A 59,989-nucleotide genomic window follows, 5' to 3' on the forward strand; every position below is an offset into this window, starting at 1 on the left:
CATTAACCAAAATAGCATGGTACTGGTACAAAAGCAGACACATGGACCAATGGAACACAATAGAGATCCCGGAAATGAATCTGCACACCTACAACCACCCTGTATTTGACAAAAATAAGCAATGGGGAAAGAACTCCCCATTCAATACATGGTGCTGGGATAACCAGCCAACCATATGCAGAAGATTGAAACTTGACCCCTTCCTTATACCACATGCAAAGTCAACTCAAGATGGATTAAAGATTTAAATGTAAAACCCAAAACTGAAAATCCTGGCAATATCATTCTGGACATAGGAAACGGCAAAGATTTCATGATGAAGGTGGCGAAAAGCAGAATTTGACAAATGGGATCTAATTAAACTAAAGAGTGCTTGTAACTCAACAGAGTAAACAGCCTACAGAATAGGAGAAAATATGTGCAAACTCTGCATCTGACAAAGGTCTAATATCCAGCATCTATAAGAAATTTAAACAAATTTACAAGAAAAAACAACCCTATTAAAAAGTAGGCAAAGAACATGAACAGATACTTTTCTTTTCTTTTTTTTCTTTTTCTTTTTTTCCGAAATGGAGTCTTGCTCTGTCCCCCAGGCTGGAGTGCAGTGACATGATCTTGGATCACTGCAACCTCCACCTCCTGGGTTCTAGTGATTCTCCTGACTCAGCCCACCATGTAGCTGGGATGGCAGGTATGCATCACCACATCCAGCTAATTTTTGTATTTTTAGTGGAGACAGGGCTTCTCCATGTTGGCCAGGCTGGTCTTGAACACCTGACCTCAGGTGATCTGCCCACCTCAGCCTCCCAAAGTGCTGAGATTGCAGGCATGAGCCACCACACCCAGCCAAACAGATACTTTCTGAAAGAAGACATACATGTGTCCAACAAGACTATGACAAAACGCTACATATTATTGATCATTAGAGAAATGCAAATGAAAGCCACAATGAGATATGACCTCACACCAGCCAGAATAGCTATTGCTAAAAAGTCAAAAAATAATAGATACTGGTGAGGTTGCAAAAAAAAAAAAAAAAGGAATACTTATAAACTGTTGGTGAAAATATAAATTTGTTCAACTATTGTGGAAAGCAGTGTGGTTATTCCTCAAAGAGCTCAAAACAGAATTAACATTTTACCCAGCAATCTCATTACTGAGTATATACCTAAAGGAATATAAGTTGTTCTACCATAAAAATACATGCATATTTATGTTTACTGTAGCACTATTCACAACAGCAAAGACATAGAATCAACCTAAATGCACATCAGGGGCAGATTGGATAAAACAAATTAGGTACATAAACAACACAGAATACTACGCAGCCACTAAAAAGATGTGAAAGCAAGCTAAGTGTCCACCAACAGATGAATGGATAAAGAAAATCTGATTCACATGCACAATGGCACACTCTTCAGCCATAAAAAAAGAGTAATAGCCTGTCATTTGAAATGACAGGGATGGAACTGATGGTCATTGTGTTAAGTGAAATAAACCAAGCACAGAAAGGCAAAGTTCACATGTTCTTACTTACCTGTGGGAGCTAAAAATGAAAACAATTAAACCTATAGAGATAGAGAACAGAAGGATGGTTACCAGAGGCTGGGAAGAGTAGTAGTGGGTGTGGAGAAGTTGGAGATGGTTAATGGCTATAAAAATTAGAAAGAATGAATAAGATTTAGTATTTGACAGTACAAAGGATAACAACAGTCAATCATAATTTAGTTGTACATTTAAAAATAACAAAATAATAATTGGGTTGTTTGTAACAGAAAGGATAAATACTTGAAGTGATGGATATTCAATTTACCCTGATGTGAATATTATGCCTTGCATGCCTATATAAAAATATCTCACATATTTCATAAATATATACGCTTATTATATACCCATAAAATTAAAAATTAAAAAATTTCTGATCTCCAAGTTACTCCCCAACTAATTGCAATCATACTGATATTCCTATAAATAGCAACTATAAATTCTGGACAAGGTACCAAAATAAACACCCTGAATGCACTGGAGAATTAAAAAAATACAGATTCTGGAGGGAGTCAACACTTAAGGGAAGTGCACTACCCAACACTTGGGAAAAGCCCAACATTAGTTGACACATGGAAGCAGGAAACTGCATTGGGTGAGTTTCTATTTTCACAGCTTCTAGTCTAAGGGCAGAGCACATAGGCTACTCAAAGCCCCAGTAGAGAAGTCACTGTCTTTCTGTCCTAAAAGAACTGAGGACAACCACAGCAGCTGGAAAGTGACGGTAAAATCTCAGAAAGGAGAGTGCAGAGAGGGGAAGCCTTAAATTCTGCAAATAACCTCTGCCCAAATCCCTGTCTGACCCCTGAATCACATATGCAGGAGAAAAGTGCTAAGCAACCTAGTTAAAAATCTGAACTGAGTTTGAGGTGATAAATTCTCAGTTATACTGATTCAATTAGTATACATTGTATATAGGTATCAAAATATTGCATGTACTCCCAAAATATGTATAACTATTATATATTCATTTTTTAAAAGAATACAGAAATATTAGTCAAGTTTAATAAATTGCATCTTGAGCTTGGAAAGAAACAAAAAGAGCCCAAGCTGAGACTTGAGAATTAATCTCAGTTAACTGTCTGCAACAAACAAAAAAACCTCAATGGTCTTCAGAGGGAGATAATAGAAGCCAGTATCTCTACAATATAATATTCACAATGTCTAGGATTCAATCCCAAATTACTTGACAAGCCAAGAATCAGATAAATGTGGTCCCTTCTCAAGAGAAAATACGATCAAAAGCCCAATCCAAGATGACTTATACGTCGTAGACAAGGATTTTAAAACACCTATTGTAACCATGCTCAATGACACAAAGAAAAATATACATTTGTAATAAATAAACAAATAGAAAATCTTAGCAGATAAATAAAAACCATACAAATAAACCATGTGGAATTTCTAAAATTGATTACAATATCTAAAATTAAAAATTAACACCCGATAGATGACAGAGTCGTCAGTGAATTTGAAGCTAGATCAACAGAAATTACCTAATCTGAAGAAAAAAATTAAAATAGAAGAGATCCTCAATATCAAAATGTCTAAGATACTTTTAAAGAGTCCCAGAAGAAGAGAGAAAGAATAGGGCAGAAAAAATATTGCAAAACAGTGGCTGAAATTTTCCCCAATTTGGTGAAAGACATTAATTTGCAGGCACAAGAAATTCAGCAAACCCCAATCAGGATAAAGATGAAGAAAACTATGCCTAGACAAATCATTAGCAAACTGCTGAAAACTAAAACTAAAAAGAAAACCTGATACCTCTCAGAGAAAAATGACAGATTACATACAGAGAAATGACAACTCAAATGACCATGTATTTCTTACCAGATACTATGGAAGCCAAATAACATTTGTAATGTACTGAAAGAAAAATAAACAGTCAACCGGAATTCTACTTCCAGTGAAAGTAGCCTTCAAGAATTAAGGCAAAATAAAAGCATTTTCAGATAAAAGAAATCTAAAAGAATTTATTGCCAGCCAGGTGTGGTGGCTCACGCCTATAATCCCAGCACTTTGGGAGGCTAAGGTGGGCAGATCACCAAGTTTGAGACCAGCCTGGTCAACATCCTGAAACCCTGACTCTACTAAAAATGCAAAAGTTAGCCAGGCCTGGTGGCAGGCACCTGTAATCCCAGCTACTCAGGCGGCTGAGGCAGGAGAATCGCTTGAACCCAGCGGGTGGAGGTTGCAGCGAGCCAAGATTGTGCCATTGCACTCCAGCCTGGGCAACAAGAGTGAAACTCCATCTCACAAAACAAAAAACCAAAATACAAAACAAAACAAAACGAAAACCACCAACACCACCACCAAAAAGAATTCATTGCCAAAAGACCTACACTACAAAATAAAAAGTGCTTTAAGGGAAAGGGAAATTAAAATGTATGGAAAGATCTTCAATAAAAACACTGGACAGTGAAGCTCAAGTGAGCTCCCTGATAGGTGATCATACATCAGTGTACTAGGAAGGTGATGCATCCCCAAGGATAAATTAAAATGGAATTCAAAAAAATATTCAAAGAATCCAAAAGCAGGCAAAAAAGGAAAAACTCAGGAACAGAAAACAAGGGCCATATGGGAAAAGCAACAAAAACATTGCAGACTTAAATTCAACCATATCGATAATCATATTAAATGTTAATGTACTACTAAGCACTCCAATTAAAATATGGAATTGGAATTATCTCCCCCAACTTACTGCTTGTTGGGGAAAAGGAATAGATCATCCATTCCCGTTGCTTCCATACTCACTTGAAATATTTGATATATGTCTATCCAAAAGTAATATGCTGTTCCACTCCCATGTACTCTGCCTTCAGCCTGGAATGTCCTTCCGATCTCACACCACCCTCACCCCCAGCATTTGAGACACACACACACACACACACACACACACACTCATACTCCCTCATGTCTTACCTTTCCATGAAGGTGATGTGAACTGACCACTCCACTTACTCCAATTAAAATAGATCCTATTTATGCATGGGTGAGATTACATCTTGCTATGCGAACTCACTAAGAGCTGGGATTTTATTTTGTTAGTGATTGTAGCCCCTGAGCCAGGTGCATATAGGCTATTTGCTATCAAAAGCATTAATTAGTAATCAAAATTAAGTGGTGAATATGGTAGGCTGTTCCCCACTAATATAATTTATAATAATAAACTTGAATAGGGGAGTAATTCAACCCGGACTACACCCTCTGCTTTATAAAATAATATCCTGCCAACTTGACATGACATTGTATTTTTTTTTCCTGACCAGTACTGACATACTTGCTCAAACAAATCAATATTCTTCCTTTGATTCACTCTTTTTGGGAGGAAATAAGTTCACATGTCAATGTAAAAGCTGACCCTTCCAACCTCTCCGCCAAATGAATTTTTATTTCATGATAACAAGATAATTAAGGAATAATAAACTTTTCTTTAACTTTGTCTTTTTTTTTTTCTTTTTTACATTCCCCTGAACTTATGCACAGAGCCCTCATTACTGAGACAGAAAAACAGTGATGTGCTGCTAAATATTTACCAACCAGCCCTTGGGGATGGGGAGACACTCTGATTTGTAGCATTTTCCCATTTCCATGGTTTAAATACTCTCATTATGGCCAATTTTAAGGTATTGACATGATCTTACAAATGGAATGTTAAGAAGAGATGGACACAGTATCTCGGGACCAGTGTGAACCACTGTGAGAAAGACCACGTGATGTCAAGGACAGGGTAGGAAGAAACACTTAACAAGTTTCCATTTTTAAAAATTAAAACACTAGTTATTCTCTAAAATGAGAATCTGAGTGGCTGTTCATTACCACAACTTAACCATGTAAGTTCACCCCAAATTCTGAGTGACAAGACCCTGAGGTGCTGCAATTTTTCTCTTTCACCCCTCCGCCTCCACCATAAAAAGCAACAACAAAAAAATTGACATAGATGGTCATTTGTCCTGAGTTCCATGAGATTTGCAGCAACCAAGGTGACCACACTATGATCAAGATATTGAAAAATTGGTTGGATGCAGTGGTGCATTTCTGTAATCCCAGGACCTTGGAAGGTCGAGGTGGGAGAATCACTTGAGGCCAGGAGTTCAAGATCAGCCTTGGTAACATAGTGGGATCCCGCTTCCACAAATTTTTTTTTAAGTTAGCTGAGTACGGTAGTGCCTGCCTCTTGTCCGAGTGGAAGCAGGAGGATTGCTTGAACCTGGGAGTTCAAGGTTGCAGTGAGCTGTGATCACCACTGCACTCCAGCCGAGGTGACAGAGAGAGACTTCATCTCTTTACCATATATATATGGTAAATATAGATGACATACCCTTCTCCCAGATTATATATATATCTAATACATATGTTATATAAAATACATATTTTATATATACGTTATATATATAGGGTATATATATATATATACATAAAATCTGGGATATATATATCTCTCTCGCCTTTTCCCATGTTTTTTATATATATTCTTTTATATATAATATATATAATATATAAAAATATATATTTTATATAAGTATATATTACATATTTATATATTATGTATTACATATAGAAATATATGTAATATATAATACACATATTATAAATAAAATACATATATAATATATAAAATATATAACATAATATATATGTAATATATATTTATATATTTATATTATATTATAAATATATATCTATATTATATTTTGACTACTAATTATATATATTTATATTATATAAATATATATTGTATAAATATATTTATATTGTATAAATATATATATATAATTAGTAGTCAAAGAGAGACATTGCTGTATCTCTTTCTTATTTATATAAACATACATATCTATATATATATAATTTGGGAAAACGAGAAGCCTCATAACACTGACCTTTGTAAATGTCAAGGAAGAGTCGGCGTTTGGGTTGTGATTGCTGATTGGATGGAAATGGGTTGGTGGGGGAAGTGGGTGAGGAGATGTTTTAACCAGGAACAAACAAACAAACAAAAACTATGAATGTGTGCAAAGAGACTTCTCACAGAAAGAAAGGAAGAGAACAGTCCTGGTCACTCCCCACACAGACAGAATGCCATGGAGTTGCTGTTTCTTGTCCATGAGTTTCATGACAATCTTCCTTCCCCTTCACATGCCAACTAAGCAACAGCCAGCAGGACATTCCCCGACTGTGCTGCCCAGCCAGGCCTAGAGTCTGCCCCAAACACAATCACAGATATTCCCAGGCTTGAATGCCATCCAGAGACTAGTCATTTGATGCAATTGCATGTGGTCTGACAAACTCCCACCCAAACACGTTGTACTTAGGGAGTCTGAAATCGATATGATCACATCTCCCAGAACTCAGGCCCACTCTGACCACAGGATTCTTCCAAAGACAACACCGACAGAAGTGTGTGCAATTCCACCATATAATTTTTGTCTGGAAAGTGAAATATCTCTGTTGTTACATCAGCTTCCTTAGCGTAGTGATCCCTTAAAAGAAAAAGCCTAAATAAGATCCCTTCTCAAAGCCAACTATTAAAACAATCACTTTTAAATATTCTCTCCTCTCTTCCGTGCTGCACAAGTACAGCTTTCACACAATTTCTCTTCTGCTCCTCAAACAACGCATGGAGGTGTGTATTATTCCTGTGTCTTGGTCCAGCCAGGACTTCCTGCTCCCTTTTCCCCCCATTCCTGCAAAGGTGACGTGGCCAGTCCGGCCAATTCACATCTGAGAGATTGGCTTCCTGTGGCAACCTTCACCCCCCTCCCCTGACCCATAGGCCTGACACAAAAGAGACTGCCGGAAACTCCCAACAACAGCCAAGCGGGTAGCCACAGTGTCCTGGAAAGGAATTCTAAGCCCACAACAGAGCGTTTCTCATTTAGTTTTTTCTTTCTTTTTTTTTTTTTATGGGATTGGGGTTGGGGAGGGGTTGGCAGTCAGCCAAAGACGGGTGGCAGAATGATGAAATCATGCAAGCCCACAGCACCGAATGATGTAGTGGAAATGGGGACAGGCTTTTGTGCTAACCAGAATGTTCCTGCATACAATCTCTGATTAATAATAGTGATGGCCCAGGAACAGCCATGGTAGTCAAAGAGAGACATTGCTTTATCTGTAATATTCTATTTTTTTAAAGCGTGTATATTCATGTATTAGTTATGTAATATAAGTTATCTTGAAAAATGAAAAGAAAATGGCCATTGCTGCCACTTTGAGAGCCCTCAGATTCTGGGGTGTTGTGTTGGGGGGAGGAGATTTCTAACTCCCTGCTTAATTATCTCAAAACACCCCATCCAGCATTTGACTGCCTGCTACTTGCAAAGCCCAGTACTGCACTGCCTAAGCAGCACAAAGCCCATGGGTCCCTCCAGGAAGGCAAGGGGTGTGGATCAGAAAGAGCTGGCTCTCAAGTTGCCTGTGCCTGTGATTGGATGAGGAGGAGTCAAAGAAACAAACAGGCAATTCACCATAACCAGAGACAAAGGAGGTAGGTTCTGTATCAGTGACGGCATAGGGGTCGGTTCTGAAGAACTGCTGGGATTTTGATGAGGAAGGGAAGGGGTGGTGTGGCTGGGACAGTCTGCAGGAGGAAACATCTTGGAAGAAAATTAGATGTAGATGAAAAGCAACCTATGGTCACTTCTGATTCCACCCCCAGGCCCTGTCCACAGGTTCCAGTCCTCTTAGATGTCCAATCTATACACCCATCTCCTGCCACCACCCCCATTCCATCTCAGCAGGAGACAATGTGTGAAAAGAAAGCTCTGTGTTTTTCATTCTTGATATTCACAGACTGCCCAGATACCGACCGGAGTGGGCAGTGAAGGTCAGAAGGATGAAGGAGCTTGCCTAGCCGATGAGGAGGGGAACAAGATAAGACGCAAACCTCTGTCTCTGACTCTTGGTCAAGGTTCCTCACCCCAACTAGCTGTTAAATGAGGTGGATGGGGTCTTGGTTAGGTACAGAGACAACTGAGTCAGATCAACTTGGTATAAATCCCAGCTCTGATGGTGAGCTATTTACCCAGCCTGTCTCTACCTCCATTGTCTTTTCATTTTTCTTTTCTGAGGCAGAGTCTCACTCTGTCACTGCCTCTGTTTTCCATAGCGAAATGGAGTTAATAATCCTTACACGAGAGCTGTTGCACAGATTAAAACAAAGACAACGCCTACGTAATGCTTAGTATGATGCTGAACATAGAAATGCTGAAGCAGTCATTCCCTCTTCCCGCCTGTCACTGCAGTCATTAGTGACACCACACACTGCCTCTCATTTAGTGCCCGAATCTTAGAGCCTGCCTGGAGGCTGGAGCCATGCCGGGACATTTCCCTTAGTCTTGTTAACCTCCTCAGAGAGAGGGCACCCACCTCATCGGCAGACTCCACGGGCATTCTCTGGGTCTGCTTGTCATCGCTCTGGATGTTGTTTGAAGTCTATTAGCACAGCTGTTTCTGGGGTTTGGAAAAACTCTAAGGGCCCTGGGGAGGATACACACCGGAGTGGGTCTCTCGAGGCGGTGGCAGGGGACTGGGGAAGAACGTAAGCCCCTTCTATGTGCTGTTCTCAAATGACTCCAACGTGCAGACAGGCTTGGAAGCTCCCGTCCTCCCACTCTAGCACCAAGAGCCTTGTAAATGGCCTAGCTCCATGCTAAATGCTTCAAGCAATTATTACGCATTCCCCCTTGCCCCCCCCAACAGTGATCCCTTAGGGATTTCTGACATTCTAAGCCTCTGTTTGAAGTTCTTCATGCATGAGTGACAAGCTGCTATGTATGTATTTACCAGCTACTGTAAAGCTGTGTAGACAGTGGGCTTGCTGAAGTTGAAGTACAGATGCATAAAATCATAATCAAAATTCTCCAAGTGCACCCTGATATTAGTCTTCATTGTGTTTATAAACAATAATGGTGAACACTGAAGCGAACTAAAAACTGGCTGGATTTTTTTATAAATAACATCGTGGGAAACAAATATAAATTAAACCCCCTTTTTAAAAAGCCAGCATGAAGCATGTACTATCCACATGTTTCTAATGAGGTTATAATTATTCACACATGTTTTCAATTCTCACTGAGCTGTTAGATACACTGTTCTATTACTTTTAAGTGTCTAATCATACCCTGCTTCTTCCTGTGAAAAAACCATACACAGGCGGACAAACTGGCAAATGCTCTAGATTCACTTGAACATAGAAATGCTGAAGCAGTCATTCCCTCTTCCCGCCTGTCACTGCGGTCATTAGTGACACCACACACTGCCTCTCATTTAGTGCCCGAATCTTAGAGCCTGCCTGGAGGCTAGAGCCATGTGGGGACATTTCCCCTAATCTTGTTAACTTCCTCAGAGAGGCGGCACCCACCCCATCGGCAGACTCCATGGGAATTCTGTGGACCTGGTTGTTGTTTGGAGTCTTTAGCACAGCTGTTTCTGGGGTCTGGAAAAACTAAGGGCGTCAGAGAGGATACACACCAGAGTGGGTCTGAGCTCACACCACCCCGCTTCCCCAGAGCCTCCCTGGACACTGTTTGCAAAGTCCTCCTCCCCGTCTGGAGGTCCGGGAGCCCTTTTGAGCCCTTTTTTGCTTTTAGCAGAAGCAAAGAGCTTGTTCACATCAAGAAGAGTGAGGCTTTGACAGTCCCTCTTGGGGCACATCCCATGTGCCAGGGACATGGACGTGCGACCCCTCTCGTCCTCTGGCCTTTAGGGCTGTGGCCACCACCTTTCCATGCTCCCGAGATGCCACAAGCAAGAGCTGATGGAAATGAAAGGGGTTCTTTTTTTTCTTTTTCTTTTCTTTTTTTTTTTTTCTTAAGATGGAGTTTCACTTCTTTTTGCCCAGGCTGAAGTGCAATGGTGCAATCTCAGCAGCATTCAAGCTCAATACGGCAAGTACCCTCTTTCCCGCAGAGGGAGGACCAGAAGGGAGCAGGCAATGGCGGAGAACGGTGGGAGGTTGATGGTTTGAAAAAGCGATGGAGACCCAGACAGAGCAAAGCCAGCCAGCTACGGTAAGGGAACCAGCTCCTGCCCAGGAGAGGCCTGGCCTCAGGGCTCCCACCCTCAGGGAGGTAGACGAGGCCTGTGATAGGAGCACAGCATGGCCGAGGGAGACAACAGGGGCTGGCCAGGCTGCAGAGGGGCTTCCTGGGAGGGTCCAGCCCCAAGAATCCTGAGCTGAGATGCTGGAGATCTTCTCCCGCCCTGCAGCTGTGGGCTGGGCCACTGAAACACTTTCAGTTTTGTTTCCTTGTCTGCAAGAAACGAAACTCGCCAGAAAGACTGAGCAGAGAGCAGAACATGGCAGAAGCCTTCTTGGTGTGCAGGAACTGGTAAGAAACACCTTCTCCAGGGGCAGCCCCAGGCTGGACGGTGGGAGACGTGGATGAGATAGGGCTGTTGCCAAAGGGAGGAGAAAAATGGTTGCTGCGCTTAGGAGAACAAGCAGCTGGAGACCGTAGAACCCAAGGGTAGGAGGGTTTAAACTGAGTCATCTCTGGGTGAGAGTGAGCAGCATTACCTCCACTTCACTGCACCCTCTTTCCCCCAAATTTTAGGCCTTTGGGGACAATTCTGAAGCCAAATAGCCAGGACAGTTGGTTCCAACTGTGCTACTCATACTTGTGAGATCTTGGGTTCTAATCTGGGGTTCTGATACTATGACCTTCACACCAATCTGTGAAACAAAGGGCCCCACAGGCCAGGTGTGGTGGCTCACGCCTGCAATCCCAGCACTTTGGGAGGCCGAGACAGTCAGATCATGAGGTCAGGAGTTCGAGACCAGCCTGACCAACACGGTGAAACCCCGTCTCTACTAAAAATACAAAAATTAGCCAGGCATGGTGGCACATGCCTATAATTCCAGCTACTCAGGAGGCTGAGGCAGGTGAATTGCTTGAACCTGGGAAGCAGAGGTTACAGTGAGCAGAGATCGCACCACTACACTCCAGCCTGGCAACAAAGTCAGACTCTGTCTCAAAAAAAAAAAAAAAAAAAAGAAAGGGCCCCACAGAGATTCCCCAGGACTATTCTCACCCTCCTTGGAAAGGGAGCTGTGGGCAGGGCAGGGAGGACAGAGCAGGGGGCTGGGACCACACCTCTAACTGCAGGCGGAAACTGCCCCATCAAAAATCCCCATTCTTAAAGTTCCCTACCTGTGACAGGGACCTGAGTGGACCCTCCCCAGAGAGCTTTGCTCCAACCAGACCCTTCAAGTTCTCTGGTTTCTCAGCCAGCCCAGGAGGAGCAGGGGGACAGGGGACCAGGCTGGGAAGAACAGAGGCAGGGAAGCTGGCACTGCCTGTGTGCCCACCGCCTGGGCACAGCAGAAGCAAAGAGCTTGTTTGGATCAAGAAGAGTGAGGCTTTGACAGTCCCTCTCGGGGCACGTCCCACGTGCCAGGGACATGGACCTGAGACTCGTCTCGTCCTCTGGCCTTTAGGGCTGTGGCCACCACCTTTCCATTCTCCCGAGCTGCCACAAGCAAGAGCTGATGGAAATGAAAGGTGTTTTCTTTCTTTCGTTTTCTTTCTTTCCTTCTTTCTTTCTTTTCTTTCTTCCTTTCTTTTTTTTTTTTTTTTTTTTTTTTTTTTTTACTTGAGATGGAGTCTGACTTCTTTTTGCCCAGGCTGGAGTACAATGACACAATCTCAGCTCACTGCAACCTCCACCTCCTGGGTTCAAGTGATTCTCCTGCCTCAGCCTCCCAAGTAGCTGGGATTAAAGGCATTTGCCACTATGCCTGGCTAATTTTGAATTTTTTTGTAGTAGAGCTGAGGTTTCATCATGTTGGCTAGGCTGGTCTCGAACTCCTGACCTCAGGTGATCCACCTGCCTCAGCCTCCCAAAGTGCTGGGATTACAGGCGTGAGCCAGTGGCCGAAAGGGGGCCTTTCTCGGTGAAGAGGACGGTTAGAGAAAAACGCCCTGCCCAGGAGGTGGGAGGCTCAGAACCCTTCCTTCACTTGGACTCCAGGAAGAAACCTCGGAACCTCTGTGGGTTAGCGCAGGTGAACCTGGAGGCAGGAGAGACTTGGGAAGCTCTCGCTTTGGAGATTCTAGCAGTTGGCATGGTCCTGGCAGGAAGCGTGAGCCTTGCAGGACCGCATTCCTAACACTGTGGACCAAACAGGGGCAGCAGAAAACAAGAAAGAAGCTTCAAGAGAATTTGGCACTTCTCAAAGTATTTAAATTGAAATAATTTAATTATTTAAATTATTTACGATGAAATGTCATTTCATTTTAAAAACAGCCTCAGAGAGGTATAACTGACCTGCAATAAACCACACATTCAATAGCAATTGATAAGTTTGGGCCTATGTTATATACATCCGTGAAACACCATCCCCGTAACTGAGATAATGAAGCTCCCCATCACCCCCAAATCTCCGCTGTGCCCCTTTTGTCATTCCTCCCTCCTGCTCCTCCCCAGGCCCCGCCCCAGCAATGTAAGAGCTCTGTGGAACGTCCTCACACTTATTCGACGATGATGTTCCGTTCTAATTTTGACCCAACACAGGGAGTGGGGGCAGGTGGCATCATCATCATCACATGTTCAGTGCTTAAGGCCTCTGGAGATCTGGTCCCCGGTGGGAAATACAGCTCCATGTTTCCTAATAGGAAAATAAGTCTATTTTCCTATCTCCCCTCCTTGACCCTGTAGCAAAAGAAATGTAGCCTCCGCCCGCTTTGCCGTCCACGAGGTGCACTGCCTGCGGTTCCTGGTCCTGTGCCCGGAGCGTGAGGAGCCTGTCCCCAGGGAAAAGATGGAGGAACACTGCAAGGATGAGCACCAGCAGGTGAGCAGGTGGCGGCGAGGATGGAGTCCGGGAGGCGAGGCGAGGATGCCTGAAGGAGAGATGGGGTCCGGGAGTCGGGGCGAGGGTCCAGTCCTCCCTGCGGGAGAGATGGGGTCCGGGAGTCGGGGTGAGGGTCCAGTCCTCCCTGAAGGAGAGATGGGGTCCGGGAGTCGGGGTGAGGGTCCAGTCCTCCCTGCGGGAGAGATGGGGTCCTGGAGTCGGGGTGAGGGTCCAGTCCTCCCTGCGGGAGAGATGGGGTCCTGGAGTCGGGGTGAGGGTCCAGTCCTCCCTGCGGGAGAGATGGGGTCCTGGAGTCGGGGTGAGGTCCAGTCCTCCCTGCGGGAGAGATGGGGTCCGGGAGTCGGGGTGAGGGTCCAGTCCTCCCTGCGGGAGAGATGGGGTCCGGGAGTCGGGGTGAGGGTCCAGTCCTCCCTGCGGGAGAGATGGGGTCCGGGAGTCGGGGTGAGGGTCCAGTCCTCCCTGCGGGAGAGATGGGGTCCGGGAGTCGGGGTGAGGGTCCAGTCCTCCCTGAAGGAGAGATGGGGTCCGGGAGTCGGGGTGAGGGTCCAGTCCTCCCTGCGGGAGAGATGGGGTCCGGGAGTCGGGGTGAGGGTCCAGTCCTCCCTGAAGGAGAGATGGGGTCCGGGAGTCGGGGTGAGGGTCCAGTCCTCCCTGAAGGAGAGATGGGGTCCGGGAGTCGGGGTGAGGTCCAGTCCTCCCTGCGGGAGAGATGGGGTCCGGGAGTCGGGGCGAGGGTCCAGTCCTCCCTGAAGGAGAGATGGGGTCCGGGAGTCGGGGTGAGGTCCAGTCCTCCCTGCGGGAGAGATGGGGTCCGGGAGTCGGGGTGAGGGTCCAGTCCTCCCTGAAGGAGAGATGGGGTCCGGGAGTCGGGGTGAGGGTCCAGTCCTCCCTGCGGGAGAGATGGGGTCCGGGAGTCGGGGTGAGGGTCCAGTCCTCCCTGCGGGAGAGATGGGGTCCGGGAGTCGGGGTGAGGGTCCAGTCCTCCCTGAAGGAGAGATGGGGTCCGGGAGTCGGGGTGAGGGTCCAGTCCTCCCTGAAGGAGAGATGGGGTCCTGGAATTGGGGCAAGGACTGGGGACTTAAGGCAGGAGTCCAGTCCCCCAGGCAGAGACTCACTTGAGGGCCATGGGAAATCGTTTAGCTCCTTCACAGGAAGCCCCATGGGCAGGAAATGTCAATCCTGCCATTTTCTTGCTGATCTGAGCCTACCTCCAATTTTCCCATCTCCAGTCCTTTCCCTACAGGCTTATGGGTCTAGCATAGGTAAGAGGATCTGGTTTCAGGAAAGACTGGCTCTTCTCTTGAGACCCGTAAAGAGGGGCCGTGGACAGGAAGGCCCAGGAAGGCAGTCAGGTCGAGCTTTGTCTCCTGCCTGAAAAAGAGTTCCTGTCTGTTCCTCCTGGGCCCCCGATCTGTCTCTCTGGAGATACTCAAGCTCAGGCATCCATTTCAACTCAGACTGGTCCGACAAACACGTCTTGAACACTGGGCTGGGCGCTAGAGAGAGACTGAGGTAGCCACACTGGATCCCTGCCCTCTAGGAGTTCACAGACTCCAACCTGGGACACTGTGAGCCAAAGTGGATGTGGGACAGGCCCGGGGTGCTAGGTGGAACCCCCATCTGGGGTGTGTGTGTGGTATGTTTAGATTGGGTGTACGATGTGTCAGAAGAGCATCCAGAAGTCCTCGCCGGCGTTTCATGAGGTAAGAGCTCCATGTGATTTCTCCTTGACTGCCAAATAGGCCAACCCAAGAAAAGGAGAGGTAGGGAGAAGGCGAGGCCGATAATAGAGAATTCCACCTGACCACTCACTCTTTACACCCCATCGGGCTTGGAGAGCAGTGGAGAACTAGCCCACTGCATGACACACGACCTCCTGTCCCCCAGATACTGGCCAGAAGGGCTTTCCATGGTCCATGAGTCCAAGAGAGCTCAGATCCCCCCAAGGGCAGTCCCTCACTCTGGCCCATCTCATCTGCTGTCTCTTATTGGCTGCAATTCCCTAGGGAATTGGGCACAAGTCCTCGATCTGTCTGCAGTCAAAGAGGCCAGTGATCATGCCCTTCCTGCTGCCTCCCACAGGCCAATGAGTGCCGGGAACGCCTCACTGAGTGTAAGTTCTGCAAGCTGGACGTGCAGCTCAGCAGGCTGGAGCTCCACGAGTCCCACTGTGGCAGGCAGACGGAGCTCTGCCTGGGCTGTGGCCAGTTCACTACGCGCCGGGCACTCGTAGAGCACACACATTTCTGTTGGAGTCAACAGGCCCAGCTCGGGACAGGTGAGCGTACAAACTGGGGCGGAAGGGAGATGTTCTGAGGGCCAGAGCATTTCCTGGATGGGATGTGAGGAATGGAAGCTCTCAGCAGCATGGATGACAAGGGTATTTGCTGTGTAGGTCTCAATTCATCCAGCTATTCTAACCATGAATTAGAGTGGCCTTCCTGTGTGTCTGCCATGGTCTTCAAATGACTGGTCCAGGGAGACCAGGGGGCTAAGGATAGAGCCTGCCAGCCACAGAGTTGAGTAAGGAGGCCATGGGGAGTCCTAGGAAACAGGAGGCCTTCTTTGAATGCCTCCAGCACAGTCCTAGCCTGGCAGAGATCCATTGATTTCTCGTCCTTTTACAGATGAGAAATCTACACACAGAATAAAGCAGGGGCTTGCTAGAGGCAGAAATCAGACTGGACTTTCACATTTTCCACCAAACCTAGGGCTTTTTCCATTATCGGCAATGGCCAGAAGGCACCTAGCTATAACTCCTGGCCTCGGAGCCTGGCCCCTGGTACCATTTTCTGTTCGTTTGGCTCACATACCTCTTTACTAGGGTATATTTAGTATCACTGTCCCACAGTCATCAATGTGACAGATCCTTTGCTGCCTTTGCTGGTTGTTTTGGTAACATGGTAACATAAGAGACAGCCTAAAAACTCCCCAGACAGTAACTCTCTCCTGATAAACAATCGACCCAAGGTCAAAACTGGCCAATGAAAAACTGAAAAGTGTGAGATTCATGTACATTTCCTTCATCCAGCATGGCTGGACTTCAGCAGAACCAAACACAGTCTTCAACACAACTTCAACACACCCCAACACAACACAGCGTCAACACCATCAACAAAGATGTGTTCAACCAACACCTGGTCCGATCACAGAGCCTGGAAACTGGTGGAATGAAGAGCAGTTAGATCGGAGAGGACTGGCATCTGTGGCTACAGTTCCATTCATCTCCTTAGAAAGCAGTCCCACTCCGGGAAGCTGTCTCTCCATCACGGCTGCTGCTGCCCTAACTGCACATCTGTGGCCATAAAGGAAATGATGTGGGTGACTCTGCCAAGAGTTGCCTGTGTAGTCAAGGATGCCGGCAGTGCAGGAAAGTCAAAGCCAGACAGGCCCGGGGACAGTTCATGCTCATGAGTACAGGCCATATAGACAGCTGTGGGCGAGCTGGGCTAGCCATTGTCAAGGGCAATCATTTGTGGTGTTGTTTCTGTGCTTATTCAGGGGAAAGAATTTCAGCACCTGAAAGGGAAATCCACTGTCATTATTGCAACCAAATGATTCCAGAAAATAAGTATTTCCACCATATGGTGAGTAGCAGTTGGTAATTTTCTAATACTGCTAATAGTCCACATTCTGAAAAGAAGGATAGGAAAAGCAGATTCTGGGCCCAATTTTGCATAGCATGAATATTAAAGGATCCCATATATATATATTTTATGCTTTGTTCAAAAAGATATTTTAGTGACTAGCTTAGGCTAATCGAGCACACACAATTGATCTTCCTTTGTGCCCAGCCCTTCAGGGGGCCTCCCTTACCACTCCCAATAGCCGCGATCACCCCTGACCATCTCCAACTGTCACGGCCTGGACATTGCAATTTGGTCCTCAGTAGGGCCTGTCTTACTGTTTTCTGTCTCATGTGGGAGTCTTCTCTATTAGACTGTGAGCTTCCCGCGAAACTGAATGACTTTTCCCATTTTCCTGATATCAGGGCTTGGTGCGAAAAGGGGGCTCTGTAGAGATGCAGTCACGTGATCGACTGACGGACTGATTTTGTCCGGGAACACTCAGACTCTTCCCTCCATAGCCCTAAGCGCCTTTTAGTGCATTGCTGTGCCAAGTTGCTCACTTCTTTTGGACAGAATGGAGCATTTCTCCTTTGGGAGACCTACCAAGGCTTCTCTCCAAGGAACTCATCTCCTTCTCCTTTACTTTCTTAACACTTCAGTTCCTAGAACTACAGAATATCAAAACCAAAGCCACCATAGAGATGATCCAGCTCTTTGCTTTTTTGTTGTGTTTTGTTTTTACTGGTGTGGGAAACCACATATAATGTAAAACTTGCCACTACTGTAGAGACAGTTGGTACATTCGCAATGTTGTGCAATCTAGTTCTAGAATATTTTCATCCTCCCAAAAAGAAATCCGGTACCCATTTGCAAATACTATCCATTCCCCCATGTTCCCAGTTCCTGGCAACCACTAATCGACTTTCTATCTCTATGGATTTGTCTATTCTGGACATTTCACATCGATGGAGTCATATAGCATGTGGTCTTATGTAACCATCTTCTTTCACTTAGCGTAACATTTTCAAAGTTCACCTGTGTTGTAGTTTTGACATATATCACATCAGCACTTCATTCCTTTTAATGGATTTTTTTTTTTTTTTTTTTTTGAGACAGAGTTTTGCTCTTGTTACCCAGGCTGGAGTGCAATGGCGGGATCTCGGCTCACTGCAAACTCCACCTCCTGGGTTCAGGCAATTCTCCTATCTCAGCCTCCTGAGTAGCTGGGATTACAGGCACGCACCACCATGCCCAGCTAATTTTTGTATTTTCAGTAGAGATGGGGCTTCACCTTGTTGACCAGGATGGTCTCGATCTCTTGACCTTGTGATCCACCCGCCTCGGCCTCCCAAAGTGCTGGGATTACAGGCTTGAGCCACCGTGCCCGGCTTTGGACGTTTTTTTTTTTTGAGACAGGGTCTCACTCTGTTGCCCAGGCTGGAGTGTAGTGGCACAATCTTGGCTCACTGCAGCCTCTGCCTCCTGGGTTCAAGCTATTCTCCTGTCTCAGCCTCCTGAGTAGCTGGGACTACAGGTGCCTGACACTGTGCCTGTCTAAATTTTGTATTTTTTTTTAAGTAGAGATGGAGTTTTACTACGTTGGCCAGGCTGGTCTCAAACTCCTGACTTCAGGTGATCTGCCCATGTCGGCCTCCCAGAGTTAATGGCCTTTTTTATGGACATCCTACATTTTGTTTCTCTACTTGTTGATAAACATTTGAATTGTTTCCACCTTTCAGTGTGCTTTTTGAAGTGGAGTCTGTGGACCAGCAGCATCAGCATCACCTGGAAGCCTGTTAGAAATGCAGAATCTCAGGCCCTCCCCTTAGAAATGCTGAATTAGAATATTCAGGATCTCGCGATTTCACAGGCATTTCAAGTCTGAGAAGTGCTGCCCCAGCCACGTGATTCTCAGCCTCAGCTGTACATGGAAATCACCTACTGATTTGTTTTTCTCAGTACTGACATCTGCTAGGTTCTATAAGTGGTCCATGTCTTCTCTTTGAATGAGAAGATACTTGGAGAGTACCAAAACAAGAGTGAAGCTGACTGCTTACCCTTCAAATGTTCAGCCTGGCCAAGGCACCTACACACTTATTGGAAGGCTTCAGGGAGGTGGGGAGCGCTAATAAACACGGAACTGGATTTGTGGTTAGAAACTCTGAATTTTAGTTCTGCTGTGCCCGTTACTGGCTGTGTAACCTCTCTGAGCTTCTTTCTTCTTTTGAGGAAGATGGGGATAATGGTTTATCTCCTCGTTCAGGAAAAGAAGCCGTCCACGACCAGCCGACACCAGATCTATCTCCTTGGCAGCATCCACACTCACTTACTTTGCTTTCCCACCTCTTAACCACAGAAGAGCTTTCTGTGTTTCTGTCTAAAGCCTATACCCTCCTACTGGTTGCTATACTATATCCTCTCTTTTTGCCTACACAGGGTCACACAAGGTTATTGCTACACTGCTCCAGCAATTCTCCCCTGTCTGTCCAGCAACAGGGAGAGGTTAAAGGAGCTGTACCACATAGGTAACAACAACGTCTCAAAATTCTAGGATGTCCTAAGTTTTTAAAGGGCTGCCACTGTTGAATATTTAGATATCAATGGTGAATCTTTGGCCTTGCATGAAAAGAATCTTTTTGAATTGGAAAATTAAGGACTGAAATCTAGGTGGTTTTGTGGTTTTCAGTCTTTAACTTTTTATTAACGTGACCCCAAACCAGAGAAACATAAAGTACTTCTGACCCCATTTCCTACGAGCTACCATCTTGTTTCTTTGTTCCCCTCTGTAGAAAAACATTTGAACCAGTGGTCTCTAGTCACGGCCTCCATCTTTTCTTTGCCCATTCTTATTCCCACTCCCATCTGGCTCTTATGCCCACCCCGCCCAATGTTACCAAATCTGCTCTTGTCAAAATCAGTTACATCTGCATTCCTTAATCCAATGCTTAGTTCTCAGTTCTCAGTTTACGGGGAGCATTTACTGCTCATCACTCCCTCTTCCTCAGTGCACTTTCTTAGCCTCCAGGGTACCACACTCTTGTGGTTTTCAGTGACCTTGCGTGGTCTCTTATTCTCTACCTCTCCACCCTCTTAATTTTGGGGGGAAGCAGGGCTTAGTCTCTGGTCCCTTCTCTACCTATATTCACTGTCTTGATATTTCATCCAACCTCCTGATTTTTATTTTTTTTATTTTTCTTTATTTATATTTTCCTCCTGATTTTTGAAAATGCCATATGTAGTCAGACACTTCCAAATTTACATCTCAGTCTGGGCTTTTCTCCCCAAACTCTAGATTTGTATGTTACCATTTACTGCGTCTTCCCTCAAATGCTTGACAGACATCTTAAATGTAATACATCTGAAATGGAATCCTCTGTCCCACAGCTCGGCCCATCTCAGTTGATGGCAACTCTGTCCTTCCAGTTGTTTAGGCAAAATCTCAGGTTCACTCTCAACTTCTTTTTCCTCCGTGTTGCTACCCTGGTGTGAACCATCATCTCCTCAAGCCCAGATGCTGCAGGAGTCTCCTAAGTGGTCTCCCTACTTCTCACTTTCCCCCTACAATCTATTCTCATCACAGTGGTCCACGTGATCCCTTAAAAATACAGGTCTTGTTTGGCTCCTCTGTTCAGATCTTTGTACTCATTCTTGCCCCGTTTTATGCAAACTCAACACTGCAATAGCCTTAGAGATCGATGTCATCTTTGCCTCCCCTCCTACGTCATCACATCTTTGATCTCGTGTGCTACTCCTGTTCAGCTCACTGGCCTCCTGGTGGTTTCTTGAGCATACTGTGCCCTAGAGCCTTTTCTCTGGTGACTGCCTCTGCCTGGGAGCCACCTCCTTACCTTCCCTACCTTATTCCCAGAGCTAACTCTCTCACTTCTCTCAAGTCTCTGCCCAGAATGGCACCTTCTTAAGGTGATATACCACAACAATCTGTTTCAAATTGCAGCTCCCTCTCCATCACATATTCACCACTCCCTGACCCTCTTCTATTACTTTTTTCGTAGCCTTTATAAACTTCTAACATATTATCTAATTTATTTAATTATTATGGCCCTTGTGGTTTCCCACCACCCCAATAAAATTATAAGCCCCACTGCTCCCCTTTATGCTAACTACTCCCTAGACAAAAATACTCTACTTTCATTTTTAGCTGTTTGTTCTGGTAATCACCTTCATAGGTCTAAAGCACCTGCTTATATATTTTTTCAATTTTAGGTATTACCTGTTGACTCATAAGGATTTAGGAATGTGGATTTCACTTTTTTTATACCACGCATCCCACACACATACCTCCAAAGTTCTTCATTTCATCCTTCCAATTTATTAATTTCATTCATTCTGGTTAAATATTCAATATTACATTAATATAACCATGTAAACATTATACATGTTTTCCAGATGAACTGTGATTATGTGTGCTTTCTCCTACAGCTTGTTTTCCCTGGACTTAATAATTGTTTTGGCTTCACTTTCTAGGTACCTATCACTAAATCATCCCTAAAACTCTCTACCAGATCTGAAAATTCCCCTGAGTACAACTAAACACATCAGATAATCTATCCATTTCATTCTGGGAGCATGGTATTCCCCAGGTCTGATGATTAGCTGTTGGTCTGGAATTTCTTCCACTCTCTCCAGCGTTGGAGTTCTGTTCCCCAAATCTCAGGTCCTGTCTCTCTCTTTTTTAGGTTACTCCTTGTTTGATAGAACATATCCTCAAACAGTTTCCTGAGAAAGAAAGCAGGAGGGGCAAATTTTTTAGACCTTATATGTCTGCAGATGATAGCTGGAGTGGCTATAGAATCTATCTACCATCTTAATTTTTTTTCAGTTTTATTACAACTCTGATTTGGTCACCACACATTTGTATACATGTGTTAGAATATCACTGTGTGATCTACAAGTATGTATCATTCTTACTTGTTCACTAAAAATTAAATTGATTATAAAAAATTTCAAACAAATGTGAAACTAGATGGTTAATACAATAAACCCTCATGTGTTCACTCCTCAGATACAAGAGTTGTTGTTCTGAGCAGGGTGAATAAAAATAAATCCACCCCTAGATACATTACCGGTAAAAGGCAAAGGTTGATTTCTTTGAACTCAACCAAAGAAGGAGATTACAAGCAAAGGAATGGCTGAAGCAAATATATCAACAACAATAAGAGGAGTGGGTATGCAGTGGAATCATCTTCAAAGTGCTGAGAGAAAATAGCTGCTAATGTGTAGAAATCACACGTTTTCCATACCTGAACTATTCTTTTCATTTGTTTTCTTTTTTCTAAAGTATGATAAAGCAAATCCATGATATCCTGTTATTTCACCATCATTCTTAAATAGCTCAAAAATACAGTCATTTACTTAATCACAATGCCTTTATCACTCCAATGATATTAACAATAATCTTTCCCCCAGCGTTTTGGGGCCCTGCGTTTATCATTCTTGTTCATTACGGCTGCTGGTGCTGCTACCCTTTCTCCTCCCTTGTCTTCTATTGGATTGAGCAAAATGTCTTTATCTCTTTCTTCTTTTCTACTGATTCAGCAATTTTACACTCTATTTCTATCATTTCAGTAGTTACCCTTAAGATTTTCATATGAATACTTGACTTAATAAAGTCTAAAGTTAATAATTAGCTCTACTCTTCTTACAAATAGTATACCGATTTGAGAAGACATGAACACAGATCCTCTACTCCTATCTTACATGAAAATGCTGCCAGAATTTTGTTTCATTTCGCTTTCATACCACTTTTCTTTAGTGATTATTGTTGTTATTTATGTAACTCATGCCTATTTGGATATACTCACAAGATTTTTGTTTGTTTTTGTTTGTTTGTTTGTTTCGAGACAGAATCTCACTCTGTTGCCTGGGCTGGAGTGCAGTGGCACAATCTTGGCTCACTGCAACCTCAGCCTCCTGGATTCAAGCAGTTCTGCTTCAGCCTCTCGAGTAGCTGGTATTACAGGCATGTGCCACCATGTCTGACTAATTTTCATATTTTTAGTAGAGATAGTGTTTTGCCATGTTGGCCAGGCTGGTCTGGAACTTCTGACCTCACATAATCTGCCCACCTCGGCCTCCCAAAATGCTAGAATTACAGGTATGAGCCATTGTGCCGTGCTGGATATACTCACAAGTTTACCCTTCCCCGTTGCTCACTTCTTTCTTGGATCCTAAGCTTTCCTCTGGGTAAAATTTCTGTCTTCCTGAAATACATGTTAGTAGTTTTTTCACCAATAACCCTGAGTAGTGAATCTTTAGTTGCCCGAAAATATGCTTTTTGTTTTTTGCATTCATAAATGATCATTTTGCTGGATATCAAATTCTAGATTAACAGCTATCTTCCCTTATAATTTTGAGTATCCTTCCGTAACAGGATACTGCAGACAACGTAATAATAAAGAACTGAAATTTCTTTCTTTTTTAAAAAATTGTACTTTAGGTTCTGGGGTACATGTGCAGATCATACAGGATTGTTGCATAGGTACATACATGGCAAGGTCGTTTGCTGCCTCCATCCTCCCATCACCTATATCTGGCATTTCGCCCCATGTTATTCCTCCCCAACCTCCCCACTCCCCGCTGTCCCTCCCCTAGTCCCCCACAACAGACCCCAGTGTGTGATGCTCCCCTCCTTGTGTCCATCTCATTGTGCAACACCTGACTATGAGTGAGAACATGCGGTGTTTGATTTTCTCTTCTTGTGTCAGCTTGCTGAGAATGATGGTTTCCAGATTCATCCCTTTCCCTATGAAGGACACGAACTCATTGTTTTTTATGGCTGCATAGTATTCCATGGTGTATCTGTGCCACATTTTCCTTGTCCAGTCTATCATCGATGGGCATTTGGGTTGGTTCCAGGTCTTTGCTATTGTAAACAGTGCTGCAATGAACATACATGTGCATGTGTCTTTATAATAGAACGATTTATAATCCTTTGAATATATACCCAGTAATGGGATTGCTGGGTCAAATGGAATTTCTGTTTCTAGGTCCTTGAGGAATCGCCACACTGTCTTCCACAATGGTTGAACTAATTGACACTCCCACCAACAGTGTAAAAGTGTTCCTATTTCTCCACATCCTCTCCAGCATCTGTTGTCTCCAGATTTTTTAATGATCGCCATTCTAACTGGCGTGAGATGGTATCTCAATGTAGTTTTGATTTGCATTTCTCTAATGACCAGTGATGATGAGCATTTTTTCATGTTTGTTGGCCTCATATATGTCCTCTTTTGAAAAGTGTCTGTTTATGTCCTTCGCCCACTGTTGAATGGGTTTGTTTGTTTTTTTCTTGTAAATCTGTTTTAGTTCTTTGTAGATTCTGGATATTAGCCTTTTGTCATATGGGTAGATTGCAAAAATTTTTTCCCATTCTGTTGGTTGCCAATTCATTCTAATGATTGTTTCTTTTGCTGTGCAGAAGCTGTGGAGTTTAATTAGGTCCCATTTGTTTATTTTTGCTTTTGTTGCTGTGGCTTTCGCTGTTTTGGTCATGAAGTCCTTGCCTACGCCTATGTCCTGAATGGTTTTGCCTAGGTTTTCTTCTAGGTTTTTCATGGTGTTAGGTCTTATGTTTAAGTCTTTAATCCATCTGGAGTTAACTTTAGTGTAAGGTGTCAGGAAGGGGTCCTGTTTCTGCTTTCTGCACATGGCTAGCCCATTTTCCTAACACCATTTATTAAACAAGGAATCCTTTCCCCATTGCTTGTTTTTGTCAGATTTGTCAAAGATCAGATGGTTGTAGATGTGTGGCATTGCCTCCAAGGCCTCTGTTCTGTTCCATTGGTCTCTATCTCTGTTTTGGTACCAGTACCATGCTGTTTTGATTACTGTAGCCTTGTAGTATAGTTTGAAGTCAGGTAGCATGATGCCTCCAGCTTTGTTCTTTTTGGTTAAGATTGTCTTGGCTATGCTGTCTTTTGGTTCCATATGAAGTTTAAGGTGGTTTTTTCCAGTTCTGTGAAGGTCACTGGTGGCTTGATGCAGACAGTGTTGAATCTATGAATTACATTCAGCAGTATGGCCATTTCCACAATATTGATTCTTCCTAACCATGAGCATGGAATGTTTTTCCAGCTGTTTGTGTCCTCTCATTTCACTGACCAGTGGTTTGTAGTTCTACTTGAAGAGGTGCTTTACATCCTATGTTAGTTGTATTCCTAGGTATTTTATTCTCTTTGTAGCAATTTTGAATGGCAGTTCACTCTTGATTTGGCTCTCTGTTAGTCTGTTATTTGTGTATAGGAATGCTTCTGATTTCTGCACATTGATTTTGTGTCCTGAGACTTTGCTGAAGTTGCTCTGTCCTGGGAAGGTGGGGCTTTATTTATAAGTTTCTGACATGCTGCTGCCTTTTTTCAGAGATGCCCTGCCCAGCAAGGAGGTAGTCTAGTCACAGTCTGCCAGCAGAGGCGTTGCTGAGCTGCCATGGGTTCTGCCCAGCTGCTGTGTGAACTTCCTTGCAATTTTGTTTACAGAGGTACAGCTAGAACTGCCTTGGTAATGATGGTCTGCCTCAGTAATGGCAGACTGCCTTGGTAATGGTGGACTGCCTCAGTAGTGGTGGACTGCCTCAGTAATGGCGGATGCCCTTCCCCCCACAGAGCTGGCAGTCCCTGGTCTAGCTGTGCTTGCTGCAAAACTCTCAATCCAAAGCATTTCAGATTGCTAGTCTTTGTAGGGGTTGGACCTGCCAAGCCATATCACCTGACTCCCTGTTTTAGCCCCCTCTTTTTCAGTTGAATGGGCAGCTCTGTCTCCCAGGTGTTCCAGGTGCCAGTTGAAATGGAAGTCCAGATTTGTGTGAGTTTTAGTGTGGAAACCCACAGCACTCCTGCTGAAACAGCCATGCTGGAAACTTGTGGCATTTTTCAGCCCGAGAATTCCTGGTCTGTGGGCAGTAAAAAATCATTTGGAAATGTGGTGATCACTCATCCTCTGCATTGTTCTCACTGGGAACTGCACTCCAGAGCTGTTCCTATTCAGCCAACTTGGATCTTCCAGAAATTTATTTCTAACAGCTTCGAAGGCTGGAAGTTCAAGATCAAGTCACCAGCACTTGGTGTCTGGTGAGGGAGGACCTTCCTGCTGCCTCCTAGCATGGTAGGAGGCAAAAGAGTAGAAGGATGTAGCCAAATGCTTCATGAAGCCTCTTTTATAAGGACCCTAATCCTATTAGCAAGGGAGGCACTCTCATGACCTAATCACCTCCCAGAGGCCCTGCCTCTTAATTCCATCACATTGGCAACACCTGAATTTTGGAGGTGACACATATAAACCATAGCAACCAGTCAGACCTTCATTCCTGGAATGCAAAATTTTCTTTCTTTCCTGCAAAGCCAGGTATTACATTGAATGTTTTGTCACATTTTATACAGCATATAAAAATGTTTACAGTGGGAAGTTTTTGTTTTCTAGTCTACCATATTTTCTGACCATTAAAGCTGAAGTCATTTTAAAATTTGATATATTATTCACAATTTCAGGGTAAATGTCATCCAGACTCAGAGATTAAGAAACACTTTCCTGTTGGAAAGCCAAAAATTCTTCCTTCATCTCTTCCAAGTCAAGCTGCTGAAAACCCAACTTCCACAATGGAGAAAGATGTCCGTCCAAAGACAAAAAGTATAAACAGATTTCCTCTTCATTCTGAAAGTTCATCAAAGAAAACATCAAGAGGCAAAAGCAAAACCTTGGATCCACTTTGGATGTCAGAGCCCAAGCCTAGGACCACCTCCCCTGTAGGAGATGAAGCAGCCTATGACATTCTGAGGAGATGCTCTCAGTGTGGCATCCTGCTTCCCCTGCCCATCCTGAATCAACATCAGGTACTCAGCCTCTGTTCTTTGCTTACCTGGTTGTGAACCATATGTACAGTGTATTTAAAAAATCTAAGACCTGAAAAATATTCACAAATGTTGTGGCCCTTCTCTGTCTGCCACTTCTCTGGGTGTCCAAATGCACTCTCTCATAGCACTTACCACCTGGTTTATTTGCATCACCTCCGAGACTGAGTCACCTTTGAAGATTGAGCCAGTTTCTCATCTCTGTGTCTCCAGCTCCTAGGCCAGGGACTGACATACAGCAAGTGCTCCAAAACTGTTGAGTAAATGAAAGAAGCAGAGGACACCCAGTCTGTCTCTCCCATGGTGTAGATATGGCACTCAGGCCCAGAGGTGAGATGTCTCAGTCAAGATCCTAAGCCAGTTGGTGGCTTATCTTCAGCAGATCAAAGTTTGCTTCAAGCAGTTCAGGCTTTATAGGCATCTCCCCGAATATCCTGATTTTTACATCCTAGGTTATTTTCTAGTAATAATAGCAATTGGCATTAGAGGTTGTTAACCATTGTGTGCCAGTTCAAATGCAGAGCTCTTTATAATCTTCATCAGAAACAATAGGTAGGTATTTTATCCCCATTTTACAGACAAGGTAAAGTAGCTTCCCAAGGACTATACAATTAGAATGGCAGAATCCAGCCTGAGTCCACCTATATACAGATGCAAAGTTTATACTCTTCCGCTCCAGACTGGATGCCTGGAGTTTGTTTATTTTTCAAAATACAAAAGTACTAGATTTGGTTGGAGCTAGTTGACATCATACCATATAAAGAAGTAAAAAAGCAAAGCTAACCCTACTTCCCCAACCCCATATACTGAGATACCAATTTCAACAGCTTTATGGGCATCTTTTCAAAGTTCTACCTTTGCTTTTACAAATCTAAACAAGCATATACTGGGTTTCAATTGTTTCTTTTTCCACACACATTATCTTACTATACTTATTACTATGCCCCTTGCCTTTTTCATTTGGTGTATGATGCATGCTCCTTACAAAAGAGACTTAGTAGACCCAAACCTTTTTTTCTAACTTCCTTATGCATCCATGTATGCACATAAGCATATCATTTTGTAAAAACTGGCTAATTTCATATTTGCTGGGGGTGTTACTAGTACCATTTTTCCTTGCTTCCTACAATTTGGTATATTTCCTTTCACAATTTTCTCCATCCCTATATAACAGAGTTGCCAGATTTAGCAAATAAAAATACAGGACATTAGGTCAAATTTGAATTTCAGAGAAACAGAATGTTTTTAGTATAAGTATGTTCCATGCTGTGATTGTTTTGCTGAAATTAAAATTTAATTGGGGCACCCTGTATTTTATTTAGCAATTTCTCATATAACCACATACAAACATACACATTTACAGTCCTGTTATATACATTTCTCCACATTTTTTTTTTTTTTTTGAGATGGAGTCTTGCTGTGTCACCCAGGCTGGAGTGCAGTGACAGGATCTCAGCTCCCTGCAATTTCTGGCTCCCAGGTTCAAGGGATTCTCCTGTCTCAGTCTCTTGAGTAGCTGAGATTACAGGTGCCTGCCACCATGCCTATCTAATTTTTGTATTTTAGTAGAGACTGGGTTTCACCATGTCATCCAGGATGGTCTCGAACTCCCGACCTCAGATGATCTGCCTGCTTCGGCCTCCCAAAATGCTGGGAATACAGGCATGAGCCACCATGCCCAGCCAACATTTCTTTACATCCTAATGTTAGGATTCAGCAATACCCAAGGAAATCCTTACAAGCCAAACGATGTGGCTTGTTCTTATTAATGGCTGCATAAGATTCCATGGTGTAAGTGTTTTCCCATCTGTCCCTCAACCCCGTGATAGCAACAGACCCCTTTTAAACTTTGTCCCAAGCCTCTTATACTCCTGGCTCAGTGGGTTCCTGACCTTTTCTATGCCATTACACCCCAGACTTTGGGCAGGGCTCATGCTCTGAGATGAGGAACAGCAACATCCAGAGATATTCGAGGAAATAGCACTTCCCACTTTAACCATATCAGACGTTTTTATATCCATTTCTTAGGAGAAATGCTGGTGGTTAGCTTCATCGAAAGGAAAACAAGTGAGACATTTGAGCTAGATTTGGAAAAGGAAAGGTGCTACAAATTCAGAAGATTTCACTTTTAACATTGGCTTTCCTGCCTGCTTGCTGTGGTGGTCTTGTGAAAAATGATGGGTTTTATTCATTGGGCTTTAAAAGAAAAGGTTTGGCAGAACGAAAAACGAAACCTATATATCATCTCAATAGATACAGAAACGGCTTTTAATAAAACTTAACATGACTTCATGTTTAAAACCCTCAAGAAACCAGGCACAGAAGGAACACACCTCAAAATAATAAGAGCCATCTATGACAAACCACAGCCAACAGCATACTGAATGAGCAAAAGCTGGAAGCATTCCCCTTGAGAACCAGAACAAGACAAAAATGTCCACTCTCAACGCAGTCCTATTCAACGTTGTACTGGAAGTCCTTGCCAGAGTAATCAGGCAAGAAAAAGAAATAAAAAGCAACCAAATAGGAAGAGAGGAAGCCAAAGTATCTCTGTTTGCAGACGATATGATTCTATACCTAGAAAACCCCATGGTCTTGGCCCAAAAGCTCTTGTATCCAATAAACAACTTTAGCTAACTTTCAGGAGACAAAATCAATGTACAAAAGTCTGTAGCATTTTTATACACCAACAACGTCCAAGCTGAGAGCGAATCAAGAACGCAATCTCATTCACAATCGTCACAAAAAGAATAAAATGCCTAGGAATACAACTAACTAGGCAGATAAAAGATCTCTATAACAGGAATTACAACACACTGCTGAAAGAAATCGGAGATGACACACATGGGAAAACGTTCCATGCTCATGGATAGGAAGAATCAGTATTGTTAAAATGGCCATACTGCCCAAAGCAATTTACGGATTCAATGGTATTCCTATCAAACTACCAATAGCATTCTTCACAGAATCAGAAAAAAAAAAAGAACTTTAAAATGTATATGGAACAAAAAAAGAGCCCAAATAGCCAAAGCAGTCCTAAACAAAACGAACAAAGTTGGGGGCATCACATTACCCAATTTCCAACTATTCTACAGGGCTACGGTAACCCAAACCACATGGTACTGGTACAAAAGCAGACACACAGGCCAATGGAACCCAATAGAGAGCCCAGAAATAAAGCTACATACCTACAACCATCTGATCTTAGACAAAAACAAGCAATGGGGAAAGAACTTCCCATTCAATAAATGGTGCTGGGATAATCAGCTGACCATATGCAGAAGATTGAAAGGGAATCCCTTCCTTACACCATATGCAAAAATCAACTCCAGATGGATTAAAGACTTAAATGTAAAAACCTCAAACTATAAAAACTCGGGAAAATAACCTAGGCAATACCATTCTGGACATAGGGATGGGCAAAGATTTCATGACGAAGATGTTCAAAGCAATTGCAACAAAAGCAAAAATTGACAAATGCGACATAATTAAGCTAAAGGACTCTACACAGCACAAGAAACTATCAACAGAGTAAACAGCCCATAAAACGGGAACAAAGTATTTGTGAACTCTGCATCTGACAAAGGTCTAATATCCAGAATCTATAAGGAACTTAAATACACCAACAAGCAAAAAACCACCTAATTAAAAAGTGGAAAAAGGACATGAATAGACACTTTTCAAAAGATATACATGTGGCTAAGAAGCGTATGAAAAAAAATGTTCAACATCACTTATCATTAGAGAAATGCAAATCACAACCACAATGAGATACTCTCACATCAGTCAGAATAGTTATTACTAAAAAGTCATAAAATAACAGATTCTGGCAAGGTTGCAAAGAAAAGGGAACATTTATACACTGCTGGTGGTAATATAAATTACTTCAGGTATCATGGAAAGCAGTTTGGCAATATTGCAAATAACTTAGAACTACCATTCGACTCAGCAATCCCATTATTGGGTATATACCCAAAGGAATAGAAATCATTCATCATAAAGACATGTATACATGAATGTTCACTGCAGCACTGTTCACAACAGCAAAGTCATGGAATCAAACTAAATGTCCATCAGTGGTAGAATGGATAAAGAAAATGTGGCACATATATCCCATGGAATACTACGCGGCCATAAAAAAGAATGAGATCATGTCCCGTGAAGCAACATGGATGGAGTTGGAAGCCGTTATCCTAAATGAACTAATGCAGGAACAGAAAACCAAATATCACATGTTCTCACTTATAAGTAGAAGCTAACATTGAGTACACAGAGACACTAAGAAGGGAACCACAGACCCTGGGGCTGGAAGGAGGGTGAGGACTGAAAACCTACCTATCTGGTATGAGGCTTATTATCTGGATGCTGAAATAATCTGTACAACAAACCCTCATGACATGCGGTTTACCTATATAACAAACCTGCACATGTGACCCTGAACCTAAAACGAAAGTTAAAAGGTTTGGACTATTTTCCTTCTTTTGAACAAAGACATTTGTTTGCCCAAGGACTACAAATAAACCAAGGGGATAAAAGGAAGGTTCCAGTTCTGCCCGCAAATTCTGATTAAGCCTCTGGGCCCTACAGCCTGGACACCTACAGAACCCAGCTTTGTCCCCAAAGAATAAAAATGCCTCTCTAAAAGCTGCTTGTCCACCTTTCTTTGGATTCTGCATTGGTTTACAGGGCCAGGGATGGCAGCAGCTGGGACCCCAGGATGAGGCAGTACCCAGGGAAAGGGGAGCAGAAGACGTTCAGAGAAGGAGGGACAATGAGGCTGGGACAGTGGGGAAGGGAAGGGAAGTGGAGTGGGGCATCTTCGAAGGCTTTGGGCAGGGAGAGTGGCTGGGGGAAGCCTAGTGATGCAACCTACCCAGCAGCAAACAGCACACTCCCACCTTTCTGCCTGGGCTTTGAGGGGAGCCCACTAGGGCCCCTGCCTCTGCCAGGGGAGGAAAATAGGTGTGGGTAGGACGTCTTTAGATTTCCCTCCCTGGTTCGCAGCTGTGTGATATGGTGGACCAACCCTGGGTTCGAATCCCACCTCCCCACTTACTACACGTTCTCACTTGGAAACATCTTTAGAGAAATGTAACTCAAAACCACCATGAGATACTATCTCACATCCGTCAGAACTGCTATTATTAAAAAGTCAAAAAATAACGTGCTGGTGAGGTTGCAAAGAAAGGGGAACACTTACACACTGCTGGTGGGAATGTAAATTAGTTCGGCCACTACCAGAATGGTGGTTCTGTTTTAAGTGATTTGAGATCATGCCAAACTGCTTTCCGATACCTCCGTTTCGGGAGTTGTGAAGTGAATGTGTTCGTGTTTCTGTCTTCCTTGACCGAAACGGTGGAAGCAGTTCTCAGGCTTTGCTTTGCCCAGGTAAGTCAGGTCCTTAAGGCTTTTTTTTTGGGGGGGGGGGGGGGCTTGTCTAAAAAGAGGAAAGTGAACCCTAGGGGTGAGCACGCAGCGGCAGCTTCGAAAGAAACCCAGGGTTGGGTCAGGATGGGAAAGGCAGGAAACTGAACGGATTTGAACCCCAAGTTCGGACCCAAGCTCTTCCCTGTGTGCAGAAGGAAGGGTAGGGGCCATGCTATCCTCACCCGGAGCGCCGCCCCAGCCTCCCAGCACCGCCCGAGAGTCTCGCCCTCTGCACATGGGATCCACTGACCTGGAAACTGCAGGTTTGGGGCTCTGCGAGCTGGGGGCAGGAGCAGAGCCTTGCAGGTGGCTGCGCGTCACAAAGGCGGCCGGCGCCTGGCATTTAACCTGGGCCAGAGCAAGACGCAAACCCCAGGCGCCCACGGAGTTGGCGTCGGAGCAGCAGCTGCGCGGGCTGAGCAGGCGGGCGTGCTCGCCTTCCCTGCAGCCCAAACCCGGCGCAGCCCACGCGGGGCTCCGCGAACGGGAGCAGGCTGGGGTGGCGGTGGGAGGCCCCGAGGCCCACGCGGGGAGGCGGGCTGCTCTCATCACCTCCTCTGCGAAGCATCTGGCTGCAGGAGTTGCCGGGCCAACTCCCCTCCCGCGGTGGGTAGGACGTCTTTAGATTTCCCTCCCTGCTTGGCAGCTGTGTGATAGGGTGGACCAACCCTGGGTTCGAATCCCACCTCCTCACTTACTGCACGTTCTCCCTGGGAACCTTTATTCACCTTCAACACCTCCGTCTCTGTATTTGTGGGATGGATGTGTTTGTATTCCTGTCTTCCTACACCAGATGCTGCAGAAGCCCCTCAGCGCTAACTTAACTTATGAATGGCAGCCGGGTCTTGTGTAGCGTTTACTATGTGACAGGCACTGATTCTGGTGCTTTCCACGTATCAGCCCACTTAATCCTCCCAACACGAGGAGAAAGGCACCACTATGACCCCTATTTACAGAAGGGGAGAGGGGAAGTGGAATCTCGGCCTTCTAGGACATAATCTTTAACACATGGCTCAGGGCCCCTTGATTCAGCACCTCCCGCTACTCTCATGTATTCCAACTCCTCTATTTTCAGCCCACTTAACAAGTGCCAGATGATCAAACAATTTTGAGTTCCCTGAACGTGAGCACATCACATGCATTCACCGTTCTGTGGCTTTGCACGTATTGTTCCCTCCACCCAGAAGGCATCAGTTCCTCCACCGCTCCCACTAGGCCCACCTGGTCTGCTTTGCAAATCCTACTCACCTTTCAAAACCCAGCTCAGACGTCACCTCCTCTGAGCAGCCCTCTCTTCTTCCTCCTTAGCCAAACAGAATAAGTCACCCTCCATGTGTGCTACCCCGCACTACGAGCCTGCCCGAACCTTCCCGCTCTCTCACTGGGTTATGACTGAACTGGTCTGTGTCCCTGGATAGACTGTGAAATCCTTGCAGGTGTGGACTGTATCATGACTTTCTCCTTGAACCACTCACACCTGGCACGGTGCCTAATACACTTTGGACTACAGGGAAAGCTGGTTCATCTGAGTTTGATTTCTGTTTGACAAGTAATGGCGCTTCCTTTTTACTCTCCACAGAAAGCAAGTGATTGCTTTTCTTTCCTCGTTTCTGGAAGCCCTGCCTAACACACAGCTGCACTGTTCATCCCAGTTCCTGGATGGATGAAGAAAGTGAACTGATCCAGCCCGAAGAGCAGAGCTGCTGGGCCAGTCTGCCCGATGTGTGCCTGCGCCGTGTTTTCTGGTGGCTAGGAGACAGGGACAGGTCCAGGGCTGCTCTTGTCTGCAGAAAATGGAACCAGATGATGTATTCTGCTGACCTCTGGCGGTATAGGACCATCACCTTCAGCGGGAGACCTTCGAGGGTGCATGCATCTGAATTTGAGTCCGCTCTTTGGTACGTTAAGAAGTTTGGTCGTTATCTGGAGCGCCTGGAGGTCAAATTCCTGAATCCTTACAACGCTGTCTTGACCAAGAAGTTCCAGGTCACCATGCGGGGCCTTCTGTCTTGTCTAGGCAAAAGCAACAACCGTCTGAAATCTCTTTCCATCCAACACCTGGAGCTGGACCGCCTGGTGTGGAGGAACAGCATCAGGAGCTCGTTCGTCAGGAGCTTGAGCTTCTTCTTGAAGAAGGTGGGCAAACACCTGGATTATCTCAACCTAAAAGGAGCCAGGCTGACGGTGGAGCAAGGCTGCCACGTGCTCAACTCCCTCAGCTACATGAGGAATGAGACTGTGATCTCGGAGCTCAACATCGAGGACTACTTCAGCCATCACCTTGCTGTCTACAGCAGCCCGCAATTCAAAAAGACCATGTCCACGTTCCACAATCTTGTGTCCCTGACCCTCAACTACAACTGCATCTCCGACGAGCTGCTTGAGGACTTGTGTGAGAACAATGCCAGTACCCTCTGGACCATAAACATCAAATGCCACATTCATGACCCCCATGGACAGGTCATCTGGGGTATGTCCTGGGCCAAGTTAGCCAGGCAGGCCACCAATCTGAGGGTGAACTTCTTCTTTGAACGGATCATGAAGTACGAGCGCTTGGCCCGGATCCTCTTGCGGGAGATCCCGATCAGGAGCCTCAGCCTGAGAAGCTGTTATTTCAGTGACCCAGACTGGTCCATGAGACCCACTCTGACGGATCTCCTGCCCACCTTCCGGCATACTCTGCAGGTAGGTAGGACTTGTGAGGAGTGACTGCTACTCGGGTGACTGACTTCCCCAGAGGAAAGCCCACTGCTGCCCAATCTTGGCTGGGATCCCACATGTCACTCAATCTCAAGTTGAAGTTCTAGGAAATATCACCAGCCAAGCCGCCTCCCCTCCTCCCAAGATGACGGCAGGCAACAAAAGCTGCTGCTCACTTCCTACACGTGGCACAGACACAAGGAATTTTCTGGTTAGCTGTCAGCCAAGGAAAGCCCCTAAATCCCCACCCAGAGCTATGAAGCCTGAGCCAGGAGGTGCCTTGCTGGTGAATAGCGGTTGTGCTGCCTCTTCCTACCTTTCTACCAGGTCACAGCAGCATGTAGGAGACCCTGTGGCTCCTATGGCCAGATCTCAGCAGGGGACCTGCCTGGTTAAGCAGCGCCAGTGCCTGGTAATTGGGAAGACAGAATGGGGAGGACCAGGACAAACCAAAACCCAGTTGGATTTAGACAACTAAGGAGCTGAGTTTCTGGGCTGCTCCCTGATCTAGCAGTTTTCTCACCTGTAAGATCAGTATCATTTTGTCTTTCCAAGGACCTCACAGTGGTCGTGACTGTAAGGTTGACCTAAAGGATGGAGAGGCAGACCCAGGCTTAGGTTTTGCAAGTTTATTTCAACCTGCCAGGCTGGCTGCCTCACCACACACAGTGAAGGCAGCAGCCTGGCTTACCAACTATGGGGGTTATGTAGGGGGTTTGCAGGTAGCCTGGTGCTCTCCTAATAAAAACTTCATCTTGGTTCTCAGGGGCTGATATTCTGCTTAATTGGGTTAACGTCCTGGGTTCGAGACCCAGGTGTGACCACATCCTGGAACCCAGGTGCCCTGTTTACAAGGCTTGAGGCTGTTTTTGTTATGAGCTTGGCTTAGCAGGGGAGAACAAGGAGGGGGTCTATGGGCCTGCCTTGCTATGACTTTAACAGTGACCACTGATATTAACAGGTTTATGTATCTCTACAAACGTTGATGGACTGCAAGGTGCCAATACCTCATTAGGTCCCCACATAACCCTAAGGTGGGGTAGGGCACACATCATGATGACCCTTATGTGCTGCAGAAGAACTTGAGGTTCAGTGACCAGCCCATAGTCACCCAGCCAGTCCTGCAAGGCTGGGATGAGCACCTTGCATACTCCAAGTATACTGCTCCAAATTTCAAGTTTGCAACCTTGGATGAGATCACCATTATTCTCAAATCTCTTCCTCTAAGAATTACATGTCCAATGTCCCTTAACTAAAAAGCCCCCAAATTCCATTAACACCAGACTTGTCCTACAAGAAATGCTAAAGGGAGTTCTTCAATCTGAGAGAAAAAGAGCGTTAATGAGCAATAAGAAATCATCTGAAGGTACAAGATGTGTACTTACTATTACTTACTAGTAAGTATGCAGAAAAACACAGAATATTGTCACATTGGAATTACAGTGGTAAACTATTCATACCTTAAGTAGAAAGACAAAAATATAAGCCTATCAAAAATAATCACAACAACTTTTCAAGACACAGACAGTACAATAAGAAACAAATAAAAACAGCAAGAAGTTAAACAGTAGGGAGACAAAGTTAAAGTAAAATGCTTTTATTAATTTTATTTTTGTTTATTTTGTTTCTACAATTAGTGTTAAGTTGTCGTCGGTTTAAAATAATGAGTTATAGGATATTAATTGCAAGCCTCATGGTAACCTCAAATCTAAAAATATACGACAGACAAAATAAAAACCAAGGAGTTAAACATAACTCCAGAGGAAATCACCTTCCCTAAAAGGAACACAGGAAGGAAGAAAAGAAGGAAGAGAAGGCCACAAAACAACCAGAAAACAAATAACCAAATGGCCAGAGTAAGTCCTTACTTGTCAGTGACAACATTGAATACAAATGGACAAAACTCTCCAATTAAAAGACATAGGTGGCTGAACAAATTTTTTTAAACAAAAGACTCAATTACCTGTTGCCTACAAGTAACACATTTTACCCATAAAGACACACATAGACTGAAAACAAAGTGATGGAAAATGATATTTAATGCCAGTGGAATCCAAAGAAAGCAGGAGTAGCTATACTTAGAATAGATTTCAAGACAACGTCATTATATAATGCTAAAAAGGACAATTGTGCAAGAGAAAATAACAATTGTAAATATATATGCAGTCAACACTGGAGCACCCAGACATATAAAGCAAATATTATTAGAGCTAAAGAGAGCAATAGACCCGGATGTAATAATAGCTGGAGACTTCAACACCCCACTTTCAGTGTTGGGTAGCTCTTCCAGACAGAAAATCAACAAAGAAGCAGCAGACTTAATCTGCATGATAGACCAAAAGGACCTAAAGTATATTTACAGAAAGTTTCATCCAATGGTTGAAGAACACATTCTTCTTCTTAGCATATGGTTCATTCACAAGGATAGGTCATATATTAGGTCACAAAAAAGTCTTAAAGCATTCAAAAAGTTGAAATTATAGCAAGCATCTTCTCTGACCACAACAGAATAAAACTGGAAATTAATAACAAGAGAAATTTTGGAAATTATATGAACATATGGAAATTAAACAATGTGCTCCTGAATGATCAGTGGGTCATGAAGAGATTAAGAAGGAAATTGAAATATTTTTTGAAACAAATGGTAATGGAGATACAACATACCAAAACCTGTGGAATACAGTGACCAATACTAAGAGGGAAGTTTATAGCTATAAGCGTCTACATCAGAAAAGAAGAAAAACTCCAAATAAACATTGTAATGATACACTTTAAAGAAGCAAAAAAAAGCAAGAGCAAACCAATCCCGAAATTAGTAGAAGAGAAAAAATAATAAAGATTAGAGCAGGAATGAATGAAAGTGAACAAATAATGCAAAAGATCATCAAATGAAAAGGTTTTTTTCTGGAAAGAGAAAATTGACAAACCATTAGCCAAAATGAGAAAAAAAATGAGAGAAGACCCAAATAAATCAGAGATGAAAAAAGGAGACATTAGAACCAATATCTGAGAAATCCAAAGGATCATTAGAGGCTATAACGGACAACTATATCCCAATAAATTGGAAAACCTAGAAGTTATGGATGAATTCCTAGACGCATACAACCTACCAAGATTGAATCATGAAGAAATCCAAAACCTGAACAGACCATTGATAAGTAACAAGTTAGAAGTTGTAATAAAAAGTCCCCAAGCAAAGAAAAGCCCTTGACCTGATGGTGGTGCTGCTAAATTTCATAAAACATTTAAAGAAGAACTAATACTCATCCTACTCAAACTATTCCCAAAAAAATAGAGGCAGAGGGAATACTTCTAAACTCATTCTACAAGGCTGTTATTACCCTGATACCAAGGCCAGATAAAGACACATCAAAAACAAGAAAACTACAGGTGACTATTCCTGGTAAACATTGATGGAAAATTCCTCAACAAATTACTAGCAAACCAAATTCAACAACACATTACGAAGATCATTCATTCTGACCAAGTGGAATTTATCTCAGGGATGCAAGGATGGTTCAAAATATGCAAATAAATCAATGTGATACCTCATAACAAAATGCAGGGCAACAAAAATCATTTTAGTTGATGCTGAAAAAGCATTTGATAAAATGAATATCCCTTCATAATTAAAACTCTCAAAAAACTGAGAATAGAAGAAACTTATCTCAATACAATAAAAGCCATATATGATAGGCCACAGCTAGTATCCTACTGAATAAGGAAAAACTGAAAGCCTTTTCTTTAAGATCTGGAACATAACAAGGATGGCACCTGTCACCACTGCCATTCAACATAGACCTGGAAGTCCTAGCTAAAGCAATCAGATGAGAGAAATAAAGGGCATCCAAATAGAAAATGAAGTCAAATAATTCTTGTTTGAAGATGATGTGATCTTCTATTTGCAAAAACCTAAAGACTCTACCAAAAAAAAAAAAAAACTATCAGATACACAAATTCAGTAAAGTTGCAGGATACAAAATCAACACACAAAAATCAATAGCATATCTATATGCCAACAGTGAACAATCTGAAAAAGAAATCAGGAAAGCAATCCTGTTTACAATAGCTACAAATAAAATCAAATATCTAGGACTTAACCAAAGAAATGAAAGATCTCTACAATGAAAACTATAAAACATTGATGCAAGAAATTGAAGAGGACACAATAAATGGAAAGATATTCTATGTTCATGAGTTGGAAGAATCAATATTGTCAAAATGTTTATACTACCCAAAGCCATCTACAGATTCAATACAATCCTATCAAAATACCGATGGCATTCTTCACAGAAATAGAATAAAGAATCTTAAATATATATATATATATATATATATATATATATCTCATAAAAGATGCAGAATAGCAAAGCTATCCTGACCAAAAAGAACAAAACTGTAGAAACCACATTACCTAACTTCAAATTATACTACAGAGCTACACTCACTAAAACAGCATGAAACTGGCATAAAAACAGACTTTGAGCTCCTTATATATGCTGGTTATTAATCCCATAAAGACCAACAGAACAGAATAGAGAACCCAGAAACAAATCCATTCATCTATAGTGAACTCATGTCTGACAAAGGTGCCAAAAACATACATTGGGAAAAAGACAGTCTCTTTAGTAAATGGTGCTGGAAAACTGGATATCCATGCAGAAGAATCAAACTAGACAACTATCTCTTGCCATATATGAAAATCAAAATGAACTAAAGACTTCAATGTAAGACCTCAAACTATGAAACTACTATACGAAAACATTGGGGAAATTCTCCAGGTCATTGGACTGGGCAGAGATCTCTTGAGTAATACCCCACAAGCACAGGCAACCTAAGCAAACATAGACAAATGGGATCACATCAAGTTAAAAAGCTTCTGCACAGCAAAGGAAACAACAAAGTGAAGAGACAACCCACAGGAAGAATGGGGGAAAATATTTGCAAACTACCCATCTGACAAGGGATTAATAAATAACCAGAATATATAGAGCTCAAACAACTCTATAGGAAAAAAGGTAACAATCTAATTTAAAAATGGGCAAAAGATCTGAACAGATATTTCTCAAAGACATATAAATGGCAAAATAGATATATTAAAAGGTGCTCAACATCATTGATCATCAGAGAAATGCAAATCAAAATTACAATGAGATATTATCTCACCCCAGTTAAAATGGTTTTTATTACAAAGACAGGCAATAGCAAATGCTGGAAAGGATGTAGAGAAAAGGAAAGCCCCATACACAGTTGGTGGAAATTTAAAGTAGTACAACCGTCATAGGGAACAGTTTGGAGGTTCCTCAAAAAACTAAAAATAGAGCTTACATATGATCCAGCAATGCCACTGCTAGGTATATACCCCAAAGAAAGAAAGTTAGTCTATCAAAGAGATGTCTGTACTCTCATGTTTATTGCAGCACTGTTCATATAGCCAGTATTTGGAAGCAACCTAAGTGTCCATCAATGGATAAAGACAATGTGGTACATCCATACAGTAGAGTACTATTCAGGTATAAAAAAGAATAAGATTCTGTCATTTGCAATAACATAGATGCAACTGAGGTCATTATGTTAAGTGAAATCTGCCAGGCACAGAAAGACAAACTTTGTATGTTCTCACTAATTTGTGGGAGCTAAAAATTAAAACAATTTAACTCATGGAGACAGAGAGTAGAAAGAGGGTTACCAGAGGCCAGGAAGGGTAGTAAGGGGTGGAGAGGGAAGTGGGGATGGTTAAAGGGTTCAAAAAATGTTAGGAAGAATGAACCAGATTTAGTATTTGATAGCACTGCCAGGGAGTCTATAGTCAATCATCATTTCAGTGTACAGTTTAAAATAACTAAAAGAGTGTAATTGGATTGTTTGTAACACAAAGGATAGATGCTTGAAGTCATGGATACTCTATTTATCCCAATGTGATTATTACACATTGTATGCCTACATCATATATACCTCATACAAAACCATAGTGACCACATTACCTGACTTCAAATTATATAACAGAGCTATAATCACAAAAACGGCATGAGACTGGCATAAAAACAGACTTTGAGCACCTTATATATAAAAATTAAAATTAAAAGCCCCCAAACCATCATGGCTATCAGGCCCAGAGCAGGTCATGGAAATGACCCAGCCAGTCCCAGGATCTCTGCCCACACACATCTTCCCTTTTGGTGCTCTTCCAGAAATTAACTTTTGAATTCAACAACAACCATGAGTCACTCGACGAGCAGCTGCACGTCCTCATCTTATCCTGCAGGAAGTTGTTCTACTTCAAAATCTGGGCTTTCCTTGATGTTAGGTTTGTGGAGCAGATCCTGAAGAGTCAGGAAGAAGGGCAGTGTGCCCTTCGCACACTCAAGGTAAGAGGCCCCCCCGGCTGGGTCCGCGGGGTAGAGGGGGAATATCCAGGAATGGAGCTTCTGCTCCGGAACGAAGGGCAGAGTGAGGCAGTGGGGGACGATCATCTGTTCGTTGGAAATCGGCAACTTCACAGAAGGGAATCTGGAGCTCTCTTCCCTACTAGTCGGGTTTGGTCTTTTCCTGATTCTGTCAACAGATTTTCCTGATTCAACAACTGTATGTGTAGGTTATTTAAATTGTTGTCAAGCCCTGAAAACTGTAGTCACCAGGGGTGTGTGAGTGTGTGTGCGAATGCTCATATGCGCCTGCATTTCTTTGTTGACGCAGGTGAGAATTTATACAAACAGATATGAGACGAATGAAGAGGACAGGACCCTGCGGGAAATTTACAGGAAGTACAGAAAGCTGATCGATTCAGAGCTTAGCTATTTTGTCATCGCTTACCCTATGATGTAATAAGCACTCCACAGATGAAAAAAGCTAGGAGCACTTTGAACTTGAAAATCATTTCCCTTAGAACTACATCTGGGCATTGCCTGCCCTTTTGCACCTCTCTCTCCCCGTTTTTTGTCAATTCCACCCAACCTGAGCAGCCCTGCAAAGGCTGAAACTGCTGATGACCTGAAGGCTCCAGGTGGCTTTAAAGCGCTATGTTTACCAACTATCCAGGCGTAAATTCTCCTTTTGTCAGTTTCACTTTTTGGACACTCTCACTCATCCGCAGAGCTAAAAACCCAAAGCCACTCAGAGTAGCTTCCCTTTTTTTTTTTTTTTTTTTTTTTTCTGAGACATGTTGACAAAAAGAGTCAAACTCTGTAAAATATTGTTAGAGATTTTTTTCTAGCCAAATATTTTTAGAGATTTATTCTCAGCCAAATATGAGTGACCACAGCCTGTGACGCAGCCCTCAGGAGGTCCTGAGAACATGTGCCCAAGGTGGTCGGGGTACAGCTCGGTTTTATATATTTTGGAAAGGCATGAGATATCAATCAAATACATTTAAGAAATATATTGCCTTAGTTCAGAAAGGCAGGAAAACTCACAGCCGGGGCTTCCAGGCTATAGATAAATTTAATCATTTTCTGGTTGACAATTGGTTGAGTTTATCTGAAGACCTGGGATCAACAGAAAAGAAATATTCAGGTTAAGATGAAGGATTGTACAGACCAAGTTTTATTGTGCAAAGGAAGCTTTCGAACAGCAGACTTCAGAGAGAGCAGGTTGTAAAATGTTTCTTACTGAGTCTTAAAACCGTCCCTGGCTTAGTTGATTATCCCCTAGATCTGGAAAAAAAGGAAGGAAAATTAAGGGGAAAGGAGATTATCTATAGAATGTGGATGTTTCCCACGAAAGACTTTGCAGGGCAATTTCAAGGGATGGGAAGGAAATACATTTTGGGGTAAAACATTTTGAGCGTCTTCCTTTTTATCCCAGAGCCGATTGGAAAGTAATCACTATATACAGGGTTAAATAAAGCTCATCTGATGAGACTTTATGGCTTATAGGGCATGACTCCCCAGACCCCTTAGATAGGAATTTGGGCAAGATTTAAAAAAAAAAAAAAAAATCTGAGCTTAATCCTCAGATGGAGTCTGGAGTGGCACTGCCATTCAGGCTGGAGTGCAGTGGTGTGATCTCGGCTCACTGCAACTTCCACCTCTCAGGTTCAAGCAATTCTCTTGCCTCGGCCTTCAAGTAGCTGGCATTACAGGCATGTACCACCATGCCCAGATAATCTCTGTATTTTTAGTAGAGATGGGGTCTTGCCACGTTGGCCAGGCTGATCTCCAATTCCTGGCCTCAAATGATCCACCTGCCTCAGCCTCCCAAAGTGCTGGAATTATAGACGTAAGCCATCATACCCAGCCCCAGAGTAGGTTTTTAAGAGAGGACCCTGATTCCTGCTAACCTATGCACCTGAAAAGGTGTGTGTAACCATTGAACAAATGGAATCATGTTTTCTACTCACTGACATCAGTTTAGAAATCCTTTGTATCCAGGCTGGCCTTCATGTCAGAGCCTCCTGACATTGACAGTGTCTGGGCCTGATCTCAGATGCATAGACATCTCCAGCCTGACTTTGGATGAAGTGGGAAAAGCCCCACTTTGAGGAGGAGCCTGCTTAGAGCTGGAACTCCCTCCGCAGAAGGAACTCAGCCCCTGACTTACTGGCATCGTGGACTCGAGTCTCCTGCCCCTGTTTTTCCTGTGTCTCCATTATTTTTCCATCCAGGCAACATCATGCTCAGCCTGCCATGACCACTCCGTCCTCAGGTGCGGGACTGAACTAAAAGTGGTCTTTATGCTCATATTTATGAAGAATTTGTAATGTCATGGGGAAATGTTCCTAATGTAGTGTTAAGTTTAAAGAGCAGGACAAGGACGGGCACGGTGGCTCACGCCTGTAATCCCAGCACTTTGGGATGCCAAGGCAAGCAGATCATGAGGTCAAGAGATCAAGACCATCCTGGCCAACATGGTGAAACCCCGTCTCTACTAAAAATACAAAAATTAGCTGACTGTGGTGGCGCACCCCTATAGTCCCAGCTGCTTGGGAGACTGGGGAAGTGAGAATTGCTTGAGCCCCAGAGGCAGAGGTTGCAGTGAGCCGAGGTCGCACCACTACACTCCAGCCTGGGCAACAGAGCAAGACTCTGTCTCAAAAAAAACAAAAAAAGAAAGAAAGAAAAGAAAAAAAATCAGGACAAAAAGAACTAGAAATCATGAAAAAGGCATATAAGGATTTTTGCTAAAGTATATACCAAAAATATGAACGGTTATCTCCAGGGGATGGAATTATGGGGGGTTCTTGGTGTCCTTTTTATGATTTTTCCAGATTTCTCATTTTTCAACAATTATCATGTGCTATTTTTACTACTAGGGAAAAAAATCTAGTGTGTTTTATATAAGGAGTAATAATAAATTCCTGAGCCCATGCCAAGACCTGTATTACTTCTAGTCCCTTCAGATTTTTGTGCACACGGTGGCATAGAGCTGTTTTTTTTTTTCCCAGTGGACATAAATTAATAAAATCCCAGAACACTTTGAACAAGAGATATTTCAAATTTTGTTTGTCTTGCCTCTTGTATGCTGTGCCCATATTTATGCTTAGCTGTTTAGCCCTTTGTTACAATTCGTATCTATCTAGCCCTTTTCAATGTTCAAAGCACTGTCACATTCAGGATCTTGTTGGAATCTCCCTACGATGCTGCAGAATAGACCGTGGTTCCCGTGTCACTAACGTTCAGAAGAGATGGGGCTGGTAAGGGGAAGAGGGTCTTCACCTGCAGGGAGCACCCAAGTTTGACGGGGGAAGATACCTTAAAGTGTCAAAATGTGCTGAATCTGGAAGGGCCCTTGGGACAATCCAGTGCTGTGTGGACCCGAGAGAAGGTGATTTGCTTGGGGTGGGAGGGGAGCCTCCGCTGGAATCCACACCATCTGGCAGGCGGATTGATTGGTATGATGGTTTTTTTCTGTAGTGTGGGCAGGCTCCTTTTACCCCTAAACGTGGAATCTAAGTGTGGATGATTCTTTCATGAAGATATGTTAACATAAATAACATTTTCATGCAAGTGTTTTCTATAAGAGCGAATACATCCTACAGTTTTGCAAATCTCTGTCATGTCTGGCTTAAGAGTAGGTGACTGGATTCTCATCCCTGCTGCTGCATTCTGTCTGTTGCAGTATCACATGCCATGTAGCCTCTGGAAAACTCCAGAGAGAATGAGCATGAAGAGGGCACATGATGTCTTAGTGTTATTGCTGAAATGGTTTTGACCTCATGGACCCCTTGAAAAGGGGGTCTCAGGGATTCCCAGAGAGACTCTGACCACCTCTAGAACTACTGCGAAGACATTCTGGTTCCCCCGAGGAATTGAAACAGGTTCAAGGTCAGGATGGTCCTAGTGGGAAAAAGGAGAGGACAAGACATTTTCAAAGCTACTTATTTTTTTAAAAAATCATCCATTTTCTAAATTACCACATCCAGAGGCCCACTGGGTAGATGGAGACAGCCAACAGGCTTGTGTCCTCTCTTGTCCTCTCTGAGCACCAGCTTTTTATGCACGCCTGTCCTTCTCCAGTGCAGAGCAAGACGGTAGCGGGGTCAGCTCCCACAGCCTCACTGGGCTGAGGGTCTGAAAAGAGTACCTGGTTCATTGGAGAAACATCCAGAAGGCCCCCAGCGTGTGCCTGTTTTGTATTTACGAGCAGAAGACACAGCCTGACTTCCTGGATCCTCCTCTCAACTGCTGGCTGGAGCTGATGAAGTCCTCACAACACCGAGGCTAAGCACCCTGAATGTCCAAGTTACAATGGACTGAATGTGTGTCTCCCACCAAAGTTTATGCATTAAAATCTGGCGGGGCGTGGTGGCTCACGTCTGTAATCCCAGCACTTTGGGAGGCCAAGGTGGGTGGATCACAAGGTCAGGAGTTTGAGGCCAGCCTGGCCAATATAGTGAAACCCTGTCTCTACTACAAATACAAAAATCAGCCAGGCATGGTGGCAGGTGACTAGTCCCAGCTACACGGGAGGCTGAGGTGGGAGAATTACTTGAACCCAGGAGGTGGAGGTTGTAGTGAGCAGAGATGACGCCACTGCACTCCAGCCTGGGTGACAGAGAGAGACTGTGTCTCAAAAAAAAAAAAAAAGCTAATCCACAGCATGATGGTATTTGGAACCGGGGCCTTTGGGAGGCAAACAGGTAGGAGGGCAAAGAGGGTAAGGCCCTCGTCAATGGGATTAGCATCCTTATAAAGGAGACTCCCCTTCCCCCTCACAGCTCTCTCACCTTCTTTCAGCCATGTGGGGATACAAGAAATTGGCAGTCTGCAACCTGGAAGAGGGCCCTCACCACAAACCAACCATGCTGGCACCCTGATCTCAAATTTTCAGCCTCTAGAACTGGGAGAAATAGGTGTCTGTTGTTTATAAGCCAACCAGTCTATGGTGTTTTGTTACAGAGGCTCACATGGACGAAGACACAGGCATATAAGGAAAGTGGAGCCGTGACCAAACTCAAGTGTAAACCATTTGCCCACAGGCCAATTGACAATGCCAGGGCAGGGACGGGCCTTTGACTCTCCGGGCTGGAAGGGTCCTGGGCTGGAAGGGTTCATGGTCCATTGAGGCCACTGTCTTGGGTGACCCTGAGTAAGTTTCTTACTCTGCCTAGGCCTACATTTTTGCTATTAGTAAAATGGGAGGAGCTGAGCAGCCCCATGTCGTGAATTTCCCTGAGACACAAATAGGCTGGGACTGGGTCTGTGATGTTGAACATAGATGTGAATAGCTAAGTTTGATGGTCCCAAACCGTGTGGGCCATCAAGCACAACACAAAACTTGCCTTGTGCCTTGGGGCAAGAATTTAACCTCCTTGAGTGTCAGTTTCTCTGTGTATAAATGAAGAAAAAAATTAATTACGTGCACTGCAACACACATACCTGGCCCCTGTTGGCTTTTATCTTGTCTGATAAACGACGGAACAGACTCAAAGGAAGTTAACTTACCCCGAGTCATACAGCCAGTCTGTGGCAGAACCAGTACCAAAGTCTCCAGATTTAAAACCCAAGACTCACTCTTCCGCCCAAACAACAAAATGAGAAGAACTCATTCCCTCTCCCTTCCTCCACCCAGCTCATCCCAGACAGATATTAAAGTGATCACTGGTTGAGTATTTACATGGTAGATACAAATTCACTTAGTTTTGTTTAATCCTTACACAGCTCTAGAAGGTAGAAACTACTGTTATCCCTCTTTCAGAGAGATCCTGAAGAGTTGGCAAGACAAACGTGCCCTGGTCACACATTTAGGAAGTGCTGGAAGGCGAGTGTCAAACCCAACCCAATCCCTTGAGCCCAGGAGTTTGAGACTAGTGTGGGCAACATGGCAAGACCCCATCTCTACAGAAAATACAAAAACTGAGGTGGGAAGATCACCTGAGCCTGGGAAAGTCAAGGCTGCAGTGAGCTGTGATTGTGCCACTGTACTCCAGCCTGAGCAACAGAGTGAGACCCCATCACAAAAAAAAAAAAAAAAAAAAAAACCATGAGCAAGATACTCACATACATACACAGTCTTAAGTGCTCAAGTGTAATGACAGTTCCTTGAGAACATGGATTTTTGCTTTGCTCATTGTGAATCCCAGAGCCTAGAATTGTGCCAGGCATAGAGGAGGCCCTATTTGTTGAATGGATGAAAATAAGATCTCATTTGAAGATGATTCTACCATTTATTGACAGTGTTTCAAAGTAATATGTATTTTGTTTTAACCCATATTACTCAGCATTAAGACAAATATTTCCCTTTTTTTTTTTTTTTTTTTTTTTTTTTTTGAGTCAGAGTCTCACTCTGCTGCCCAGGCTGGAGTGCAACGGTGCGATCTCAGTTCACTGCAACCTCCACCTCCCGGGTTCAAGCGATTATCCCTGCCTCAGTCTCCCAAGTAGCTGGGATTACAGGCGCCCACCACCATACCCAGCCAATTTGTTGTATTTTTAGTGGAGACGAGGTTTCACCGTGTTGGCCAAGCTGGTCTCGAACTCCTCAAACTCCTGACCTCTCGACCTCCTGACCCCGCCAACCTCAGCTTCTCAAAGTGTTGGGATTACCGGTGTGAGTCACCACACCCGGCCCAAATATGTCTTTTTTTTTTTTTTTTTTTTTTTTTGAGACGGAGTTTCGCTCTTGTTACCCAGGCTGGAGTGCAATGGCGCGATCTTGGCTCACCGCAACCTCCGCCTCCTGGGCTCAGGCAATTCTCCTGCCTCAGCCTCCTGAGTAGCTGGGATTACAGGCACGCGCCACCACGCCCAGCTAATGCTTTGTATTTTTAGTAGAGACGGGGTTTCACCACGTTGACCAGGATGGTCTCGGTCTGTTGACCTCGTGATCCACCCACCGCGGCCTCCCAAAGTGCTGGGATTACAGGCGTGAGCCACTGCGCCCGGCCAAATATGTCTTTTTTTAAACAGCCTTCAAGAATATAACATTTTGGGGAATGATAGTAAGAGGAGTTAAAAAAATAAGAAGAGGAATACAACATACATGACTGATACAACTGTGCAATTAATTTAGCCAACTCTATTGTGTATTTTTGGACCGCCAGCTGGTAATATAAGGTTTTTTTCAGCAGGAAGTAACCTCACAAATCACCTCACCAGTCCCGCTCATCACTGCCTCAGTATCACCTCTTTGCAGATGAGGAAAAGAAGGCCCAGGGAAGAGGGGGGACTCATGACCATTCGTCAACCAGTTGCTAGTAAAGCTGACCGCACGGCCTGCAGGCTTTATCAGACAAAGCCATTCCCAGAGACTCTCCAAGCTCTTGCTTCCAATCTGTCCCCATCAGAATCTTTCTAGATCACAGTGTAACCTTGTCACTCCTCTGTGTCATCCATAGCTTGTCTGTGACTGAAGAATGGGGTATTTTGTTGTTTGGGTGGAAGAAAGAGTCTTGGGTTCTAAATCTGGAGACTTTGGTACTGGTTCTGCCACAGACTGGCTGTATGACTTGGGGTAAGTTAACTTCGAGTCTGTTCCTTCATTTATCAAACAAGATAAAAGCAAACAGGGGCCAGGTGTGTGTGTGTTGCAGTGCACGTAATTAATTTTTTTTCTTCGTTTACACACAGAGAAACTGACACTCAGAGAGGTTACATTCTGCACCAAGGCACAAGGCAAGCTCATGGCAGGCCAGTACTCAACCCCTTAGATAAATACGGATTCAAAAAGGAATGACAAAGGTGTTTACTAGAGGACTCCTAATAGCAGATGTCAGCTTGGGAAGAGGTGATGTAAACACTGGTAATTCGGTGTCATGCAGCAATTTAAAAGACTAGCGTGGCTCTTCCTGCCTTGATGTAAACAGCCTTCAAAACATACTAAGTGAAAAAAGCAAGAGGAAGGGCAATACATACACATTGATACCGTTTACACTTCACAGGGCAGAGGTTCTGGGAGGTCTCCCCCCCCCACCCCTCCCCCCCCAGGCACACCCCTCCCCCCCAGGCACGCCCCTCCCCCGCCCACGTCATTCAGCATTCACGGACGATTCAGGAGCTCAGGGTGCACAGGTGGCGGGTCCGGGCTTAACCCTCAAGCTCCTCCGGCCCCCCTCCCCGGGCTTCTGGGGCTCACCACACTCTTCGCCATGGCCTGGTCCCTGCTACTGCGCGCCGCCATGGCCCCATCCAAGCCAAGACCACCACCCGGGCAGGCGATCCTGGTAGTGGGGAGGCAGCCCCGCCCGCCCAGCTTCATCCTTCCGGCAGCCAGGACAGACCTTTCGACAGCCACCCCCTCCCCTCCGTCCTAGAGTCCCAGCTTCCAACTGTCTTCAGCGCGGGCCTGCGGCCAGAGCCCCCGCACTCTGGAGCATTTCAGTGAATGGGCTGGAGGACCCCTCTCCCGCCACCTCCTGGCCGCCCCTGCCCAGTTACATGCCTCTGAACAGGAGCTGGTTTGAACTTTCCCGCGGCCTACCGAGCTTTACACGATCTGATCCCAGCCTCCTTCTCCGATAGCAGCTTGCACCACCTCCCCGTTTTCTCCTGTCACAATGGCCTTTTCTGTGTTCGCTAAAAATGGGAGAGTCACGTGAGTATCTGGTTTCGGGATCTGAAAGCCAGATAGCCCAGTAAGCATCAGCAATTCATTAGCTTTGTGACCTCTGGCAAGTCGGTTCGTGTTTCCGCACCCCCGCGTTCTCGCTGGAGATCCTGTTTACATGAGGAAGTGCAAAGCTCTGTTGTGAGGAGGTGGGAGAGCTCGTGGTAGCAGCTGGAGCCTGCCTTCTGTGGCCAGCTCTGCCCCAGGTCACCGGAGGCACGTCTCTGCGGCTCGCCAGGTCTGTTTTCCCATCTGTATCATAAGGAGGTTGGATGAGACCATGCGGGTGTGTAGGTGGAGATTTTATTCCTGGACATCCTGCTTTGTTTGGCCAAAGGAGCTCCCCCTCCGATTTTTACTTAATCGCAATTCTCCAGTATGATTTCAACAAAGGGCTCCAGGATTAAAACAATCAGAGAAAAAGACAGAGTCAGAGAGAGAACTACATCATAGATGGTCAGGCTCTGATATGCGCTGATCAGTCAGGATACATTCCAGCCTAAGGGTCAGCCAACCCAACAGTGGCTTCAACAAATAAGGCCTTATTTTTCTCACTCACGAAAGATCTAGGGTTCACTGGCAGCTGGTTTTGCTGTGGGGCTTCCAAGGGTGGGCACTGCTATCTCCATGCTTCTCTCCGCCTTTCTCCATGGCCTCCAGAGGCTGCTGCAGCTCCAAACACCTCAGCCATCATCCAGTCAGGAAGACGAGGAGTCAGGGACAGCACTGGCGTGAAAGTCTTTCCTAGAAATCCCCAGCCAGCTTCTGCTTCTGCTCCCTTGGCCAGAGCTGAGTCACATAGCTACCACCCGACCTGCAAGGGAGGCAGGGAATGAATATGGCTCATGTAGCCTTTGTAATGGAGGTGGACAAGGGAGACCCTGGGGTAAGCAGGCCTGCTGGGCCAGGCAGCCATCAAGGCAGGCTGTCACCTTCCTCTCAGACACTGCGTGCCACTAATCCGCCAGGAGCATCCAGTCCAGGAGCTGTAGAGAAGCCTCAGGCCTTCAGGGGCAGGATGTATCCCCAAAGCTACCATCAGGTAAACAAAGCTGCTAGCCAAGTCAGCTCACTGTACCGATTTCATAATTTCCCTAACTCTTCTCTTCCGCCTTTGGGAAGCTGAGTTGTCGATTGTGCTTCCTCAGTGAAAAAGATCTTTTTGGGCATTTGTCTGGGACCTAACTTTCTCTTCCAAACTTTGAGGCAAAGAGTAGAGTTGAATTCACAGGAAACAGACTTCCTAAGGTGAAAGTATTAAAACCTCAGGCCTAATTTGGAAAACGTAAGCTCAGTCTGTAAATCGGCACTGAGTCATTATGAGTGTTATCAACCCTGTGCCTCAGTTTCTCCGTATAGCATGTCTCCTTGCTACTGAATGGTGGATGCAGTAGTTTCAGGAATGTATGCGTTAGAGTGAGCCTGCTTATATCTGAGTCTCATCTATGTGACCCCTCTAAGCCTCAGTTTACCCACCTGTAAAATGGAAATACCAGTTTTTATTATAACCCATTATAAGCCCTCAACACGTTAGTGGTTGTTATAACTGTCATAATTGGGTGTGGGTCTCTATGAAGTATGTTATAATCTCAAATCAAGAGTAAACCTAATCTTTCAAGGCTGGAATAGCTCCTCCTTGGTTTTGACCTGAGATTGCAACATTCCCTATAGGGACTCACACCCAATTCCTCACTGTTTTGGAAACAGATACAGCTCTTTGAGACTGCTCACCTTGGTGTATGCTGGGCTGCTGCCTGGACTGTCCCCTCTTTTCCACTAAGCAATATCTGTTTCTCCCTCAAGGTCCCAGTCAGGGGCAGCCCCACCACCCTCCACGCCACTCAAGCAGCCATGGCCTGTGACTTATCGCTGTCTTGGGTTGCAGCCACAGATAAACCACTGGGAGTCAGTGAGCAGAAAGAAGAAGGCAGCCCAGGGATGCTTGAGTGCCTCACAGAGCACAGATAAGCCACTGGGAGTCAATGAGCAGAAAGGAGAAGGCGGCCTAGGGATGTCTGAGTGGCTCACAGAACCCCAAGCCTCAGAAACCGCCTGGAGCCGAGGCAGAGAGCAGCAGAAGCTGCAGGAGAGGAGAAGGGAGGTCCTCTCCTTTGCTTTGGCGCAAAGGCTTCCACGTTTCCTCTTGCTGCGAACTGGCTTTCTGTGTCCCATCCACAGCACGATGTCTGTAACTCCTCATTCAAGAGAGCAGCCAGGTAGAACGAAATTCTTGTCCAGAGTCCAAATTCTTCAGCAGAGGGGCTCATCAGCCCAGATTCCATTAGCTGCTCCCTGTTGACCCAGACACCTGGGAGGTGGGAACAGTGAGGAGGAGAGGGGTGAGGTGGCACAAATAGGGTGCTTCTGCGGGATCTCAAAGCGGGGAAGGGACAGTCCCTGAGAGGTGACTTGCACAGTGCAGTGCAGACTTTGAATATAAGCTGAAGTCACCCTGCTGGCTCCGTAGTCACATTCAGAAGCAATGTCCCCACGTTCTCCGGGGCCAGCAGGGCCACTCGCTGGCTTTCCCTCAACATATGTTAGTTAAAGCCCTTAAGAAAGCAAATAACAGAAACAAATTTCTGGAAGTTTAACCAAGAAAGGGATTCTATTGGGGCATCTCCTAGAAAAAGTTGGTTGTTCAACACTGCATGAGAGGACCTGGGGCAGCTCTAGGGACCTCAGCCAAAGGAGTTTGTGACCCTCTAGTCACTCCCAGTCTCTGAATGTTTCCATTTCCAAATCCTAACTCCTAGGAGGCAGAGTCAGAACAGCCCAGCTGGGTCAATGAGCAGCGGCCTGGGAGGCCATCTAATATGGACATGGCTGTAGAGTTTGCTTGTGTATATTAGGGTGTGGTTCGCAGAGGAGAAATTACAGGGGGCTGGGAAGTTAGCTCAAGCTATAGTGAAAAGGACCCTGAGTTTGGGGCCAGGAGTCCAACTTTGAAACTCAAGTGAGACCTTCGCAAGTCGCTTATTTCCCTTCATGCCTCTCTGAACGTCTGTGTCTTCATCAGCTCGGGCTGCTGTAAGAAAATACAATATACTGGGTGGCTTACACAACAGATACTTATTTCTCAACAGATAAATATGCAACAGATATTTTGTTCAGGAGGCTGGGAAGTCCAAGGTGCAGGGGCTGGCAGATTTGGTGTCTGGCAAGGGCCTGCTTCCTGGTTCATAGACAGTGCCTTCTCACTGTGTCCTCACGAGAGAAGAAACGAGCTCTCAGGTCTCTTAAAAGGACACTAAGTCCCATTCTGGAGGGCTCCAGCCTCATGCCGTCATCTAATCCTAATCACCTCCTGATACCATCGAGTTCGGGGGTAGGGTTTTCACCTATGAATTTTGGCAGCACACAAGTGTTCAGTTCGTGACACTCAGTTTTCTCCTCTGTAAAATGGGGGAGCTGGACTGATGACAGGACTCCTGAGCGGCTCTCACAGTCTCACCATCCTGTCCATCCACACATTCTTTCTCTAGCATCCACCACCCAGTATCTACACCTTGAGGGTTTTCCCAGAAGCTTCTGAGGTCTTCAGAAGTGAGAAGTATTGGTGGCATTGTCGGTCAAAGGATTTGCAACTGTCATAGACTCACTGTCTGCCACATGGCACTCACAGGTGGCATTTATTCACAAGCAGACCTCAAGGACTCCAAAATACTGAGGATTTTCCATGATATCCAGCGATGATTAGGGAATGAGGGTCTATACCAGCTTGAGCGACAGGCACCTTTCGATATGGCTCGTTACTGACACATTAACCTCCTTGGCAACATAAAGCTATTCTTTCCTTAATTTTAACCATCCCAACCAATTTGAGAAATGCTAACTCCCCCCACTAAAGAGGTTTGTGAACCTAATTGAGACTGTCCTTTTAAATGCCAGTTATGATCTATGGCAGGCAACGGGAAGTGTTTTATAAATGACTCGTCTTCTTTAAGAATTTTCAGGAATATGTGCCAGGGGCTGACAGCCGCAATTCACACAAGGCTCAAGCCAAGCTACCTTGGGCTCCATAATGACTTCATTATGTAATTGTATAAAGGTAAACACAGGGGGAAAAAAAGCTGCCTCAGGCTCTTTAGGTATTAATGAGACTTCAGTGTTTGGAGTACAGCTAGGTCTAGCACTCCGCTGCTCCCATTTCTGGGCTAGACTAGATACTTTTCAGAGTCTCCATTCATAGCTTTAAGATTCATGCCTTCAAGACACACTTCTTTTTTAGGGCTGTAAGCCGAGTTGAAAGAAACCAACTTGGCATCTTATAATGCTGACCGTAGGCTTGCATGTATTAAACAGGAAGATGTTTCACTATTTCTTCTCCGTCCTATCAGCTTTTCTCAGACCTTGCGGCCGTGTATGCACCAGCAGACGGCAGAGGTTAGTTAATTTCTTTACAAAGTCCAGCCAAAGATCAGCATCTTTAAGCTTCTGTCACACCACTGCACTCCAGCCTGAGCAGCAGAATGGGATCCCACCTCCAATACAGACAAACAGCAATAAAACAAAAATAAGCCTCTGTGCTTCTTGACGTCTTCTTCCAATACTCTATTGGAATTGCTTTTGGCAGAGTGTCATTGGTGGCTAATTGCCAAATCTAGAGGATGCTTTTCCTTTCTTAGCTGACTCTCTGGAGCATTCGACCTGTTGACCTAGTGCCTCAAAAAGTGGCATCCGTGACACCCATGCCTTCCTGGCTTCCTCCAGGCCCTGAGATGTTTCCTGAGAGTGCTGGTGTTTCTCAGGGCTGAGGCCCTCCACGGCTTCTGCCACCACCTGTCTGTGCTTGTGTCCCAGCCCTCTTGCTATAGCCAGACCTTTCTCCACCCCTGGGCTCCTCATACTCAGAGAGAGAGCTTGCCCCCTTCCCTCTTTCCCCTTCCTCTCTCCCACTCTCCCCTCATTCTATTTTATTGTTATTATTTTTTGAGACAGTCTCGCTCTCTCGCCCAGGCTGAAGTGCAGTGGCATGATCTCAGCTCACTGCAACCTCTGCCTCCCAGGTTCAAGCGATTCTCCTGCTTCGGCCTCCCCAGTAGCTGGGACGACAGGTATGCGCCATCACACCCAGCTAATGTTTGTATTTTTAGTAGAGACATGGTTTCCCCATGTTGTCCAGGCTGGTCTTGAACTCCTGACCTCAAGTGATCCACCTGCTTCAGGCTCCCAAAGTGCTGGGATTGCAGGCGTGAGCCACCGCGCCCGGCCTTCACCCTCATTTTAGAAGGCCTCCTCCTCCTCCTCTGTTCCATTCCAGCATGCCACTTGCTCTGTCACTCATGCCAGAAGCCTGGGAGCCACGCTAGGTCCCTCCCTGTCCCTCGCCCTGTAAAACAAATCAGTTTCCAAGCACTTAGCCTCTAGACATTTGTGGACTCTGTCTCTTCTTCACTATTTCTTTTTCTTTCTTTCTCTCTCTCTTTTTTTTTTTTTTTGAGATGGAGTCTCGCTCTATCACCAGGCTGGAGTGCAGTGATGTGATCTCCGCTCACTGCAACCTCCACCCCCACGTTCAAGCGATTCTCCTGCCTCAGCCTCCCGGGTAGCTAGTACTATAGGCACCCACCACCACCAGCAGCTAATTTTTGTATTTTTAGTGGAAACAGGGTTTCACCATGTTGGCCAGAATGATCTCAATCTCTTGACCTTGTGATCTGCCCACCTCAGCCTCCCAAAGTGCTGGATTACAGGTGTGAGCCACCGCACCTGGCCCCTTCTTCACTATTTCTGTATTCATGTCTTAACTCAATCTCTCTTAAGTCTACCTGGATTTCTGGGCCTCCTATATTGCCTTCAGGCCTCCAGTTCTAATCCCTGCAGCCTTTGGCCCCCAGTCCCATCTACACTTGCCTAAACTCACCCTGATCTTTCAAGCATCTGTTTCTTCCTTCCCAACTTCCTGGAATGTCCTGCCTACCTTTTTCCTCAACTACTGAATTTCTCATGTTCCATAGCAGGTGCTCACCAGTGGTAATGGGCGTTTCAGATGGGCCCAGCATCATCCTTCCCGTCTCAGCTTAGGCAGCTCCTCTTCCAGGAAGCTCCTCCTGATCCTCCAAGGCTGTTCTCACGGCTATCATGATCATTATCACTTTGCCTGTCTCCCCACTATGCTCAGTACATGATAAGTGCTCAATAAATGTAGGATATATTATTTTGAAATTTGTGCTTTTCTGTAGGCCCAGCTACTTGGGAGGCTGAGGCAGGAGGCTCACCTGAGCCTGAGGAGGTCACAGCTGCAGTGAGCCCTGATCACTGCACTCCAGACTGGGTGACCAAGCAAGACTCTGTCTCAAAAAACAAACAAAAAAAAAATAAAGAAAAGAAATGTATACTTTTTATTTTTATTTTTGAGACCAAGTCTCACTCTGTCACCTAGGCTAGAATGTAGTGGCGTGATCTCGGTATACTGCAACCTCTGCCTCCTGGGTTCAAGCAATTCTCTTGCTTCCCAAGTAGCTGGGATTACAGGAGCCACCACCACACCTGTCAAGTTTTCATAATTTTGGTAGAAAAGGGGTTTCACCATGTTGTCCAGGCTGGCCTCGAACTCCTGACCTCAGGCGACCCATCTGCCTCAGCCTCCCGAAGTGCTGGAATTGCAGGCATGAGCCACTGCACCGGGCCAAATTTGTACTTTTTAAAGCTCTAGTACTACTTTTCAATATTTACTCTGAGTTCACAGATGCTTTTTCTCAAAATTTTGGAAACCAACCCATTAAGAAGACATCATTTAGTGAGAAGCCACCACGTCAGGCACTACACATGACGTAACTCATTTTATCTTCACAACAGCCTGGCAAGAAGGATATTTTTCATCTGATTTACAGACCAAGAAAATGAAGATCAGAGAAGTTACGTAACTTCCCTGAAGCCTCACAGCCACTGCGTGCAGAGCAGGGATTCGAATTCACACTCTCCTTTAGCTGTCCCACACCCTGCGCTGTGGCAGAGGAAGCATCCTGGCAAGACACTGGCTCAGGCTTTTGAGGAAATAGTGATTTGGAACTTGACAGTGACCTTTTTAAAACTTCAGTCTTAAATTAGGCAGTTACCTGCTGACCTTATACCTAGAAACCCCTGGCTAGAGAGGCGCCCCTGGGATGTATCTAGAAACTTCCCTGAGATGCATTGGTCAATTAGAAACCACAAGAATCTCACTAACCTGCTCCATCCCAGAGCCTGGGATGGCAAAGTGATACAGCAGAAAAGGGCTATGTGGCTCACAAGGACAATGTAGACATCATGACTCTGAGATAACAGAACAGAGGCACAGAGAGGTTAAGTAACTTTCCCAAGGTCACACAGTAAGAGAAAGAGTGAGCCAGGATTTGAAACTTGGTCTGTCTCACATATAGGCCGGCATCCCGTCTACAAAATAGAGCTAGTAATAATACCGGCCTCTTAAGGTTTTTGTAACGATCTGATAAGAAAATATCCGATAAGCCACTTTATGAACATGGATCACAGCTGGGAGTGACAAGCCGTCACTATTGTCCATCAGCCAATTGTCTGGGATGGCCTAAGGTTGCATCATACCTACATAAGCCACAGAAAAACTGACTCATGCAAGAATCAGGGCTGGGCATGAATGAATGAGAAACTCTGTTTAAATGGAGCCCAGACTGAACGAGAACCAAACCTGGGTTCTGATACCATCGGATTGACTACCTATGGCAGAAACAGCCCAAGCAAATATGTGACCAAATGCTAACGTCACACCTGAATGTTTAAGTTGTTGCGAATTTGAACATTAATCTGTGTTTAGGGGATGACCCAGGGGAAAGAATAAATCAAGCCATCCCTGCGGTATTTGGGGCAGTGGCGACATCCCGTTGACATGGTGAGAACAAGGATGCAGGCTGACTTTTCAGGCTCTTAGGAATATCACTGTAGGATCTGGATCCATTCTGAGGAATCTTTCCTCTCCACTCCCACTGGCTATTAGGAATCTTAGGAGCCAATAAGCTAGGAATTTCGCTGTTTATACTTTCTTCTTCTTTGTTTTGATGGATTAAGGCACATAATTGTTCTAGAACACCCTACAGTTTCCAACTGCCTTTCATTGACATTGACACCATTAATGTCACCATGCAAGAATGAACTGTTTACTTGCCCGAGAAATTGCATGTGGGATTCAAAACTTCTAATATTCATTTTTTCAACCAATTATCTCTCAGGACTTTTTTCTGATGGTGTTTGAGACGGTGACTGATATCAGCATTTTCCCCAGGGTCTGGATGCGCACCAGTTTAAAGCCCGGCTGACTCTGTGCCAGACCTTCAAACGAGAAGGACCGGCCAGGTACGGTAATCCCAGCACTTTGGGAGGCGAAGGTGGGTGGATCACAAGGTCAGGAGATCGAGACCATCCTGGCCAATATGGTTAAACCCTGTCTCTAATAAAAATACAACAATTAGCTGGGTGCAGTGGTACGCACCTGTAGTCCCAGCTGCTTGGGAGGCTGAGGCAGGAGAATTGCTCAAATCCAGGAGGCGGAGGTTGCAGTGAGCTGAGATCATGCTACTGCACTCCAATCTGGCAACAGAGTGAGACTTTGTCTCAAAACAAAACAAAACAAAACAAAACAAAACAAAACAAAAAGGACCAATGATGTAAGGGGTTCTCCAATTATAAAATTAACAACTGGGAGGGGGAAAAAAATCACATCACTAACTTTGGCAAATTAGCTGAAAAAATTTTTATGTAGAGAAAAGAAGACTTGGAAGATTGTCTTCGGAATGAAACACTGATCTTCTTCAGGCATCAGCAAATAGAACAATTGATTGTGACCAAGTCCCTTTCTCATGGACCAAGTTCATTCCCAATATTTTAGCAGTGGCATGAGGTAGACTGTATATGATGATCCTCTTCAATAAGGTTCTTCTCTTTCAGTGAAATATGGTTTTCATTGATTTATGGACACATCTAGAACTATTATTTTGGCAGGTTTTACAAGGCCTTTGTTTCTACGCCTTCTCAGAATCAGTGTGGATGCAGCAACTCTTTGACATTTATTCAGAAGCTCTCGTCATAGCCTGGAAAACGTGCAGCCTCTTTTGCAAGAGTGAACATGGTTGCCTTTAAGCCAGATCTTAACCACTGTGAGTGCATTGTGCAAAGCACAAGTGCCAGTGATTAACAAAGAATGTTTACCTAATTTACTTCAGATCTGGTCTCAGTTAAAGGTTAGCTCATCCTTATCAGGTGGCCACAGAAACTATATCCCAGTAGCAGAGTGACCTTTGGAAGCTAGAATGCCAGTGAATGGTCTTGAAGTGAGATCACGGGGGCCAGTTCTTCACTTCTTTAAGCAGAGTTGAAAGACTTTCTTCTTTCCAGCTTTCTATTTTCCTTCCTTGAGCTATTTTCTGTAAGTCAGACCTGGTTTGCTTCAATACTACATACGAGCTGTAAACATAAATTAACTACACGAGACAGTTGGCTGCATGGCTGCCAGCCCTGCCCTGGTGGACAAATGACTCTGGGGAGTGTCCTTTTCAATGCTAGTATTGAATTGAAATACCACCTCCATTTGAGGTGGTAAGCCTCCATTCCTCATATTTTTCATCCACTCCCCCTTTCCTTCCTCTCTCCGCAGCAGGGGACTCTGCACAAGAGACCAATGGGTTAGCCAGCAGGTATAGGCAGCTGTGAGAATAGGTCTCTCTTTTGCCCAGGGGGAGGGAGATACCAGCTTAACTCATGATCAGGGACTTTATTCCCTATATCAGGGAGCTCAGAATCCAGCCTCAGTGTTCCTATTAATTTCTTGTTAGTTTCACAGCTCTGGGTGCCTGCACTTGCCGACAGTAGGCTGTTAAGAACATATGTTGGAAACCACAAGGGTCTCACTAACCTCCTCTGTCCCAGAGCCTGGGATGGCAAAACACTACACCAGAGAAGGGCCATGTGGATCACAACGACAGTGTAGGCATCATGACTGTGAGATAACAGAACAGAGGCACAGAGAGGCTAAGTCACTTACCCAAGGTTACACAGTAAGAGGAAGAGTGAGCCAGGATTTGAACCCTGGTCTGCCTGACATCAAGGCCAGCATCCCATCTATATAAATGCAG

General features: G+C 44.6%; 3 protein-coding genes and 1 long non-coding RNA gene across 6 annotated transcripts; 3 read left to right on the forward strand and 1 right to left on the reverse strand.

Annotated features, from left to right (window-relative positions):
• Nucleotides 1-10,770: 10,770 nt before the first annotated feature.
• Nucleotides 10,771-33,926, forward strand: XAF1 (XIAP associated factor 1). 3 transcript variants are annotated; one of them, XM_074388103.1, is made up of 6 exons: nt 10,771-10,877; nt 13,207-13,342; nt 15,446-15,641; nt 16,865-16,950; nt 26,436-26,777; nt 33,802-33,926. In XM_074388103.1, exons 1-6 carry the CDS (start codon nt 10,846-10,848, stop codon nt 33,847-33,849), a joined length of 840 nt encoding a protein of 279 aa, XP_074244204.1. In that variant the 5' UTR covers nt 10,771-10,845; the 3' UTR covers nt 33,850-33,926. The 3 variants fall into 3 exon arrangements, with proteins under 3 accessions (XP_074244204.1, XP_003929169.3, XP_074244203.1); XM_003929120.4 differs by lacking the exon at nt 33,802-33,926 and adding an exon at nt 28,824-30,556 and having other exon boundaries at nt 10,772-10,877; XM_074388102.1 differs by lacking the exon at nt 33,802-33,926 and adding an exon at nt 29,105-30,556 and having other exon boundaries at nt 10,772-10,877.
• Nucleotides 13,353-14,190, forward strand: LOC141581922 (uncharacterized). The gene is made up of 2 exons (XM_074389094.1): nt 13,353-13,571; nt 13,667-14,190. The coding sequence occupies exons 1-2, from the start codon at nt 13,388-13,390 to the stop codon at nt 14,188-14,190; spliced, it is 708 nt and encodes a 235-aa protein (XP_074245195.1). The 5' UTR covers nt 13,353-13,387.
• On the forward strand, nt 33,882-41,747 carry FBXO39 (F-box protein 39). Its single transcript, XM_003929121.4, has 3 exons — nt 33,882-34,907; nt 41,114-41,290; nt 41,619-41,747. The coding sequence occupies exons 1-3, from the start codon at nt 33,882-33,884 to the stop codon at nt 41,745-41,747; spliced, it is 1,332 nt and encodes a 443-aa protein (XP_003929170.1).
• A 3,133-nt stretch (nt 41,748-44,880) lies between these two features.
• On the reverse strand, nt 44,881-51,527 carry LOC141581786 (uncharacterized). Its single transcript, XR_012514515.1, has 3 exons — nt 49,964-51,527; nt 49,779-49,873; nt 44,881-45,196 (listed from the first exon to the last, which is right to left on the reverse strand). It is a non-coding gene; the product is annotated as an uncharacterized LOC141581786 (long non-coding RNA).
• Nucleotides 51,528-59,989: the final 8,462 nt, after the last annotated feature.

Source organism: Saimiri boliviensis, chromosome 17 (genome assembly GCF_048565385.1).
Source record: "Saimiri boliviensis isolate mSaiBol1 chromosome 17, mSaiBol1.pri, whole genome shotgun sequence".
In the NCBI taxonomy this organism is placed as follows: domain Eukaryota; kingdom Metazoa; phylum Chordata; class Mammalia; order Primates; family Cebidae; genus Saimiri; species Saimiri boliviensis.

Coding starts and splice junctions, on each gene's coding strand:
- LOC141581922 (XM_074389094.1), top strand. CDS start 13,388: ATGCCTGAAGGAGAGATGGGGTCCGGGAGTCGGGGCGAGGGTCCAGTC. Junction 13,572..13,666: donor GTCCTGGAGTCGGGGTGAGG/GTCCAGTCCTCC, acceptor AGTCGGGGTGAG/GTCCAGTCCTCCCTGCGGGA.
- XAF1 (XM_074388102.1), top strand. CDS start 10,846: ATGGCAGAAGCCTTCTTGGTGTGCAGGAACTG. Junction 13,343..15,445: donor GCAAGGATGAGCACCAGCAG/GTGAGCAGGTGG, acceptor TGCCTCCCACAG/GCCAATGAGTGCCGGGAACG. Junction 26,778..29,104: donor CCATCCTGAATCAACATCAG/GTACTCAGCCTC, acceptor AAAACCCTCAAG/AAACCAGGCACAGAAGGAAC.
- FBXO39 (XM_003929121.4), top strand. CDS start 33,882: ATGGATGAAGAAAGTGAACTGATCCAGCCCGAAGAGCAGAGCTGCTGG. Junction 34,908..41,113: donor CCTTCCGGCATACTCTGCAG/GTAGGTAGGACT, acceptor GTGCTCTTCCAG/AAATTAACTTTTGAATTCAA. Junction 41,291..41,618: donor GTGCCCTTCGCACACTCAAG/GTAAGAGGCCCC, acceptor TTGTTGACGCAG/GTGAGAATTTATACAAACAG.